The sequence below is a fragment of the Dendropsophus ebraccatus genome, unplaced genomic scaffold (genome assembly GCF_027789765.1).
Source record: "Dendropsophus ebraccatus isolate aDenEbr1 unplaced genomic scaffold, aDenEbr1.pat pat_scaffold_816_ctg1, whole genome shotgun sequence".
Classification (NCBI taxonomy): Eukaryota; Metazoa; Chordata; class Amphibia; order Anura; family Hylidae; genus Dendropsophus; species Dendropsophus ebraccatus.
The window spans coordinates 1-72,089 of NW_027210415.1; the positions used below are offsets into that span (position 1 = coordinate 1).

The window sequence follows — 72,089 nt, forward strand, 5'->3', positions numbered from 1 at the left end:
GAGAGTTAGGCCCTGTTCTAGAGGTCATGGAGGGTCCCAGAAATTGGACCATCCCCTGCATTCAGACCCTTATCTCATATCCCATGGGTAAGACGTTTCTGTAACCAGAATACCCCTTGAAGGAAAAAAAAAACAAACCACTGTATGTATTTACAAATGAGTGGCCACTTCAGACACTAACTAAGGGTCTCAACAATGGAAACAAAAAGGCAGCACACTGGAACAGGTATAGTGAAAAGATAATGAACCATTTATTCACCCATTTGTGCAACCTTTTCCAATCATGTTACTTCTGTTATATTATCCTCTATATAAAAGCAGTTGTGTAACAGAAACCATAAAGATCAATATACATACCTTAATAGATATTAAGCTGTTAATCAGAGGTACAAAAAACATTTCATCACCATCCCAGCTCTGCTTTCCATTAACCTCTATTTTGCCTTTCAGTTTCCACCTCTGTCTTCCATATCTCATAAATATCTGTTAAAAAATAAAGTTTTAAATGTTATAATTCTGTATCCTTTATATATCCTTTATTTGTTAAATAAGACCAAAATGAAGAGAAACACTGCCTGCAATATGTTTACTGTTTCAAGTGTCAGAAAAGTCAATCAATACACCTTCAAGTTAAGGGTTGAGTTTAAACAGGATACAAGTAATCCAGCTACTTCATAATAGCAGAATATGACTGAATGTGAAACACAACCGGAGAGATGGATATATCTTCTGATGGGGGCTAAAGTATAGACCTGTATATAACCAGGCCTAAAACATTTACAGCTTTTTTTTCCAGGTCTACTTTACAGGCAGGTGTTGCCCTCTACTGGATGCTGAGAGGTTGGAACAGTGTTCATGAAGCAATGAGTTGTACAAGCTTCGAAAGTAAAGCAAGTCACGCAACACTGGAGAAATATTGTGTCTCTCCCACCTACTAAAGTTGCGTCATTTGTATACTTGTGCATCCAAGTATGGGTGTTCTTAATACATTTGAGATGTGGGCTAAATCAATAGATATATTTGGAGAAAAAACAAGAACCAATATCGGTATATTATAAAAAGAGTCCAAATATTTAGAGAAAACACTTACCACAAATACAGCTGTGTAAAGAAGTTATAGCTATGTGTGCAAGTTATGGCTAATTGTGATGGGCGATTTTGACCGAGTGAAGGATTGTATTTTATGCTTCTATAATATATTAAGGTCCACATAGACCTTGTAGTTTTGTTGTGGCGAGTTCAGTTGTCTATATAAGATGTATAGGTCTCTCCTGACCGACCACTTACAGATGATGTCTGTGAAAATACGGGTTGGGTTCGATGGAAAATTACTACCTGTTCTGGGAGAGATCACTGATTCAGTTTTTGAAAGTATATGGCCGCCTGATTACCTACAGCTCGAGCTTCTGTAAGTCATTCTTGACCATTATCTGAATAATTGTTGTTAATTGTTCCCATGTAAAACTATATATTTCATGTAAAACTATATATTTCATGTACTAAGTCAATAATTCACCAACCTCATACTGGTCTCCTGGACACAGACGTGCAAAACCAGCTAGGCCTATAAGTAAAAGGAGGTTTAGTTCTTATGAGGACAAAAGAAAACCTTTAACAGCAAGTTTAAGTACCTATACTGAATAAAAGTATTGAAAGTCAGTAGTAAGGGTATGTTACCATAGGTGGCAGCAGTGATACACATACAAAATCTAAGCAGTGTTCAACAAAACTAGAGAAATGGATCGTTTTAGAAATCAATCAGGTCTCACAAGATTCCAGATTTTCACATGATGTGTCTACCCAACAAAGCAACCAATGTTGTAAAACATCATTTGTAAGGAAAAATGCAAAATCATGTATCCGCTTATGTATCTATGAATGTTTTCAATAATCTAAGCGACAAATATAAAATTGACTCCTTGACCTTGTATTTTTTTCCTCTTTTGTGCTTTAAAGTGTTTCTGTATCTTACAAAAAGTTTTGACTCCTCACAAGTAGGAGACAGGTGCCACTGCAAGGGCCTTATTACACAGAACGATAATCAAAAACATAATAAAAACAACAATAAGCAGATGAAACGATTATAGGTTAATCGGTTTAGGTCGTCGGGTGCCACCCGCGATTTACTACATGTAATAGTGATATGCGCCCGAAGGCTGATGATTGCCCAAACACCCGATTCCTTATCTTTCTTCGCTCCTGGCCGCTCCTCGGCCAATCACAGACCGCAGCAGTCCCGTCCTGTGATTTGCCAAGTGGCCTTTCAGCTGACAGGCCCCTCAGACGCTGCTGCTGCCGTGATCGGGAAGCTGCGGAGCACAGGAGAGAAGACCTGGAACGGGGAAAGGTAAGGTATCAGGTGCTTGGGCAAGGGCTGCATGGACATTGCCAACAATGTCCGTGCAGCCCTTGCTGCTCAATTATCGGGCCGTCTAATAGGCCCAGTAAATGAGCGTAGATCTAGCAGATCAGTGCTTGTTTACTAAAATGATCAGGCCGTAGTCGGCCCGTGTAATAGTAACGTGAAAAGTATTTTGACATGTCACAAAGATTTTAAACAAGAAAGAGTCTTTCAGACTGGGCTGCATTTGGAAAATGACAAGTTCCTTCTTTTAAGCACAAAAATAATAACAACCTGACAATGTCGTGGCATAAATCGTCATGATAAAATTAAAGGAGGTATCCAGGCTCAGAAAAACAAGGCTGCTTTCCTCCAGAAACTGCTCTAGAATGGAGCTGAATTTTTAATCTCCAAACAAACATTTTTTTTTGCCAAATGATGCAGAACACACGTGCCATAAAATAACATAATAAAATAATAACGAATTAACTACCTTTCATTTTGATGTAGAATTCACCCAATAAATTTTCCATTTCGGACTCGACTGTGCACATATTCTGTAAAATTAGGTCGTAGAGATGTAACCAAACATAAAAACAGAAACACAAGTTATAAATCCAGCTCATACCAATAACTATATGGTTGTACTAATAGCTTACTTTACTCTATCAGAACATATGTGCCAGAACCTAAAACTCATGGGCATCTGTCAACATGACAACACTTCCTAGATTCACAAAATGTCTAATCCTCACCAGCTTAAAGTGAATCTGGCAGCAGTTAAGCTATCAAAACTGCACACAGCCAGAGAGGGAACAGATACATAACTGCTGTTTAATGCCTGGCTGCCACTTCAGGAGGCAAGATCTCTTCATTCCATACACTGGGCTCCCTGTTTTGAGAGCTTTGCAAGGTCCACAACCTATTATTGACTGCTCTAGCGTCCTGTCAAAAAACTGATTGAGCAGTCAATCATAGGTGGAAGTCTCTTAAAGGGGTTATCCAGCGCTACAAAAACATGGCCACTTTCTTCCAGAGAGTCCCACTCTTGTCTCCAGCTTGGGCAGGGTTTTGCTGCTCAGTTCCATTGAAGTGAATGGAGCTTAATTGCAAACCGCACCTGAACTGGAGACAAGAGTAGTGTTGTCTCTGAAAGAAAGTGGCCATGTTTTTGTAGCACTGGATAACCCCTTTAATACATGTGGGAGGGGGGACTATACACAGATTAAGAAAGCCTGAATCCTAGGCACTTCTAAAGCGAAAAGTCTACAAGTATGGATCCGCTAGCCTCAGTGTCTGCTAGCCTTGATGTCTATTTAGAGCTGTCCACAGGTTTGATAGCTCAGAACAGCTGACAGAATCCCTTAAAATAGCATCAGTAATAGGTGTACATGTTTCTTCCGATTCTAATTAGGAGAAACAAGAGGCCTCATTATCAAAACTACAAATCCGATACAGATTTAGGTCTAATCAGGTACTCATTTAGTGTTGCTCTGCATAGCAGGTTTCCTCTGCTACCATTAATAACTATTTTGGATTGATTATCTAAACAGTTTAATAATGGTTAAGCCCCTATTACACGGGGCAACTGTGAGCTCCTGTCAGCGCTCTGTTGCTCCTCGTTCCCCGCTTGTTGCTGCCGCAGAGGGTTGAGTGCCAGGTGTGTGTGTGTGAAGAGAGGTGCGGAGGGGGGGGTTCTGCCCGGGTGATTACTTGATCGTGCGGGCAGCCAGTAGAGGATAGCGGCAATCTGCTGCCGCCGCTCCTATTACACGATGTGACGGCAGAAGATCGCTGCTATAGGAGTTGTTCTCTTTTAACATGTTAAAAAACAAACGACTACAACACTCAGCCGACATCGTTCACGTAGACTGATTGTTGTGTTCTATTACACAGGACGATAATCTTTCCGTGTAATAGGGCCTTAAGACTGCCCCAGCAACCAGAGTTCTGCCTTCATTTTTTTTTTTACCTTTAACCTATGTTGAAAATTTAGAGCTGGAAGATGGTGTAGCCCCGGATATGTCCCAGGCCATGTGTAAGCCCTATTCCAAATAATTGGACTGGTTTGGAACTCAGAGGGTGAGGGACATATTGAGGGCATTACCATGGTGTCACCTGTGGCTGCATGCCCTTCTGCACAGGGATTTCTTTGTGACCAGTAGCCTTTAAATTGGGAGGTAATCACTAATTCAAAGCTGTAACACAACTCTACTAGACTGCTTCTGCCTGGTCACTGAGGAAACGTATAACCTAAATGCTCATGCCAGGCATCAATGGTGCTGTTGCTCTCCAAACTCTCAAAATACATTTTGTAAAGTGAGGAGTAAAAGGAGCGGATAATATTAAAGTACCTACCTCAGTGTACTCCTTAAAACTCTTACTTATTTCAGACAAACTCTCCCGAGCTGCCTTGCTTGAAGGTGAAGCAGCAAATGCCTGCTTCATTTTACATGCCCCCTCACGTAGGCGCCTTTGGATACAATAAGCTTCATATAGTTCATCAACCTTACAAAAAAAATAACAATAAAATATATTATATACACACACATATACATAGATACATGGTTATTTGTTGAATGAGAATAGACTGTCACTAATGGTTATATTAAGCTGCATTTTATTTAGCCACAAAGGTATTTGACGACTAACATTTTGTAGGTACAAAGCATTGAAAATACTTTGTCTTGAGGGTGTGGGGACTAAAATAACAAACATCTAACTTCATACTCAAAAAATCTTAATGTCCAAAAAAAGGACATACAATTCTATGAGCTCAATAAGGAGCCTAAAAGTTGTAGCACCTGTCTATATGTTTAATAGAAGAAATAAAAAAAAAAAATTATGGAATTTCTGTTCCCTAATAAAGCGTTCACAATTAAAGCAAACAGTATCAGTTTTCAATAAACAGGAAGGGTGCTTAAAACATTACAGGACCCAGGGCGACAGGTGGCACCAGAGAAGGAGAAGCAGAATGTGCTGCATGCAGAAACGTCACCAACCACAAGACAGCTGTATACCCTGCTATTTAGTAGGAAAAACTACTCTATTTATAGCAGCTCTGCCCACTGAACTGTAGCCGAGGAGAAGCACAAAGGCAATAGGAAGAATATGACATGCAGTTACCTTCTTAGCAATTTACTTTATTTTGCTGCATCTGCAGGAGAAAAGATAAGCTTCCATTGTCCCTAAAAGCCCCAAACACAGTCTTATAGTATGAGATTCCAATCTGGCCTGATCTAACATTCTACAACCAAATCTTCCAGGGTGTGGATCCACCCAGTCTCTAAAACACAATACCCCCTAAAATTCATGTGGTCAGTACAATTTGCACATTAGTGAAAATGACCACTTATATGAGGATCATACAATGGTGAGGCAAGCTGTTCATCTACTATAGACATAAAAAAAATATTATATTTTCATAATAGTTTGATGGCTGTCTCCATATTTCTGATTCCCATTACCTTACTCATGTGAAATTCCAGTCGTCTTATATATCGCTCAATTGTCTTGATTTGCTAAAAAAAGAAAAAAGAAAAAAATACATATTTATTGCTTCTGGATGATGTGGTGGTTAGAAAAAACAAATGCTGTCTAAACTGGGCTGAAAATATTTTATACTGTGTCTGAATTATAAAAATAACCCTACAAGCATCCCGGTTTTCTAAGCAACAGTATATTTTAATGTATATATTAATATAAAATTATATATTAAACCATAGGCAGCCAACAGGGGATGTGCTGCTGACAAAAATGAAAGGTTGCACCCCTGACAATTACCAAATGTTGGTTACATCTGGCCATGTAGGAAAACCGCACCAACGGATTTACACAAACATAATATGGGCATATATTTGTGCCGTAGTATGGCTTCAAGTCCCGTCCACAGGTCTACTGACATGAACTGACAGCATTATAGGAATCTGCGGAGCATTAAATTTGGGTAATTAAAGGAGAAGCATTGTATTGCCCCTCAAAAGTTATACAAATCACCAATATACACTTATTACGGTAAGTTATTATTAAGTGCTTTTTTTCCCTGCACTTACTACTGCATCAAGGCTTCACTTCCTGGATAAAATGGTGATGTCACGACCCGACTCCCAGCGCTGTGCGGGCTGTGGCTGCTGGAGAGGATGATGGCAGGGAGACACAGGGCACTGGAGGGACACTGAGCATCCCTCTGCCATCATCCTCTCCAGCAGCCACAGCCCTCACAGCTCTGGGAGTCGGGTCGTGACATCACCATTTTATCCAGGAAGTGAAGCCTTGATGCAGTAGTAAGTGCAGGGAAAAAAGCACTTTATAAGCATTTCCCATAATAAGTGTAAATTGGTAATTTGTATACTTTTTTGGAGCAATACAATACTTTAATAAAAATTTTTGCTGGACTTCTCCTTTAACACAATCCAATTAGAAAATAAAGTATTCATAAAGGCACACACTCCGATGCGTTTCAGAGTAAAAACTCCTTAATCATGGCATTGCCATGCCAGGAAGTTTATACTCTGAAATGCGTTGACGTGTGTTTTTATGAATACTGGATGATCTTCATATCTACTAATAAAGCTTGAAGTTTTAACATATGTTGAGCTGGACATATCTTCATTTTCTAATTGTATACCGCAAGAAAAGAGGACTGAAAAATTGGACTGCACCTCACAAAATGATATAAATAAATAGAAGTTTTTATTATACATAAATGCCGGGAACAAACAAATCCCTGATTCATCCCTGAGGAAGTCTATGTGACGGAACGCGTGGGATGTTCTCTCCGATCCACTGAGAGATGGCCATATGTGGTTGTATTGCACTCACCCCCTTTTCCTTGTACCTTGTTTGCACTTGCACTTTCTGATTACTTGCATTGTCATGATGTATTTATCTATGTGATTCAGTGAGTTTTAGCACAGGGGATTTGAGATATTACTGTGTTTGGTCATTGTATATATTTATTTGCTCTAAATTTAGTTATTAATTCATACACTTATTTATATATTTATCTATAATTCATTTATCTATTTATTTCTTGATAATGAGTATGGCCATCATCTAATACATTTTCCAGTGGTTCAGGCACCACCTGGCCGTATTGGGGCCGGTGGTTTGGTGGTATATATATATTTTTAATTGTTTTTTATGTCTTTTGTTTGTTCCCGGCATTTATGTATAATAAAAACTTCTATTTATTTATATCATTTTGTGAGGTGCAGTCCAATTTTTCAGTCCTCTTTTCTTGCGGTATACATGTATTCTTGGCTGTTAGGATTTGCACTCATTTTTTGATCGGTTTCCTGGTGCCAGTCCGTTTACTACATTATTCATTTTCTAATTGGACATTCACCAATTCGGCATCTTCCATCTATGCTCCTTTCCTGGGACCCAACATTATACAATCATTAACACAATACAAAAAGTGTGTGCTATGGTCGAGAGCATCAAACAGGCACAACACTAAGGAGTGCATTCAAACAGGTGAAGGCAAATGTGAGTCCGCCCATACTTAAAGGGGTAGTGCGGCGCTAAACAATTATTCACTAAATAACACACATTACAAAGTTATACAACAGTTATGTTCAGTTATGCACAGTTATGCTCAGCCAATCGCGGCTGAGCAGCTGATGACGCGGCAGAGGGCGGCCGGCAGGAGGGACGGTCGGAGAGGTTCGGCCGGCCGCCAGAAGATTAAATCATTGTCACAAGATGGCAGACGGGGGTCGAGACGGATCAGGTGAGTATAGAGCACTACACTTCCGGGTCTAGCGTGGGTGGGGGAAACACGGGGAAGGGGGCCATTCACTAACATAACATACATTACAAAGTTGTATAACTTTGTAATGTGTGTTATTTAGTGAATAATCGTTTAGCGCCGCACTACCCCTTTAACCCCAAAAAAGATTCTCCAACTTCATCCACTAATGAGTCAGCGCCCTGACATTCCATTCATTAGTGGATGAAGTTTGGGTCATTAGACCAGGTATGAGACCTGGAGACAAAAAAATATGGGTGCCAAAAAGTGTATTATGATTGTGTGAATCCAGCCTAACTCCAGATCATTAGTCAGCCAGCCAGATCATTAAATAGCCCTGTAGAATGTAGTTGCATGGGGAGAGTTAGAGTTAGATGTGTAGCATAGAGATCCTAGTCCCAGGGCTGCTAATATGAGATGACACTGTAATAAATATACAGTATAATATTACACTACAATAGTGGAATAACATTACTGCACAAGATCATATGGTCCACTTATAGTGGACTATTTTTCAATTTTTATCATGCATAGTTGCTTAGGCATAACATGTACAACCCCCAAAAAAAGAGCTAAAATAGGTAAGTGCCAACTATGCTATATGGGCATGTTACTTAACATAAAGTCCATTTTTCACACTCTTAAACTAGGATTATTTCTTTACTGGAAGCCACATGCTCATTGCGAAAAAGGAAGGATTTGTTTCATAACCTTTAACAAGAAGTCAGTTTTGCAAGTGGACCTAGAGTCTGACGTCTCATCCACTAGGTCACTGTTGCTAAAAGGGCTGCTAGTTTCCCCTTGCTGAACACACGAGCAGTGCATAAATACCTTTACCGTTGCTGTGTGAAACGCCATGTTACTAAAAAAAAACACATTCTTTTCCCCAGGTGCACAGTGTCACAGCGGTGGATCTGTGACACGGTTAGCTCTCCAGCCATTGCTATATCTTCAGGCCGCCACCAACTTCCTTTAGCTGTCAATCATTATGAAAGAGGCGGGTGGTGGCCTGAAGATACAACAGCAGCCAGAGAGATAAATAACGTTTTTTACCAACACTGAAGGTATGTATGCACTTCTCGTGTGACTGGCAACAGAGAAACTAGCAGCACAGAGATCTGCATATCCATGCCGGAAGTTTCCCTTTAATGCCTAAACCATACAAGAATTATTGGTTAAAAACAAAACAAAAAAACCTTTTGGTATATTACAGTACAAAAAAAAAAAAGGAGTAAATAATTTTAGTGACTATGCAATTACTGATGATAGTTGCATATTACAGAAATGCACAAAAATCTAACATGTTTTATGTGTTATGAAATATCTAATTCATTGCGGTAATGATATCTGTTAAACAGGTATTTCCATCTGGCGTGGTTATGCCCTACGCCATAGTTATGCCTTAGGCCATAACTAAGATCAGGGGGAAGGGAGGGGGGCTGAATGCTGGGCCCCCCTGCAATTTTAAAAACAGAGACTCTGAGATACCTGCAGAATAGAGCTGCGAGTTGCAGGGGGTGAGATCCCCTGCAATCTTTTAATTATGCCCTATCTAGTCCTCCAGGAGGGAATATCACTTTACATTTTTGTGGCAAATCATCTTTGACGTACATGTTGTCAACACCTATTTTAAGGCTGTCACCTGTAACAGTAAGCTATATTTAAAGAGGTAATCAACAGTAAGAGTTTCTTACATTGGTAGTATGCCTTATAAAACTATTGCCAAGCCACCCCCACCAAACTGCAAAACACGTAATAGCAGCATACCTTGTCCAGATCATATAAAACCCCCTGCAATGAAAAAGGATATATGTTAGTGCAGGTAGAAATAAGATTATACTAAATTACACCGATGTGGAGAAAGAATGCAACATGCCTAATGTCTAGGATACATTACTGACAACATGACCGCAGTAACATGGCGGACAAAAGCGGTTGTGTGTGGTAACCACAAGTACCCACGTTAACAGCCGACTTACCAATCTGGAATTTCTCTTCATGTCTTTTAGTTGGGCAGTCAGCTTGTCTAGCTCCGTCTGATGAACTTCCAGATATTCACTAACAAGAGAAATCAAACACCAGGCATCATTGTTGACATGTGAAAAAACAATAGGTAGAAATCAGCCTATTGAAAGAACTACAGCTTATGGATAATTTACAGCCATGGGAGCCTTCCTTCAGCTGGAGATATTAACAGGTAGCATTTCACTACAGCTTTTATGGAATAGGTACTGCATCTTACTGCAAAGAATTTAGCATGTTCTGAGGAAACCCCTGCAGCTCTGTACCTGATGACCGTGCCGCTGTGCCTCTTGTGTCTGTCAGCCCTGCTGTTTTTGTTCAGTTGGGTTAAAAATGACCAAACCCACCCCACCAGACCGCTAGAACCATTTGTTTGATGACAGTAAATCCTTAGCAGTCATGTCTTTTAAAATGTGCATACTGGCGTGGCCTACAGTGTCTATGCCCCAGGTCTGCCCAGGTCTCTCTTCTTCCCCTCCCTCCTCATCATTATAAATGCCCCAAGGCAGGATTTCTATTCATTGCTTGTTTAAACAGTGCACCTGTGTCGCTATAGCACATGTGCACTGTTTTAGACGAAAAATGTCTGGGGGTGTTCCTAATGAGGAGGGTTGGGAAGAATAAAGGAGAGGCATTGCAGACGTGCGGGACAGACACTCTAGGCCACGCCAGTATGACACAGCTCTGCAAGTTTTAAAAAAATCATTTCTTGCTCTTACCAAGGCACAGAGTGCATTTTAAAAAGATATGACCGCTAAGAATTTACTCTCATCAAACGGGTGGTACTAGCGGTTTGGTGGGGTGGGTTAAGGATAGTCCACTTTAAGATCAAATATGCAAATGTGCCTGTTAGGAGCACTGGGGGCGGTTCCAACCCTAGAGAGAACCATTCTGCCCGCCCCAGCCTCCTTCAGTAACAGCTGCTCTATGCATATTCATGTATGTATAATCAGGCCGGTCTTTGACACACTTCCTGACTGGCCTGATTATGCATACACGAATATGCACAGGGAAAGCATCACTGAAGAAGGCTGTAGGTGGGTCGGGGAAACGCCCCCAGTGTTCCGAATGAGCAAATTTACATATTTGATCTTAAACTGAGCAAAAACAGTGAGCAAACAGAGATAAGAAGCAGCGTGGTCATCCGGTATGGAGTTGCAGGGGGATATCAGCAGATTCTTTTGCACAAGGAATAGACTATAAACAGAGAACAGGTCATACAAGAAAGTCTGAAATTTCTCCTCTTTTCAAATCCATTCCTGGTTTTTTTTTTTTACCAACTGCAACCAAAACATATGTACATGTGAACACAGCATTACTGTGGGGAATTCCATTCAGGAAAAAAAAACATTAAATGGGGCCAATGCAGGTGCAGATCCCCAGAATATGAAACTGCACATCCCAGAAGAAATCCCTTTGCTTTAGATTTCTGCCGCCAATTTTCCCATCTATAATAATCATTGTATGAAGATTTTTATATTTATACTTACTCAAGACCATTTTTTAGGGCACTGTAAATTTCTTCTACTCTCTCCGGTTGAGGTTCTTTGGAAGAGCTGCTGTTTTTGTGGCCCAGATTATGCATTTTCTTTTGTTTTGCTTGGGGCTTTTTGGGGACTGAAGAATTCCCAAGAAATGAATTACATCTGTTAAAAAAGGCAAGATATACAAGTATTGCATTACAGGGAACTATTCAAATTTAAACATGCCCGGGATAAGCACAGATTGAACCTACGGCAAGAGACTCCCAGAGAAATATAAACAAACAAGTAAAAACACAAATATCACATTGTAGAGATAAAAAAGGGGTGCTAAATCGATTACTATTCTAATAGAAGCTGTGTAACAGGAAAACACTAAGGGAAATTCCTATGCAATTCATTTTGCATATATTATATATAATATATATATATTTTTATTTTTTTAGTTAAAGGAGGCAGCCATACTGGAGACACACTTCTTGTACTGACCGTATAGACAATGCAGCAGGGTGTGTATGCTGTAAAGCAGCTAAAATGAATGTGAGCCGATTGATTAGAAATGTCATAGATCATTACAGTCTCCAGGATGCTATGGTGTAGGGATGCCCTCCCTAAAAAAAATGGGAGTAACAAGGAGGATGCATACAGGGCACTAATGTGAATGTATAGTGTTGCCATTCTACCCTATCTAGAGCTCCAGAAGTACCATGATAGATCAGTGGTTAGCCAGTGTTAGATAAACATGGCCACTTTCTTCTAGAGACAACAAGACTCTTGTCTCCAGTTGAAGTATGGTTTGTATTAAAGCGACTCTGTACCCACAATCTGACCCCCCAAATCACTTGTACCTTCGGATAGCTGCTTTTAATCCAAGATCTGTCCTGGGGTCCGTTTCAGCAGGTGATGCAGTTATTGTGCTAAAAAACAACTTTTAAACTTGAAGCCCGTGCCAAAATGGTAGTATCTGTGCCCTTACTTTGCACCACCCCTCAGTCTTGCCTCCCCACCCTCTTCTTCATTAGAAATGCCACTGGAACATTTTCTGCATGCTGAACATTGCACAGGTGCTTAACAATCCAGCCCATGTGCCGGACTGACACAGGTGGGGAATAGGAGGCAATCTGCCTGGAGCATTCCTAATGATAAGGAGGGTGATGAAGAGGGTGGGGAGGAGGGACGGAGGGGTGGTGCAAAGTTAGGGCACAGATACTCCCGTTTGGCACGGGCTGCAAATTTAAAAGTTGTTTACCGCAGGACAGATCTTGGATTAAAAGCAGCTATCCGAAGGTACAAGTGGTTTGGTGGTGGAGGGGGGGGGGGGTCAGATTGTGGGTACAGAGTCGCTTAAATGCTACATTAACTTCAATGGAACAGAGTTGCAAAACTTCACCCAAACTGGAAACAAGAGTCGTGTTGTCTCTGGAAGAAAGTGGCCATGTTTTTCTAATGCTGGATAACCCCTTTAACAAACCTACACTAACCAATGTTAACTTTCTTGCCATATTTCCCCCCTGATCAACTATTTGCAGATTTCCTTGAATTGCAAGATGGGTGGAATTTTTTTTTTCAAAATGGGATTGCGAATGCTAAGGCATGTAATTAAAGGGTACTCCCGGCTGAATGTTTTTTTTTTTTTACTTCTATTTTTCAAGTGGAGTGGAGTATTCTTTCCAGTGTGACACAGTGCTCTCTGCTGCCACCTCTGTCCATGACAGGAACTTTCAAAACCAGTAGAGATTTTCTATGAAGATTTGCTACTGTTCCTGGACAGTTCCTGTCATGGACAAAGGTGGTAGCAGTGAGCACAGTGTCAGACTGGAAAGAATACATTAATTCCTGCAGGACATAGAGCAGCTGATAAGTACTAGGAGATTTTTAAACAAAAGTAATTTGTACCATAAAAACCTCCCTGTCCTAAACATAATTTATGCCCATAAGCACAATATAATTACACCACTGAGCCTAGTATTCACACCCCGTTATACAATAAAATTCCAGCCAAATCTAAGTGGCATAGCAAGAAAGCAGAAAGGTAATCAGGGCAGAAAGGCAATCAGCACAGAAAGGTAATCAGCTATTAAAAGCCTTTTAATTTATGGATGACCCTTTAAATGTATTAATTTTTTATAATAAATTTCCTTTAATATGGCACAATTACACATAGAAAATCTGTGAGTTAGCTATTAAATAGACCTGACAGGTGACCTTTAAAACAACTCTTAATATTCATGATTGACCCCTGCAACTGGCAAATAAGATGGTATACTCCCGAATGCGGCTGCAGGAAAAAGCAAAGTAACCAGCATATTGTGACTTACCTAGATCTCCTTTCTGGAATGCCACTGAAACCAGCAAATGACTGACTTCGAAGAATGCCATTAGGCCCTCCTGGGGGAAATGTTGGAGAGCTCACTGACATGATATCAGGGCTTCTAAAAGATAACTCTGAAAAACAATCCAGACTTGGTTTTAATGCACATGTAAAACTAATACAGTAAGAAGCTTTCTGTGTAATCACATCTGATAAGTGAAGCCTGAGCAACGATTTAAGGCAGTGATGGCTTTGTACCTTGGGGAAGAAAAGGAGGGTGCAAGAGAGTTCATGCAGAAAAGGTTTCTGTTCTACAGTTATTACAGCCAAATGAGATCATCTTTAGATCTTTATTTCTAGAACCTCTCTAGCTGGTAGAAAATACTAACATAAAGGGATTGTCTAGAAAGCAAAAGACAGCTAAAGCATTCTGCTCTGCATTGCATGTGGCTATATCTTATAGCTGCTGAGTGCTGCCACAACATCATGGACACTGTGTGGCTCTCTCACATTCTGTGTGTGTGGTATCACCTGGAGGCCATGGTCGGGACTTCCAAAAATTATGGTGTATTTACACAGAAAGATTGACAGATTTTTGAAGCCAAAGCCAGGAACTTTATTTAAAAACAGGAGAAATCTCAGTCTTTCCTTTATGACCTGTTCTCTGTTTAATGTCTGTTCCTGGCTTTGGCTTTAAAAATCTGTCAGATAAATCTGTGTGTAAATGCACCATTAGAAGTGAGTGCCAGGGAGCATTAGGAACCTGTATATAGCTAAATCATTTATAGGGACGTAGCACTTTATAAAGAAATGGCACATCATAGGAAATAGACCTGTTAAAACATCCTAATGCACTTAATTCAAAGAAGCCCAATCCAAAGTACATAATTTTTTGTATCATACCCCTGCATTGTTACATCACCTTCAACCATCCATCCCTAAAGCTGGAAACACACAGCAGTTTTTTTTTTTTTTTTTTTTTAAATGCCACTTAAGTGCCAAAATGAGAAGTGGATTCAAATTAAATAGAAAATATAAAGGGAGGACTTGTACTTCTCTTTTCTGTTGGATCCACTTCTGGTTTTGGCACAAAAACTGCTGTGTGTGTTTCCAGTCTAACACTTGTTAGCGATGTGAAGATGCAACCTGCCTAACATTTCTGGACAAATACCATAATAATCCTATACTGGGAGAGGGTCCAAACCCTTACAGGTGGTGACTGACTCCTCTTCCCCTACTACCCTGTCTCATAAATCTGCTTCCCCACCAATTGTCAAGAAAGGAGTCAAATTAATACTTCATATATTTACTGCAGCCAGAGGCCTAATAGCCAGAAAAAGGAAGCAGTGGACTCCTCTTTCTCAAAGGAGCTCTATACTAAGGTTCAACATGTCCAACTGAGGGTACATCTTACAGCCTTACTTAAAGCAAATGTACCACCAGGTAATTTGCTATGGGCTTTTTACATGAATGGATCAGCGCTGGTGAGAGGTTGTGTGTGGTCCCCTTTTTGATCGCCACCCAGTTCCCGCAAACAGAGTCGGTCTATTCCCAAGCACCGTCGGGGTATGAAGCACTGGGGGTGGGTCCGCTGGCCCCCAGTGTGACATATCCCCTCCCTTCTGTGACATGGCTCCATTACAAGCAATTGAGTAGCTCTACCTAGGCTTTCAGTCGTACTTAAGTGCTTTAACTGCTCTGCACTCTTTTCTTTTTACCACAGTTCATAGAGTAAAGCTGAAGCAAAGTTGAACATGTTACATAGTTACATAGTTACATAGTTACATAGTTAATACGGTTGAAAAAAGACACATGTCCATCAAGTTCAACCAAGGAGGGGATGGATACAGGGAAGGGGGAGGGGTGATAGGTTCTATACATATGCATTTATATTATTTTGGTCTAAGAACTTGTCTAGCCCTGTTTTGAAGCCCTCTACTGTTTTTGCTGTGACCAGATCCTGTGATAGACTGTTCCACAGATTCACAGTTCTCATGGTAAAGAAGACTTGTCGCCTCCGGAGGTTGAACCTTTTTTTCTCCAGGCGGAGGCAGTGCCCTCTTGTCCTTTGAGGGGGTTTTACCTGGAACATCTTTTCCCCATATCTCTTGTAGGGGCCATTTATGTATTTAAATAAATTAATCATATCTCCCCTTAAACGTCTCTTCTCCAGACTAAACAAATGTAATTCTTTTAATCTCTCCTCATAACTAAGATGCTCCATTCCCCTTATTAGTTTAGTTTGCCCGTCTTGTACCCTCTCCAGCTCTAGAACATCTTTTTATGAATCGGATTCCAAAACTGGACGGCATACTCCAGATGAGGCCGCACCAAAGCTTTATAAAGCGGTAATATTATATCCCTGTCCCGTGAGTCCATGCCTGTTTTAATGCATGACAATATCCTGCTGGCCTTAGAAGCAGCTGACTGACATTGTGTGCTGTTCTGTAGTCTATTATCTACAAGTACACCCAGATCCTTCTCCATCAGCGACTCTCCCAGAGTAACTCCCCCCAGGACATATGATGCATGTGGGTTATTAGTACCAGGTGCATAACTTACATTTATCCACATTGAACCTCATTTGCCAAGTGGACGCCCAAACACTCAGTGTGTCTAAGTCATCCTGTAACATCTGCACATCCTCCATAGACTGTACTGTACTACAAAGCTTGGTGTCATCTGCAAAGATAGAAACATTGCTGTTAATTCCATTCTCAATATCATTAATAAACAAGTTAAACAGAAGAGGGCCCAGTACTGACCCTTGGGGTACACCACTTATTACCGGGGACCATTCGGAGTAGGAATCATTGACCACCACTCTCTGGGTACGATTATTAAGCCAGTTTTCAATCCAGTTACACATTAAATTTTCCAAACCGATAGACTTTAACTTACCCATCAGACGTCCATGAGGAACTGTGTCAAACGCTTTTGCAAAATCCAGGTACACGATATCCACAGCCGCGCCGCCATCCAGGCTTCTACTTACCTCTTCATAGAAACATATCAGGTTGGTTTGACAGCTTCTGTCCTTAGTAAAGCCATGCTGGTTATCACTTATAATACTATTAGCCACTACATATTCCTGGATGTAGTCCCTTATAAGCCCCTCAAATAGTTTCCCCACAATGGACGTTAAGCTTACGGGTCTATAGTTACCTGGGGAAGTTCGAGAGCCCTTTTTGAAGATCGGCATTACATTTGCCTTACGCCAGTCCCTCGGCACAATACCAGTAAGCAAAGAATCACGGAATATTTCATACAAGGGTAGTGAAATTACAGAACTGAGTTCCCTAAGAACTCTGGGGTGCAATCCATCAGGCCCTGGAGCTTTGGTTACATTGAGTTTGTTTAATTTATCTTGGACCATATCTATAGTAAACCAGTTCAGTACATTACATGTGTTAGCAGCACTGGCCCCACCCACCTCAGTACTGGCCCCACCCACCACAGCTCCATCCTCTTTTGTATATACAGAACTGAAGAATTTATTAAGTAACTCAGCTTTCTCCTGATCCCCAGTTATTAATTCCCCTTCACCATTATTTAGGGGTCCTACATGCTCTGACCTTGGTTTTTTTGCATTAATATATTTGAAGACTTTTTTGGGGTTTCTTTTGCTTTCTATAGCTACCTGCCTTTCATTGTGAATTTTTTGCTGCTTTTATTACATTTTTACAGGTTTTTTTGACTTCTTTGTAATGTTTAAAGGCTACAGCTGACCCCTCTGATTTATATTTTTTTGAATGCCCCTTTTTTCTCATTTATAGCCCTTCTAACCTCGGTTGTGAGCCATGTGGGATTGGATTTTAACCGTTTATATTTGTTACCCATAGGAATATATTTGGCAGTACAGTTATTTAATGTGGATTTGAAGATTTCCCATTTATTAGCTGTATCCGTATGTGACAGCAGCCGCTCCCAGTCTATGCCCTGAAGTTCTGCCCTTAACCCAGGAAAATTGGCCCTTTTAAAATTAAGAGTTTTTGCCCTCCCAACATGTTTTTCTTTTCTACACTTTAAGCTAAAAGTCACTATATTGTGGTCACTATTCCCCAGGTGTTCATGGACAGTGACATCCCCAACCAGCTCAGCGTTGTTAGAAATAACCAGATCCAACAAGGCATCACTTCTAGTTGGCTCCTCCACAAACTGGCCCAGAAAATTATCCTGCAGGAGGTTAAGAAATTCCCTCCCCTTTGTGGATTTAGCTGAACCGTGACCCCAATCTATATCTGGGTAGTTGAGGTCCCCCATTATCACTACTGTTCCCTCCCGGGCAGCCCGCTCTATTTGTCTATTCAACTGGCCATCTACCTCCTCAGTAATGTTGGGGGGTCTATAGATTACACCAAGAATAATTTTTTCACTCTTTACCTCCTTCTGTAGTTCTACCCATAATGCTTCCACATCATCACAGTCATCTCCCACTATTGCATCTTTTACACTCACTTTAATATCATTTCTGACATACAGACATACTCCTCCTCCCCTTCTGCCCACCCGGTCCCTTCTGAACAACGTAAATCCCTGAATATTGACAGCCCAGTCATGTGAGGAGTCCAGCCATGTCTCAGTCACACCAACCACATCAATGGACTCCTCCAGAACCAAGGCCTCTAGCTCCCCCATCTTGCTGGCTAGGCTTCTGGCATTAGTAAGCATACACTTTATATTACCATTGAGTTTAACCGATTCATTATAAGAAATGGGATTTATTACTGTGCTGTGGCTACAATCATCCTCACTGTTCATCCGCAACATATGGATCTCCCTATGCACTGGTCTTATCCTCCCCCCACAGGACCCTTCTCCTCCCTCCTCAATGTTCTGTCCCCTCTCTAAACCTATCCGCCACTACATTACATACTACATTGTCCTCCCTCCACATCCTAGTTTAAAAAACCCTCCACCCCTTCTAGGATTCTCTCCCCCAGCACAGCGGACCCCCTTCCATTAAGGTGCAAATTATCTGCGGAAAACAGATTGTACCCCAATGAAAAGTCAGCCCAGTGCTCTAAAAACCCAAACCCTTCTCCTCTACACCATGACTTGAGCCATGCATTTAACTCCCTAAGCTCCCGCTGTCTTTCCTGCGATGCGCATGGCACAGGCAGTATTCCAGAGAATACCACCTTGGAGGTCCTCCCCTTCAACTTAGCACCTAGTTCTCTAAAATTATTTTTAATAGACCTCCACCTACCTTGTATCCTGTCATTGGTTCCCACATGGACCACGACAGCTGGGTCATCCCCAGCCCCCCCAAGTAATTTATCCACCCTTTCCACCACATGCCGAACCCTGGCACCAGGGAGACAGCAAACCATTCGGTTGAGGCGGTCTTGGCGACAAATTATTCTATCCGTCTTCCTGATTATAGAATCAAATCAGGAAGACGGATAGAATGGGTCACATAAAAAAAATATTGTAAGATACCCTTGTGCCCAAGTATGGTGACATATTACAAAGTTATATGCATGTATGATACTTTCATACATCTATCTATCATTCTTATGCCTAGGAGCAATGCTTCTGGGTGAGAATAGCTCCATAGTACAGCAGCTCATGAATACAATATGCCACATTTTTCCATGAAATCTGTAAATCTCAATGCAGTATTTATCTTCTTCTTTATTGATTCTTTATTGTGCAAAACTTGTTTGTATTAGTATAAGCAGACTGTGTATTGCTAAAGACTGATACAGAAAGTAGAAAGCATTGTGACTTGGTCCATAAGGTATCAAAAATGGTAAAATGGTTCTCTATGAAGGAGTCTAAGGGTGCGTTCACACACACAGGATCTACATCAGCTTTAATGCTGTGTTCAGTCCTTTAGTTACATTAATATCTGCAGCATCAATCTTCTGTGGATCCTGTACATGTGCATATACCCAATGATGTGACCTCTTTGAAAAGGCACCACCTAAGCGCAGAGTTTTTTACACAGGTTGTAAATTTCTATTGATTATCACAGTGGAAGAATGGTAAGCCTTTGGGAAAAATGGCTAACCTGACTAAAGCTATGTAATACCCTATTTCCCTGTCTGTTCCCCCAGTGCTTGTAATACAAATCATTCTTATTTTAAAGCTAATTTTCCCGTAAGAATTAGTTGAACAGAAATGTGGTGTGGCCTAGAATGTCCATGCCCTGAGCCTGCAACAACCTCTCTCCCCACCTCCATCCAGCCCAGTGTGCTGAGAGTAGTCATGTCACGATACCAGAATTTTGAGTTAGATACCAATACTCGATTTTTTTCGATAGTCGATACCAGTTCAATACCTCGAAAAAAAAAATACAACCCCCCCCCCCTTATAAAATCAGCACCCTCCTCTCCTGACATCCTCTGTGCTGCTGTGACCTCCCCTATAAGATCAGGCCATGCAGCCACTGTCTAAACTTTAGTACCTTTCAGCCGCTCTCCTGTTTTTTCCTCCTTCCAGAGTGGCTGCACAATGTGTACAGCGCCCAGCACACTGACAGCTCCCAGCCCGCAATGTCATCCGGCACCACAGTGGTTAACCCGTGTCTGACCCTTTCGGGGGCAGTGCGCATAGCTCCTCACTTGCAGTCCAGGCAGTGTCACTCCCCCCGACAGACCTGTCTCCCCCTGGTTATCTCTCGGGTCATCTATAGGTCACCTATGCCTACTGTGTGTGTGCTCCTCTCCTGCTGTCAGTGATACCAGGGCCCGCGCTGCTCCCCTGCTCTCCAGACATCCGCTCAGCTCCTCAGGATCTCTCTCTCAAGATCAACAAATACCGACCTGCCGACTCGGGGAGCAGAGCGCGCGGAGGAGGTGACACCAGGGGACTGGAGGCGACACAGAGAACATGGTCAGCGCTCAGATAGCCGCCGGCCGTGTTCTCTGCACTATACTTTATGTTAAGCTGCTCTATTACGTAGCTTAGCATAAAGTATCGAATACCAGGAAAATCCTGGTACCAAACCATTTTTTTTGCCTGAAATATCGATAGTAGTATTGATATTTCGGTGCATCGTGCATCCTAGCTGAGAGTGAAGGAAGGCGGGGAGAGGGGCACCACAGGCCTAGGGCATGGACATTGTAGGCTACACTAGATTGACTCCCCGTCTTGCTGCAGCAATAAAAGCAGTTTTTTCTTCAAAATACCAGCACAGAGAGAAAGGCCAAACGAGACCCTGTGTGAGGACCTCTACAACACAGTACTGGCTGTTTGGGGGCTACATGTTGGTACAGAGTCGCTTTAAGGCCATATTACACTGAACCATTATCAGCCTTACTTGCTGATTACTAACCGCACAGGCCGATAATCATGCAGTGTAATAGCGCATGTTAAAAGGCAACAATCCTCCGTACTGCATAATGTTGGCTGATCATGGCCTTTCAGACATAGAATATAGGAAGTAGAAGTGACACTGAAAAGGTTAATTCATATAATATGCCATTCAAAACTCAAAAGAGGAATGTTCCTTCATGTAATAAGTGTTCTTTTTGAGCCTTGTTTGTATTAATGATGGCTTTTTTTTCCTGTATGAAATTTTGTGTGCCAAATGAAAGGGTTTCCATGGCAGCAAGTGCTCCATCGTATTAATCAGACCCTGCCGGAGCCAACTCAATCTATATTGGGATTAAAACAAAAAAGCTTGTGAGATTAACAAATCCTAGGACAAGGTACACCCTCTGCATAACAGGAGTGGTACTTTACAGATCTCAATTTCAAACGGAAAAGAAAGGAGCTCGGTGAGGAAGCTGTATTTTAACAGATAAGCATTAAGAATTTTTAAGTCTAAAAGAAAAAAAGCTAAAAGCTGAGAATGTTGCTCATCCATCCCAAAAGTGATCCATGGGGATCTTTCTATGGTCCTCCACTACTTGTGCAGGAAATAATTCTCAGCTTCCCAGGCAGCAGGGAAGACACTGCTACAACTATGGTCTCTGTTGGGGGAGGGGATTTATCAAGCTGGCTTATGGTTTTGTGTTGCAACCAATCACAGCTTTTATATTCTAATGACTTTTAGGGTGGTATTACACGGAACGATTATCGTTCGAAAAATCGAAAATATGAACGATAATCATTTAGTGTAATAGCAGACAACGATTAAAAAACCAACGAGAAATCGTTTGTGTTTGTTTATCGTAAAAAAAAAAAAAAAAAAAAAAAATCGCTTAGTCTAATAGTACCCTTAGACTAAGGGTTCGTTCACACTGAGCAAATGTGGCGGATTTCCGCGGCAGAGCTCTCCGTCGTGGAATCCCACCTGTCTCAGTGTCGAATGGCGTCTCTACAAGAGGGTTCGCACGTGTGATTTACCGTATGAAGAATGTGCCATACTTGGACTGAAGATAAAGGTAAAGAAGGAAGGTAGCATAGGATGAAAGGCTGTTTCAGAGTAAGCACCATGATTGGAATTACTTCCCTAACATATGCCAAGTCTCTAAATATCATTGTGTACTTGAGTAGCAAGGAATGCTAGAAGATTGTTACACACAAAACTTCCTAGTAATACAGCATAGGGATAAGATGCCATATACTGTAAGAGACCTCAGTTAGGCTGGGTTTAGATATATAAGTTGGCATCAGTTGCGTTTTTGCCTAAAAACTGACCACAACTGATGTCACAACTGATGCCAAAAATGCATCAGTTGTCATCAGTTTTTCTATCCGTCTTTTCATTAAAAACCATCAGTTGCCATCAGTTTCCATCAGTTGTCATCAGTTGTCACAAGTTGCGCTCATCAGTTGACATTTTTTTCCCCCAGTATGTTTTCCTGTCATTTTCAATGGGATTTGCGGGGGAGCGCACGGGGGCTATATACTAATTGGGGGAGCTCACAGGGGGGCTATATACTACAAGGGGAGAGCGCACAGGGGGCTATATGGGAGGGGTAGAGCGCACAGGGGGGCTATATGGGAGGGGGAGAGCGCACATGGGGGGCTATATACTATTGGGGGAGAGCGCACAGCAATGCTGTATACTAATTGGGGGAGAGCACACAGGGAAGCTAAATATTACTGGGGGGGGGGCAACAGGGGGGCTATATACTACTGGAGGAGAAACAGGGGGGGTGATATACTACTGGGGGACCAAGGGGGGACTATAGGGGAGGGGGAGAGCACACAGGGGGAGATATATGTTTATTTTGTGCTACTATTTGACTGAACGCCGGATGCCAGAGCCGAACGGCATGCGTCCTGCCCGGCGAGGCATCCGGCGCTCTATTCGATTGTATTGGTGTGGCGCCGCATCACCGGAGCGGCGGTCCGCCAGGACGCTGCAAGATGCGTCCTAACGCACCAACGGTCCGGCGATGCGGCGGCCACTAGTTCACCGCCGCACATTTTGAACGATCCCATTGAAAACAATGGGATCAGTTCAAAGATGCGTTTCCCTCCGGCGCTTTTCTCCTGCGTCGGAGGGAAACGCCGCCGCACCGCCGGACATATGTAAACCCGGCCTTAGACTTATGATGGGAGAGCCATGATACTTTCTTCTCACATGCCAGCCCTGCCATTTATCATAAATTAAGTCCATAAATTCAGACCAATTAAAAGGCACTCCAGGTTTATTTTGCCCACATCACGCACATCACTCCAGCATAGCTGTATCCATGGGTTTCATTACTGTGACTGGTAGTGATAAGCGAATCTGCAAAACGTTAGAGTTCATCTAAACCAAAACACTTGGCATTTGTCTCCCGCCTATGGCTATATTCATGCTTTCTAGGACTTCCTAGGGCCACATCCAACTTCTCCAGGCAGTGGGAGCCAGATACCCAGTGTTCGGCAGGTTCACTCATCACTAGTAACTGAGCATTGTCGTCAACAGCCTGAGCCACAGTGCTAAATGTGTCAGTGTCACATATGTGTCACTTCTATCCGGAGGTCCGGCTCTGTGTTTGCTCCGGTTCTGCTGTCATTTTATACTGCGATTATGGAAAATGCAGGAACAACACAGCCAAACTGCAGTAAAAATGTGTGCACATATAGTATTTTTTAGAAAACACTTCAATTATGATTATAGGCCAAATAAAGTACTCCTCATGGCAATATTGGTCTATTAAAACGCATACAATGAAGAAAAAGCATCAAATAAGGGGGGGGGGCCTGTCTGGCATAATCTCTGTATGCGGCAGCGTCTGCACAGTGAGCAGTGGTCGCTTACTATACTAATCACTGCTCACTGCACAGAGGCAATGCACAGCCACTGGGTCAGGCAGAATATAGATGATACTGTATAGGGGTAGCTTCACACACATCATATCGCAGCGGATTTTCTGCTGCGGATCGGCAGCGGATTTAATCTAAGTAACTGTACACAGCATCAAATCTGCACCTTCAAATCTGCTGTGGATCCTGTACGTGTGAATGCAGCGTAAGAATATATACAGTACATAGGGAGATGAGACCCTGCTCTGTATAGCACTGTGCAGAAGCACTAGATTTAAGCAGCAAATTGGAAAATGCAGGGCTTAGATAGCCCTCAGTTCCCAGGTTGGTCACAGTAGAGGGGGCCGTGTCAACCCTTACTCCTGCCAGTCAACAGAGATGCATATATAAAGTAAAAATATACATTTTAAGAATTAAAATGAATACAAGTGAGTAATAACTTTATTAAAGCACTGTATTAGCAAAAAAGAAAATTTTCTTTGGAGTACCGCTTTAACGAATAAAAATGTAATAAAGACTTACTAGAAAAAAAGTGCCAAGCAGCTGGTTCTCAACATTAATCTAAATTGTGGAAATAACTTCTAGTTTTGAGACTCTGAAAGGTCACAGGCTTGGAGGCTCCTACTGTGTTTTTTAAATGGGAAAAACAGCTTGGGAGCGCAGTGCCCACTGACTGCAATGGGACAGAAGTAATTAGGTGGCTGACTTGCTTAGTGAAAGTCAATCTGAGCTTCATTGGGTAGCGAGGACTGGCATTTCAGATGCTTTAAAGGGCTGGCAAATATCTATGTGCACTTCAATTCTGTGCCAGTTCCAAGGAGTTGTCACTTTCAATTTGTTCCTTCCTCTGAGAAGGAAGTCAGCTGTTTGCATTAAAACGTGCCAGGCTTTATTGTATTGGGATTTGAAAAACACTAAGCAGTATTGTAGATTGTAACAAAAATAGCTTGAACAGTGTGTGGTTGTTTGCGTTACTGGTGTAAACTCATGAGCAAATGCATCATGTCAGAGGTACACATTTTTAGATGTGTACTAATGTAGCTACAATTTATCAGAATGTGCCCAGAACTCAACAGAAAGGCAGTCCTAGTAGGCTCTGATCATTAGGGGGCATGCTAAGCCCCCACTACTAGGCAATTGGCAATTAGTTAAATGGATACAAAATTATATAGGGCCAGGGAATGGAAGGGGGAAACAAAACAAAAGGATATACAGTACTAACCCTAACTCAGTGACTTTCTGCAGTGTCCTGTGCTTAGTGTATGGGGACATCAGGGCACTTCTGTCAGGAAATCCAGAAGAGCGGCAGCCCTTTTATTCCTTGACCCTGTATAATTGGCTAGAAAACCCTTTAAGGATATGTTAACATGTACTACTTAAAGCGTACCTACTTGGACAACGAGAGGATTCGTTGAAAAACTCCTGCCTCTTCGTATGTGATGGAATTTTCCACAGTGGCGGAGACTGTAATGCTAGTGTATTACAATGCAATCTATGGTGTTTCTGGGCATTCCATCCCCCACTCGCATCAGAAGAGGACAGCATACCTGCAGGAGTTTAACATATAGTGCCGCGCTATCCAAGAGATAGGTATGCTTTACTCTGCTGCGGATTTGAGGCTGCAGATTTCAACTATTTATATTGGTCAAATTTACACCATCATCTCTGCACCCTCACAGCTGAAAAAGGGGTTGGCCACTATCGTAAAATTGCTCAGTGTACAATATTAGTAACTGTACTCACTGTATATACTGACAGCAGCTTCCTGTGTACCTCATAGAGGTAAAATCAGATTCATTTCCTCCAGGCTGCGCTGCCCTGCTCTGGGGTGCATCTGTCCATAAGATGGCCGACATGGAAGAGAGTGTGACCATTCCCCCTCCCAGTGTCCTCCATAGGCATATACAGGCTCAGTGGTGGATACAGTGGGTGAGGCATGGTCACATGTTCCTCCATGTCAGCAATCTTATGGACAGATTAACCACAGAGCAGGACAGCACAGCCTGGAGGAGGGGAGTCTGATGTTAGCTCTATGAGGTACACAGGTAGCGGTTGTCAGTAAGTCCAGTGAGTACACTTACTAATACTGTACACTGAGCAATTTTACTGTAAAGAGGCCAACCCCTTTAAGTAAGATGAATCTAACCTACTGATATCTCCCTATAGTGCAAGGGGCTCTGAGGCTGTTAGTTTCTTACCTTCACCCTCAGCACAATTTCCATGCAGTTTGTAGTTAAATCCATATGCTAGTAAGGCGGTTTGGTGTACTGGGAACCGGACTACCTCCCCCAGTGCACCGATACGGCGGCAGCTGGCCCACCCCTTCTGCCTTCAGCAGCCTGTAACAATCGAGCTCAGAGATAATGGATCAATGCAGTACATATTTACTGCATTGATCCCTAGGAGCAATCAATGCATTGCTCAAAAAAGTCCCCTAGAGGGACTAAAAAAATGTGTTAAAAAAAAAAGAAAAAAAAAAGTGTCAGGTCAGTGAATACAACATGCAAAACAGAAGGGGAATGATTAGGAGGTGCAAAGGAGAAGTGGATCAGTTGCTTATAATCACCAGTGAATTTTCAGGTCTTATTTTTTAAGAGATCCTTTCATTTTGTTAAAGATGCTCCCTAATGTGTCTGTCGAGTCTGGGTCTACCCCCTGTCTTATGTTCTGTTTTTTTCTCTGCCTTTATTTCTTACTTTATCATAGGGAGCCGTACATGTTTCCCGATTACACGGCATAGTCTCATGACCACCTGTTTGTTTCGCTGAGCGTTGTTCTAATATTTCGTGATATTGGGTTCTTTTTTCTCTGCTCACAAATTTTGAGACTATGTGTGAATTCATGCCTCCATACTCTTTGCATTGGTGATGTAGACTGTATTTCTTTTATAATTCAAAAATAAACCATTTATAAAAAAAAATAAAAAAATTAAAGATGCAGTCTATAGCCAACTTCTTTACTATTATGTCCACCAGTTTTTATAAAATTCCCCCATTGTATTCATTGTTTAGCATGACAGTGTAATAGCTAATAATGAGAAAAACACTGCATACACAATGTAGAAGCATAACCGCCCCTTGACTTACATAAAACATTATGTATGATTGCTTTTTAGAAGCCATTTGTGTTTCTTGACTTGAACAGATGCAATGTTTAGCTATGTATGCATGGTTGCCACTGAGCTTATGTGTATTCTGTACTATTCAGACTCTATTTTTGTAGACTTTCAACATGTTAATTGGAGCTAGCAGCAGGCACTGACAATACCATTTCCTAGTGGGATGCATGAGCCAGTGCACTGAAGTAATTAAGACAAACATCTCTTAAAGCCATTATTTTATGACTCACTGGCAAATGAAAGATGAAGGAGAAGGGATTAGTGTTCTCTCCATTACTTATGCTGGCTATACATTCTCAGCGACAAAGCAGCTGCGAATTGCGTTGGAGTGTGGAGAGGTGGGAATTGGTACATATGGCCACTGGGTCAGTATGTGGTCACATGGTTCTAGTTAGGTCTGGGGAGATGAGAGACCAATACTGGACTATGGGCAATGGTGTTTACACTCTATCTTGTTGTATGCTGCTATTAGACCCTTAACTTAATGGGGTGTTGCAATCAGGGGCGTAACTAGAAATGGCTGGGCCCCATTGCAAACTTTTGATTGGGCCCCCCCCCCGACTGATCACTAAACGGTCAAGTGAAGTCATAACTACATAACTGCTAGCTCTGGTCAGGAGTACTTGCAGTTAAAGGGACATTTGCAAAACCCAGGAGACCAGCAGGGCCACCCGATGCTGCAAATGATGACGGCTCAGGGGGCCCAGTGTATTGCAGGAGCAGGCCATGGGGCCCCCTGATGCGGCGGGCCCCATAGCAGCCGCTGTGGCTGCTATAGTGGTAGTTACGCCCCTGGTTGCAATACTACTGTAGCTATAGTTTGTCCTGATATTTTGCTGCTATTAGGCCATACGTTATAGGAACTGTGCATATATTTTTTTGCTGTTACAGATTTATTCTGTACGGTGTTATCTGCATTTGGTGTATTATCTATGAACTTGAAAAACTCCCATGTATTTATTTGCCCATTTGTGAGTCATGATTTTTATATATACATGAATTTAAGTTATTCTGAGACCTGAAGTCCCCGTGATATCTAATACAGTGGTACCTTGGTTTAAGAGCTCACAGTTTTTCAAATTGTGACTTGGTTTAAGAGCATTGCTTTGGTTTAAGAGCTCCCTGTACTGGGTGGGAGGGGGAGTGGGGGAGGGTCATGGTCTGCATAGCGGGGTCTACAGTACTGTACTCTGACCCAGGAAGTCTCCCTCACCTTCCAAATCATAGCAGACCCACTTCAGGCTGGGGATTACATTAGGGGACAGGACTGTGGAAGTAATCTCTCCATAGCTGTAACCCCTTTCTCCCCGGACAGAGTGCTGCTATATTGTGCCCACATATATCCTGCTCATTATTTCATGCTTCCTGCAGTCTCTGTCCGCCCTTGTGTTTCCCATTCTCTCCATTACTGTACAGTAACTTATAATATCACATATTCTGCTGTTTCTGAATGTTTGTTTCATTAATTTTACATGTTATTCAGAATAAAAAATAATTGTTTTTGGGATGTGGAACTAATTGTCTGCATTTCTATGATTTCTTATGGGAAAATTTGCTTTGGTTTAAGAGTGGATTTGAATTACAAGCACTATCAGGGGAACAAATTATGCTCGTAATCCAAGGCACCACTGTATATCCCTTATACATTTCCATGTACCAGATTTCTTACAACGGTTATTAATATGTCTAATGTGTGTATGTCTTTTATGGGTGGGCTGATTTTCGTCTGAATAAAATAATTTTTCAAATTTAAGAGTTGTCAAAGTGGAGTTTTTTTGTAGGTTTATACATTTTAGGTAGTGGTTTAGCCAATAGCGATCTGTACCTATTCCTAATACACATACACAATAAGCTCAGTTTAACCTCCATGTACTCTCAATGGCGAGAAATTCACTGCCAGACTCATGCATGCCCAACCATTCTCTTACCTGACATTTGCTGTCTAGTGAAAATTGAGAGACCCACATACATAGAGTAATTTTAAATCTAAAAACGACCCTACACTTTTTGCGTACGTCAATAGCATAGCATATCCCCACCAGATCTATAGATTTCAATGGTGTGAACATAGTATTATAGTAATTACATCTGGTACATGTGAGGGGTTTCTTTTGTAGGATTTAAAAGCATAGAGTGTCACTGTAACTTTCAAAATTTAAATTCAAGAATAGATATGATATATAGTCTGATAAAAATTTACATTATTTTGTTTAGTTATGATGGTAAACACTGCACTTCCTGTGTCTAAACACAGGAAGTCGCAGTCATCTGAGCGCTCACAGAAAAGGCAGTCATGTAATTGATGGACACATTGAGCTGTGACTAGAGATGAGCGAACCTGGAGCATGCTCGAGTCCATCCGAACCCGATCGTTTGGCATTTGATTAGTGCGGCTGCTAAAGTTGGATAAAGCTCTAAGGCTATGTGGAAAACATGGATATAGTCATTGGCTGTATCCATGTTTTCCAGACAACCTTAGAGTTTTATCCAACTTCAGCAACCCCAGCTAATCAAATGCCGATTGTTCGGGTTCGGATGGACTCGAACCCGAACCTGGTTCGCTCATCTCTAGCGGTGACTCTCTGTACTGCTGTTATGACTTACTGCGTTTTGTCTCTTTTTTTTCCAACAAGGACAAGACAAAAAAGCTGCCTTATGGAGACTGGACCTGGGATTTGTGGTAAGTATAGCTTTGTATTAAAACATGATAAAAAAACTAAAAAAATAACAATAATCCATCATCATCAATGTAAATTGCAATCTTGCTTTATTTCACATCTACTGTTGATTAAGCTTTTGAAAGTTATAATGACCGGTACACTTTAAGACCTACAAAACTGTATACATTGGCAACTGTACTAGACTGTCTATATGAAACTACATTTGCTCCTCTGAAATAAATGGATTCAGCATATTGTGTGGTTGGTTTTCCAATGTATGCCACAAGCTTAGGCTAGGTCCACACACAAAAGGATAAAGACTGATTCTCAAGAGATCCAATCTACTTCAATGAGGTCCATTTATTTTGCAGGAGACAGGAAAATGGCATACAGAATTTTTCTGTCAGCTCAGATCCTGAAAAATAATTGGATCTTGAAGCAATTCTCCCTGAGGCGCGCTCTGACATATATGTGAACCCAGCCTTAGGGCTGGTTTTAGATGTGAACTTGGTCTTAGAAGGTCATTAGATGCCACTGTACAATATAAATACAGAGTGCACTGTGGAAAAGATCTGTAATACTATAGGATCAAATGAATTCCTATCTATACTACTACTACTACTACAAGATCAAACAAATTCCTAAGTCTGGATGCCTAGGAGGAGTTTATGTTTACAGTAACACTGAGTGTATTACCTGCAAGTGTAAGTAATATGCTGTAAATATACTGTAAAGAAAATAAGTAATGTAATAAAGTACCCTTTTCTGATCAATGAAATACATATAAAGTAATCACTGCCCCTTCTAAAGACCGACCGCCCTTCTCGACAGTTGTTTCAGAAGCTTTAGTGCTGACTAGTTTTTGTTAAATAGTTTTTTCATATTTTGAAATAAAGATAAAATAATTGCCCCAAAAAATATTAAATACTTTTTAGAGTTACCCAAGACCTTAATGGGTTAAGTTTATATGAGCATTTTGGCATATCCTCTATACGCATGATTTTCATTTAACACAAATTGCACTCAATGGATAGAAGTCACATGAAGTGAGAACACGGCAAAGTCAGGAGGGAAAATGGTGCTGCAGGCCAATAAATTCTGAATATTACTTTTATGCAGTACACTGAATGCACTCCTTGATGAATTAAGCCTTAAGATACAGAAATCCTCTTCTAGAACATAACCTTGAAAAGAGAACAATACAAAAAGGACACATCTTCATTGGTGGATATATTAAAGAGAAAGTGAGAGAGATTTAGAACAATAAATTCAATCAATTCTGATTTCTAGCTGAAAACCATGCCCTTGCACACTGCATATTGGTAAACAGAAGGCCCTGTTTGGAAGCTTACAATCTACAAGAGATGAGGCTGATACAGTAGGAATTAGGGTATTTGTTGCACTAGGGGAACCTGTCACCACTCCTGGCCATCAGTTTTTAGTAAATCCTTGTAATCCCCAATAAATAACAATTCTAGTGCATCTTGTAGCTCTGTAATGTTATTGTAAAATTATGACTTAAAAGGGAATCTGTCAGTTAGGACAGTCTAAACCTGCTGACAGAGTCTCTTTAATAACCAACTGGGTGTTACCAATTGGCACATGTCCCTACACAGTTTGGCACTGTCAGCTCTGGTTGGGTATTAGCAGCGTCACACACCCCAGCAGCGTCAATTAGTAACACCCGGTTGATTGAGTTACACAATCCAATAAGAATAACACCAAAAGACAGCTATAAAAATAGGTGAACCCAAATTGTTATGTCAAGGACATAGGGGGAGATTTATCAAACATGGTGTAAAGTGAAACAGGCTCAGTTAACACTAGCAACCAATCAGATTCCACCTTTCATTTTCCAAAGAGTCTGTGAGGAATGAAAGGTGGAATCTGATTGGTTGCTAGGGGCAACTGAGCCAGTTTCACTTTACAACATGTTTGATAAATCTCAACCCATTGAGTGTATTTGCAAGGTGGGAGTGGTGTATTCCATTCTTGTTCGGGTTAGGTCTTGATGGCTACAATTATGGTCTCATGCACGTTCATAGCCACAGCCATAGCTTCTGATGGAAGAGTGGAACTTAATCCTCCAGCGGCCCTGATGACAGGTACACTTTCAGGCCATGTTCACACAACGTATATTTTAGTAAAAGGTACGGCCATTGCTGTCGATTGACACAATGGCCGTGATTAATATGAAAATATACGTTGCCGTCTATGGAATCCCAGCCGGAGTATATACACATGGTATAGGCTCTGGCCGGGATCCCTAGTGGCGCTGCGAGAAACTGACAGGCCAGTCAGTGCACAGTGGAGCGAGTGGCTCTGGCTGCACACTCCATTGTGTGCAGTGGGGAGTTCTGATGCGGGTGTGCATGGATGCCCGCATCAGAATTCAGCAGTGGTAAAGATCATCCAGCCGGTACTGCAGTACTGGCCGGGATGATCTTTTCTGAGACCATACTCATACTACTTGTGAACATAGCCTTAAGCTGTAGATCTGATGCTGTGTTCCATCATTTAGTTACACCGATATGTGCAGCATCTAATCTGGTGGATAGGGCTTGGCTGAACTAGTGTTTGGCCAACATGTATGCTAAAACATAATACTGTATATACTGTCTATTGTGTGCTAAAACACCACTTTTGGCTGGGTGCATGGGTCCTTAAGATACATTGGGCATATGTAAACACAACCTTCCCAGTACATACATTTAACAAGGTTATATCTGAACACAGTCTAAAGCTGCCATACATTTATAACAGCTTAATGGCCGACAGCTATTTCTCTCAGTGCCCCATATAGACTTGGCAGTCATGTAAAATTATATATATAGTTGATGTTAGCAGCAGACAATAACATTTCCTTTAATAAATTAGAGAAACATTTTTGTGTCTTGTCCACACAGTTACACATATCCAGACAGTAGTTTTAGAACTGAAAATGCATGTGGTAATATAAAGATGTATAACAAACACCAACACACAAGGGATGTGAAACATTCATTGCACTACTCCACCCAACAGAGGTAGCACTGGGGCCCACCCTACTTCCTGTATGTAGAAAGGAAGTCTGTAACTGAACTCTCGGTACAGTTACCACAGCCATCCCTGGCAGGCTGGAGGTGGTTCCATCATATGGAGCAAAGCGAATAGTCAGGTGCCATACATCAGAGATGCTCTTCCCCTAGAAGCAATGCCTCTAAGCAAGAACTGCTGTGTAATCATCCTGTGTCTGACAAAGCAGGTTACTGGGATGCAGAAAGGCTGTGTGTGTTTGGCCTGCAGACATTACTGAATGAAGCCATTAGTGCAAAAACCAAGAAGATGCCCGTTTTCTCCAACCCTGTAATAGCACAATGCAGCTCAAAAATATAGGTCATTTAAACGCTACTAGACTGCATTAAAACCTGACAATTCTATATTACCAGCCTGGTGGAGATGTTGCAATGCATGATCTTTATACAGAGAAATGAATAATTTTTGGCATCTTTTTTTTTTTATTTTATTGAAAAATGTTATGTTCTGTAGATTCATAAGTGTCCAGAGCAGGCAGTCATTGCTAGGAGCCTTGCAGGGTAACACCTTCCAGGCTCCTAACAGGACATAAAAACTGTGCTCCTCTTACATATACATCCCACAATATGTATACATATCGCGATGAAAGCATTTCCATCATAAAACCTTGGTGCCAGTCTTCTGGGGCCTATGTCTCTTTGGAGTATCATACATACCATTTTAACTTTACTTTATAAAAAAAAAAAAATAATAAAAATAATAAAAACAAACTTTTCATATATGTTGCCTCCAGTGTCCCTCAATAAACACATACATAAACTAAAAAGTTGTAACAGGAAGGGAAAACAAGTGGCCCTTTGTGTGAACCCCTTGTCGGATCAGTGTCACACCAAATACACAATGTAAAAGCTGCACTAACATTCACACTATATCAAACAAGAGCAAAAAAACAAATACATTCATGAAGAGCATTGTGACGTGATAAAATGACAACATAGTTAATCCTGTCACTTGGTATCCTCTTACCTTCAGGGTGTTGGTGGATGACTGATACCCCTGCTTGGATCTGTGGCTTAGCACTCACCAACAAAGCTTCGTTTCTAGCGGTTTGGAGCCATTGTATCTGATAATACTTCCAACAAGCCCAGGCTTCAGAGCCAAAAAAAGAGATCAGTCAGCAGCTTGTCTCCAGTGACTGGCTGGCATAGCCCACACTGCTCGCAGCAGCTACTACATCACAGAGCAGCAGAGAGGGAGGGGGAGATGAGAGGGCTGGATCTCAGCCGCATTCTGCTGTCATCTGCACTCACTGAAGTTGGAGATTCTCACTTACATGCAGCTGCTTGCAGTTTAAAGTTGTAGGACCCCGTCATATAGTCTAACCAGCATCTATTTTTATGTTCTCTTCTCATTTGAGAGCTGCTTCTTTAAGGCTGTCCTGATGTGACTTTTTGCTATTAACCTCAGAAGCTCCATTCTGTATCAATCGTCATGATAGTCCACAAATGATAAAGAATAAAGGACATTGATGCACTGGCCTCCTATATATTTTCACCTCACTTTAAGAAGGTATAATATAAAATTCTGTAAGCTGTAAGTAACCGATGTCCTTCTTGTCAAAGACCAAGTGTACTGGCCCCAGGTGCTGACTGTATGAGGAGGTCAGCCACAGCCCCCAGGCTGCAGTACCGTCATGGGCAGCATTCTCTCCTAAATGCACATACATAATGAATGAGGCCAGAAGATTATCCCATTATATGACATGATGATGTCACCGCCTGCAGATGTTCTTCATGTGTGAAAGGAAAGTGCCAGCTTATGGAAAATTCATGTCAGACACCAGAAGCTGACCCGGCTCCAGCCATTCTGTGTCATTAATAGGAGGTAATACTGGCAGGATACTATCTAAAAGGAAAGAATACAGGCCATCTAACCATGAAAACTGTATGATGTATAAAGTTTATAAACTGAAAAATAGAACTCCACTACCAACACCAGCTCTGATAGTGTTATGTTAGGTCTAGAAGGCTCACAGGTTGACTTTATATTATAGTGTATACTGATCCAAAAAGAAAGTACATTTCCATCTTTTTAGGTAGAGGGGGACTGGTGCCTATAGGGGGTTTACTGGTATTGCAGCTCCTCCCCATTCCAGTAGGTGCAATACCAGACAGTCTATAAAAGGTGATCTGATAACTACACTACTACACTACTAGAGACTGCCCACGGTGAGCAGCGGGACCAGCCTCGGGACCCCCATAGGAAAGCCAGACTTCTCCTTTAATCACAGTGAGTTCATCAGCAACTTGACCTCAGAAGAACCCTATCAGAATTACAAGAAAGCTACAATGTTGCAAATAAAGACAGTCAGGGACTTCAGCAGACATCAGATGTCTCCGAAGGAAGGGGTAAGGTGGTGGTGGTGGTGGTGGTGGTGGTGTGGGGGGGGCGACAGAAAAAGGCTCACACAGATTTTTGTGTTTCCAGCAGAAAGAAAGCAACTCAGAACTGGGGAAGGAGACTGAATAGATAAAAACAAGTATGGAATGAATTGTTAGTCTCAGCAACATATGAGAAGTTATGTTTGAGTGAAATATCTCTTTAACAGTGAGTACCCAGCTGCTTATAGCAGCCAGTTCTCACCTTCTATGATGGGCGCTCCGCTTTAAAGATCCCTAGCAAATGCATGGCGTACAGGTACGTCATGGGTCGCCTGGTCCCAGGTGGCCATGCTGTATACGTACGTCGTCTGTCATCTAGGGTTAAAGAGAAAACACAGCTACTTCCTTGCGGAACTGTACCCAGGTTGTTAGTAATTTTACAATTAAGCTCCAGAACCTGGATAACCCTTTCAATGTATTTTTTTTTATATGTCTGTCTATTTTATTAACAAAATACTTGGTTAATCTGATGGCTATAAAGTGTCATTTTATTTGATGTAAAAGTCGAGTTGCCATCTAAAAATGTGGTGAATGACCTGATGTACAATAAAAGGGACATGCAGCATCCACAGTGATCAATGCATTGTATTTGGGATGACAGAATTTTCAGGGTCTGCTTAGGTTGTTAGAGATGTTACATAACAGCATAATAAGGTGCATTACACCATCCATTGCTTTTGTAAATGAATAAAGGGATATACTGACTGGGATGGACCGTGTCACTTCTTGCATGTTGTCTCTATTTCATTATGGCAGTAAAGGCATCAAACTCTCGGCCCACTAATGTGTCTCTAAAGCCATGAAAAGCTCTCAATAGTGCTAAGCAAACATCCTGTCCTCTCTAGTCCTAGATCTTTGGACACATTAAATGATACTGAGATCATGTCTGCTACAGAGGGGCCCATGTTTTTTCCCCAGCGTATCTTGTTTTGCTAATTCAGTGGAAAATGCCAGATAATGCTCCCTAGTTCATCCCATAATTAGACAGGCATAAAGGCTGCCATTGTGCACTTGTTGTGATAGTGCTACCTATAAATTATTCACTCTATTCAAGTGCAATCTGCTGTGGCTTTTATAAGCAGGGACAACTAGTAGACGCAGAGAGCGCAGAACCCAATGTGGTGTCAGATAGTATGTCGAAGCCTTAAGGATGTCACCCCCAGCAGTTGTCATAAAAACTGTGGCTTTAATTGATTTCAGATTCCAGAGTGGAGTGTGGGGACGAGAATGTGGCAAGTGATCTACAGCTGTCCAACAAATATTCATGTGACCATGCAAACTATTCCACAGTGGTGCCTTCCATGGGCGTGCAGAGCATCTGACATAAGTTCCTAATACCAGCTACAGATTTTTTAATATTTTAATAAAATAGAAGCTTAGCTTTTTATTAAGAAGCTAGAAATCCAGCCTAAGTGCAAAAAAAAAAAAAGACTTGTGTTTTGGTCAGGGATTCTATTACAACATCCATGGTTTTTGCCAGAAATCGCCGCACTTATGGGCCCCCAGACACCGTTACTGAACAATGCTGGCCCGAACCACTTCCTGTTTTAGCAAAGAGCTGTGTGACTACAGTTTCCAGCATCCCCCTTGGCGAGAGTCCCTTCCCCATGAAACACCCATGTCCAGTTTCCCCTCCCACTGAACAGCATACAGCCATACAAGGGAGGCAAGAAGTCCGGTGGGAGTCACCCTCCAGGATCCAGGAATACCGAGAAGAGTGACAAGGAAGATGGTGCCTTGAAATGGACCTCAGGTCGTGACGTAAGCAGAAAAATAAAGACTACAGTACTTCTGGCGGCCAAAGAGGTGATGAAAAGTGGGGTATAGCCTTTGATTTATAATTATATAAGCCCTTTAAACCTTCTAAATCGTTAAGAATCAGAAAGCTTTTCAGTTGTTTAAGCTCCCTAATACTCCATTAAAAAGGTATGTGAATTAAAAGTGAATGAAAAAAAAAAAAAAGAAAAAGAAAAAAAACTGGCACAAATTTTGCCAAAAATTGCAGCAAATTTTGCCGTTATTACATAGAGATTTAATTGCAGGTTTCCATTATTTAAAAGCCATGTGGAAGCCCCTGAAACTTAGTACACACAGTCCAGTCACCTTATTGTCAGCACTTGTAACTTTGATGTTGGCAGCACATAGATCATGGGTCTCCAAACTGCGGCCCTCAGGCTGTTGCAAAACTACATTTCCCATCATTCCTGGACAGCCAAATCCAAAGCTTTAGCTGTCCAGGCATGATGGAAGTTGTAGTTTCGTAACAGCTGGAGGGCCGCAGTTTGGAGACCCATGCCATAGATCATAAGGAAGTCATGTGTTGTGAGCTGGCTTGTTATGTATACAAGGTATGCTATAAGCAGCCCTGCATTTCCCAACACAAAAACTTTGGTGCAGCAGAGGGGTCCATGTTGCACCTTACTGCTGCAACTCATTGCAATGACAATATGTAAAAAGTAACTTTTTTTTTGCCCTTCTAGTATACTAAAAGTTGCGCCCATGTGGAATCTATTGGCGTAATACCAATATTATTATTATTATTATTATTATTATTATTATAATTATTATTAACTACTACTACTACAAGTTGCAATCCTTTGATCATCTAGATAATACTTTGGAATACTCAGTATTCCAAAACATTAAAGTCTGTAAAAGTAAAAGGGCAAACTATTAGGCTATGCCAAATAGTAGGAAGTGAAATGGCCGAGACAGGGGAAGCCCTGGAACTGCTGTACCTGGAAACCTGTGGACACCTATTGCCATCTTAATGGAGCTTTCTAACAATGTTAGAAATAAATAAACAATCACTTAGTCAACTGAATCAATTACTAGACATAAATATCTTGTGCAGCAAAAAAGACCTCAAATAGCCATGCAGCAGTAAAATAAAATAAAAAAAACTACAGAAAAAATAACTGGAAGTAAAAAGAAATACCTTTAGTAGGTGGGGCTTAAAGACTCTGGTGACCAAATGTGAGTTTTTTTTACTTTTATTATTTTCTGTCACAAAGTAAAGCTAAAGAAATAAATCATTCGCCTGTTGGGGCCTCTTTATTGCATTGGTTGATTATATAGGTATATTCTGTATTAGCAAACCACTAAACTTGCTGACAATCTAAATGGCGGAGTCTTTGCAAGAATCAAATGCGTAATGTATAGAATGAAGAAGAAGCCTGACTATTCCTACAATGAGGTCCATCAACAAGTAGCCACAAAATGTATCTCAAAGTTCTTGGTATTATTCACAAGGTCTATTCATGATAATGCAACCTGATCCTGCATTACCAACCATTGAGTTTGATGGCAATTAATGCTGAATCTACAATGGGACTTTGTGAATAGTCTCCATAGTTCATGGCCATGGGAAACTTTCTGAATACGTCTGGCCCTGGTCTAATACATACAGAGCACGTTAAGCATTAATAGTTCACCTTTTTTTTTTTTTAAAGATTTATTATAAATGAATTTTATATCTGCAAATGTATACATAATTATACATAATGTTGGCACACAGCTATATAGCCTCTATGTGTTGCTGTCCAGGCTTTAATGGAGCAGTGTATACAAAGATAGCCTTCCCCAATGAACATACAGTATCATGTATAAGTAAAAAGCATTACACTAGTTTCTGAAAAAAAGCCTACAGGTTCAATAAACTTGTCATCAGAGAGTAAGAGAAATATTCCTGTTACACAATCCATGTAACATCTGAAGTGTACTAGTACCTTTAAAAAATCCTAAAATGTTTGCAGTCTAAAGGAGGTTACATACAAGTCTAATTTCATATAAGCTCCTCTGTCTCCTTTAAACAAGATATCTACAAAGAAGACTGGATGGGCAGAAACCTGATTGAAGTCATTGTGACACCGCAGCCTAAATATCAGCACAGATTCGGAGCCATGTGATCAGAAACTTCAAAGACATGTAAATGGAAGAGCCAAATATTGTAAGCAATAGGTGTCTGCCTGTCCCAATTCTCAATGCATTATGTAATCAGAAGAAATTAGAAAATGTCAGCCTCATTTTTAGCGAAATTGAACTTGGCAAGCCGTGCACTGAAGATCTCTACAGACGAGCCTCCTACTTCTTGTGATGTTAGCCTAAGTACTTAATGCATTTGCATGTCAAATTACACTTTGTGCTTTGTGGGGTGGGGTGCTTTCAAATCCTCAATGTCTTCAGTTCTCATCGGAGTTGTATGAGCTATAGATTCCAGGCTGGTGCTTAGCAACGATGGCAAGCAGCGAGAAGCAGCAAGGAGCAGCCCACAGCAACTTCTAGGTAGCAGCCCACAGCAAGTTCTGCTGTAATTCCTCTCACAAAGACATTTTCCTAGCCTGAGTAAGTATTTCAGAGAGCCCTTCAGTGGCAGATTGCCCCAGCATCACAGAGCACAGTAGAGGATGACATCACGAGGCTCCGGTTACAATAACAAATGCGTAAGTGCACATGTATATTTAATGTAATTGGTCTAAGGCTGTGGGCAATCTGGAAGACACCTAAGAACTGTACTGATCTCAATGTAGACACACAGCTATGTACCGTCATGGAGGTCACCATTTAGGACATACTAAAATATAAATGTACTTTCAAAGAATGTTCAATGTTCGCATTTCACAAAATGACCAATTTACCAATAAACAAAATATATAAAGTCGTTCTCGAGCTATAATAGTAACAGAATGGGTGGACATAAAAAATTAACTATGCACACTGAAGAACAAGATGTTGTGAAGTAGGGGTAGTCCAGGATCAAATAGGGGCAATGGCTCCACAGATGTAATCTAAAGAGGGCCCAGTAGAGACAATATGGGGAGTTACAGGGTAAAGCTGGGTCCTGTGTATGTCCTAGACCAAAAACTCATTCATAAATTTCTTCATTCAGAAAAACAACCACTGTTCCTAGTCTATTAAAATGTCCTTCTTAGAGGAGGTTCCCACTTTAATAGCCATGTGGTTTTTGCAGCGAAAACTACACTGATTTTCCTGGATTTATGGAATCCACACAGATTAGTTTCGGCAGATTCTGTCACTCGTAGCTGCGCACCTCTCCGCCCATGCCATACACACCATTCTATGGCAGGGCGGATTCCGGCTTCTGCCGAACAAACTGATATGTTAATTTTTTCGGTGGACGGCAGAATCGGCCCGGCCATAGAATGGTGTCTATGGCGCCAGCGGAGAGGCGTGCAGCCGCTAGTGGGTACAAGCGCCCAAATCCGCCAGAACTTATCTGCGCAGTAGTGCGAACCCACCCAAAAACCATGCGACCACAGTGCTGAAAACACTGTTCCCATTGACTTAAAGTGACACTGTCACCCCCTTTTTGCATTATGACTTCTCTTCATAGATGTAAAGGGTAAATTTTGCAGTTTTTCCACCTTATTTTATATCATACGTCATGGTGCTTGTTCTAGTAAAAAGTGATTCTTTTATCGTCTGCGGATTGCGCAGTCTATGGATTTATTATCACTGTGTCTCTTGCTGGTCTATAAAGCTATTGCATGTGAAGACTGGTTACTTAAAGTTAGACCAATTAGTAGTTTGCTTAGCAGTAACATAGATGTATTGAGATTTAGGGGAAGAATTTATCATTGCTGTTTGTCTATGGAATCATGTCAATTTGTCGCAAAGTTTTGTGCAGTCACTTTTGTGAAATTTCACATCTTTCAAGAAAGCATGATTGATACTAGGGATGAGCGACTTTACAGTACTGAAGCACTTTACTAGTCTCATCCGTCTGCTTGTCAGCCTGGACAACTTTCCTGGATGCTGGATGATTGTATATAAGCAGCAGTGTAATAGGAAGATATCCTGTGTAATATAGAGAAGGAGGAGGAGAAGAAGTCATCAGTGTGCTATGGCTGCAGCAGAGTGTGTGTGTGTGTGTGTGTGTGTGTATGTATGTATGTATGTATGTGTGTGTGTGTATGAGAGAGACAGAGAGAGAGTGAGAGAGAGAGTCCCTGTGGCCCCTACACTGGCTCCCAATCCTGTGAGGTCACGGCCCCACTCAGAAATGCTCGCTAAGCCAATCAGTGAGTGAGGCAGGACCTAGCTGCAGTCACTGACTGGCTGAGCGGCAAGTTTCTAAGGGGCCTTAATTATTCAGAAGCGCAGACGCTGACAGGGAGAAGAAAAATCTGGGCCTATTGCTGACCTCTATATGACAGGTATCTGGCATTGTTAGCAGTTTTTCTTTGTGTATGGTGAATATTAGTTAGAAACATAGAAGACTGTCAGCAGAAAAGACCACCTGGTCCATCTAGTCTAGTTTTGAGTTCTTCAGGACGTGGTGGCTGGAGACTGGCTGCATCCACTGCACACACACGAGAATCTGCTTTATTTCTTATATCTTTCTTTCTTTATATATTTACTCAGAAGTCACCCCAAGATTATGAGCTGCTGCTGCTGAGTCCATCAGTTATCATTTATTATTCACCCATCAATGCTCAACATTTCAATTGCTCATTAAGGTCTTTGAGATCTTGAAAAAGATCTCAATGAGAGATTGAAACGCTACTTACTAATATGATATATAATATAAATTTTATCCTGATCACAATGATATAGAATTTTTTTTGCCCAATACCAATTCAAAAATAATTTTTACAAAAAAAAAGTGCACAGAATTTGACATAATCTAGTGATATAGATCCTTTTTCCTGTTCTCTATCTCCTACCACATAATTTGTCAATCTAATACTGAACTTGGAAAACCCCTGTTACCCAGGTGACAAAATGCTGCCTATTTGTGTTTTCACACCGGATGAGAGAATGTCACCGGCATCTCAATGATACCAGCTGAAAGGGCTGAAACAGCCAGTGGTGTCCAATGTTAATGCCTGCTCAACATGTGCTGCCGTCTAGTACAAAGTGTCCAATGTGCTTGAATGGGACGGATAGCTAGGTTAACAGCATAACAGTGGGGGACTTGAGCACTGCTAAATCCTTTCCCTGTTTAGCCAGCATATAAAGGTTTATTTGCATCCTGGCTACTGTGTACTTCCTTGACATGGCACATGAGGCAGCTGAGCTGTTTGATAAATTACTGCAAAAAAGCACATATGGGTATAGCCCACCTATTAAGAAAGCATGACGTTTTGTTATAATAACGGATGGTAAAAATTGATAAAGCAATATCTGTTTCCCATTGGCTAACAAAGCAGATTTAAACAGATCACCTGAAACTTTGAAACAGTTACGCGGTACATCTCCTTTCCCAGAAGAAGGAAAAACCCACAAGAAAAGCTAAGTGAAGGATTCAGAAGCCAAATCTTGTAGACTGATACAGATGGAGAATAAGACATGACTGCAGGGATGAACAAAACCTGATGCAAGGTCGCCATGGTGACTAAAAAAATCTCCTCTTACAACTTGGTTTCGCTCCCTGCCCTGGATTCATGGCCAGGAGTTTCTATTTTATCCCCAAAGCAGCTGGAACAGGTTTCTGTATGCAGCCAAATGGCAGCAGAGGGCGAGAAGGCGATGTGAACCCAGCCTAAGGGTTCTTTTACATGGCCAGATATGGCGCTCATCTAAAAAGTACGATCAATTGCGTGGCCAGGTCGCACAATCACTATTATTTGTGCAGCCATTTAAACAGATTACTACCAGCCGCACAACCCATTTACACACGGAGATGTGCAGGCCAATAGCAATAAATTTTGAAGCCGTACAAACACACAAGATCAGCGGACAGACAGCGCTTTCCAGCTCCTCGGCCGGTAGCTAACACTATTACTTTAGCCACTTATCAGCTGAAGGAGCGTTTTGAGCAACACTTAAGGGGTTGGCCACGTTATAGTAAAATAGCTCAGTACAAAGTATTAGTAAGGCCGGGTTTACATATCTGCGCCGATGCGGCTGCGTTTCCCTCCGGCGCAGGAGAAAAGCGCCAGAGGGAAACGCATCACTGAACTGATCCCATTCTTTTGAATGGGACAGTTCAAAATATGCGGCAGTGAACTAGTGGTCGCCGCATCGCCGGACCGTCAGGACGTGTCTTGCAGCGTCCTAACGCACCGCCGCTCCAGTGATGCGGCACCGCACTCATTCAAACAAATAGAGCGCCGGATGCCTCGCTGGGCAGGACGCATGCCGTTCGGCTTTGGCATCCGGCGTTCAGCCAAAGAGTAGCACAGTACATATCTCTCCCCCTGTGTGCTCTCCCCCTCCCCTATAGCCCCCCCCTGTTGCTTTCCCAGTAGTATATAGCCCCCCTGTTGCTCCCCCAGTAGTATTTAGCCCCCCTGTGCGCTCTCCCCCAGTAGTATATAGCCCTGCTGTGTGCTCTCCCCTATAGTCCCCCCCTTGGTCCCCCAGTAGTATATCGCCCCCCCTGTTGCTCCTCCAGTAGTATATAGCCCCCTGTTGCCCCCCCAGTAGTAGTAGTATTTAGCCCCCCCTGTGCGCTCTCCCCAAGTAGTATATAGCCCTGCTGTCTGCTCTCCCCCAGTAGTAGATAGCCCACCATGTGTGCTCTCCCCCTCCCAATAAGCCCCCCTGTGTGCTCTCCCCCTCCCAATTAGCCTCCCTGTGCGCTCCCCCGCAAATCCCATTGAAAATGACAGGAAAACATACTGGGGAAAAAAATGTCAACTGATGAGAGCAACTTGTGATAACTGATGGCAACTGATGGTTTTTAATGAAAAGAAGGAAAGAAAAACTGATGACAACTGATGCATTTTTGGCATCAGTTGTGGTCAGTTTTTGTGGAAAAAAACGCAACTGATGCAAACTTATACTGTATATGTAAACCCAGCCTAAGTGTACTCACGGTATATACTGACAGCAGCTCACTGTGTACCTCATAGAGCTAAAATCACACTCCCCTCATCCAGGCTGTGCAGTCCTGCTGTTTTGTTTCAGTCCATAAAATGGCCGACATGGAGAAGCATGTGACCAGGCCCTGTCCCCTGTGTCCTCCATAGGCACACAGGCTCAGTGGTGGACACTAAGGGGCGGGGCCTGGTCATATGCTCCTCCATGTAAGCAATCTTATGGACCAAAACACCACAGAGCAGGGCAGCCCAGCCTGGAGGAGGGGAGTCTGATATTACCTCTATGAGGTACACAGGGAGCTGCTGTCAGTATATACAGTGAGTACACTTACTAATACTGTACACTGAGCAATTTTACTATAAAGTGGCCAACCCCTTTAAAAGGAACCAGTCAGCATCATATTATAGAGCTACTGTGCAGCTTGCGGCATGTACCAGCCACGGCTGCAGCAGTAGCATTAATAAGGAGAAAAAGTACTTTTATTCTGCCACGAGAGGCAGAGGCAGGGGCGGCAACTTTCCATCTCGGCGGGGAGCCACCCGTGACTCGTCACAGCTCTCTGCCCGTCAGTAACTCTATACTATGATTCTGGGAACCATTTAGGCACAATCGTGCTGATTGGTTCCCTTTAAGGCCAACACATCCCCAGGCCATTTGCTGGCCTGTTAAAGGGGTAGTGTGATTTTTAACATTTATTTACTAAATAACACACATTACAACTTTGTGAATGGCAAGTGAATGGCCCCCTTCCCCGTGTTCCCTCCCCCCCAGAAGTGTTGGTGCATCTTGGGTCGATGACGTCATCTTCGGGAGGCCGGCCAAACGGCTCCTGCCGTCCCTCATGCCAGCCCCCCTCCGCCGCGTCATGAGCTGCTCAGCCGCGAATGGCTGAGCACAGTTATGCTCAGCCAATCACGGCTGAGCAGCTAATGACGCGGCAGAGGGGGGCCGGCATGATGGATGGTTGGAGTAGTCCGGCCGGCCTCCCGAAGGTGACGTCGGGGCCATTCATTTAAATAACAAAGTTGTACAACTTTGTAATGTGTGTTATTTAGTGAATAAACGCCGCACTACCCCCTACCCCTACGCCACACTACCCCTTTAATCAGGCCTCGGCATCACCGATTTATTGTTTTATCACAGATTGCTTCAAGACCTTTTAAAAACAGCAAATACAAGACATAACAAACATTACAGCTGAGGTATAAGAAACGCCTGTGTGTCACACGAGCACATAAAACCACACTAACCACAACCCAATAAGTAAGTGTGATACTACTGCTCCAAAACACAAGGCAGCAGAAACAACATCTGTAGGGAGCTTTAGGGCTCCGTATTCATTCACATTAACAGGCTATGTTCCCTCTTATTTTTGGGAGGAAGAACAGCCTCACACTACTTTACAGCTTGAAGAATGCCCCAAGCTGATGACATTATGACACAACATGGTGTCACTATATAGTTACCTCCCAGTGAGGCACAGATGTGTGTCTTGCTGGGTTGTGGCATGGAATATACGTTTCACTGAAGTGAGAGTACTTAGGGCTAGGTGCTACCTACCTATGCTGTTATAGTTGTCTGTCCATGGTGTATGCTTTTCTGCTACCGTCCACTTACTGACCTGATCAGTACATTGGAGGAATATACCACCAGCTCATCCTTATGTACCTGTACCATCTGTGGCTGATATGCACATGGTATTGCATAGAATATGAGCAGCGCCCGTTGCCGGCACCTTTCCCTGTCAATCATCCCCGCCAATTGCGCTAACAGGGAGAGATCGGTGACTAGATACGGATGGGAAGCCACCCAGATCACTACCTGCCGTGCGAGTGGGGACTAAACTTCATTTTCTCAGGGATAAAGCTGCGTACGGGAGCTTTATACAGTGCTGCAGGGAACCAAATCAGCCCAATTGTAAACCACACCTGAACTGTAGACAGGAGTCATGTTGTCTCTGGGAGAAAGTGGCCATGTTTTTGTAGTGCTGGATAAACCCTTTTAAAAAGGTTATCCAGCGCTAGAAAATCATGGCCACTTTCTTCCAGAGACAGCACCATTCTTGTCTCCAGTTTGACTTAGTTCCATTGAAGTGAATGGAGCTTAACTGCAAACCACACCTGACCTGAAAACAAGAGTGGTGCTGTCTCTGTAAAAAAGTGGCCATCTTTCTGCAGTGCTGTAAAACCCCTTTAATTTTGTATACAGCGCTGGGGAATAAATATCACTGTCTGTTCTAAACAATTATCAGCTGACACAGCAAAGGCCCTTTTACATGGACCAAGAGCTGCACAAAAACCATATTGCATGTTAGCACTTCTAATGTTAGCCTAGGGGGTCACATGAAACAGCAAGTATACATCTGCCTGCAATCTATAATAAAAAAAATATATATATTTTCCAGCATTTTAAGATCTAGAAAGATGATATTTCGTGTGACAACAGGTAACAGTAATAACAAGCAATATTGTACCATATGTTATTTGTATTTTTTTTTTTAGAAAAGTAGTGGAGTGCAAGCGCTATTGTTCTATATTCCTTGGCAGACATAACATTAGGTCTGTGAACACAGCATACTCCACACTGCTTTTCCTTACAGTAATTTACCCCAAGGCTAATTTCCCAGGTTCATAAATGACTTACAAAACTTATGTTTATACATGGAAATTATACATGGCCTCCTTTGAAACCTTTGAATTTTTATTGCGGATATGTTCACAACATTCTAATTTTTGGCAAGAGTTGGGTGCCAGAATTCTCCAACATTTTGCCCATAATGTGAGCGAAGGGAATCTTATAACCCAGTCACATACTCATGAGAAAAGGCCACAAGGAGTAATGAATGTGCTGCAGATTCATATGTTCATGCCCTGGATTCTACATAGATAACATCCCTCACGACTTATAAGGAAGCTGTCCCTGTTTCACGCAGCCCTGTTTCATTGTTTGGTCAGCACAAAACCAGGGAAAGGTTCCCTTTACAAAATGAAGATCCTATTTGCTGCTGTTGACAACCACTACACTTTTTCTTATACTCGTCTTGACTGGTCTTATACGAGCAATAATCTCATTAGCTGATCGTGTCTTTTGGTCCTGATCTAAAAACATCGGCCTCCGGGCGCACATCACTATGTGTAACAACGATACACGGCCAACAGCTGATGAATCTGTAAAAAATAAAACTAAATAAACATACACACCTCTCCACGCTCCTTGATCTCCTGCTAGCTGCGGCCTGCTCCCTGCAGTGTCTGAAGCCAATCACTGGCCACGGTGCTGTCCTGCTGATTGGCTGAGCGGCCTGTCACTTCAGACACCGCAGGACATCAGGGAGTGAGGAGAGGTATATATAACTTTATTATTTTACACTTATAAGGCAAAGACTGCAGGAACATTGCTAACAATGTCCATTCTGCATGATTATAGGGCTGTATATGGACTAAGTGAGCGCTAATCTAGCAGATCAGTACTTATTTACATCACGATTATTGTTCGAATTTTCACAATAACCATGGCATTTGAACAATAATTGGTACGTGTAAACATGTTCTCAAATAGTCGTTGGTCGTTTGCTAAAAATTCGCAGATCGCTTTGTGTAAACAGTCTTTCACTGATTCATCCTATGTGTGAGATGGGCTTAGGCGATCTTATAAACGATCGCAATAACGAATTTTCTAACTATTTATTCGTCTAAATTCTGATCGTTATAAAAACGAAATAGTTGCTTCAAAATTGGGCGAATTAATGCTTTCTGTAAACGGACCATTAGTCCAAGCAATGGTGGTTTTTCCATCCCCTTCTCACCTGACACTGCTACTGCCATCAGAGTTAAAGCAAAGGAAAAGCTGCTTGTAGTCAGCCAAATTTCACTTCCCTTTTCCCACACAGACGTGGGCCACAATCACACAGCAGTATTTCAATCAATATGTTATTTGCCAAGCATGGAACTATAAAGAACTAAGACACGATTTGCTCCCTCTAGGGGAGATAAATAAAAACTGTTCAAGGGTGCGGAAGTGTGATACTGTATACTCACAGAATCACTGTCGACCTCGCCCGCCATCTTGGGACAATGACGTCATATCCATGAGGATGGCCGGACCGCTCCAGCCCTCCTCATGCTGGCCCCCCCTCATCAGCTGCTCAGCCGCGATTGGCTGAGCATAACAGAAGACGTCTTACAATATCACAGTTCCGGTTCAACGTTCAGGGGGTGGAAACATGGGGAAGGGGGCCATTCACATAAATAACACACATTACAATGTAGTATATCTTTGGAATGTGTGTTATTTAGTGAATAAATGTTTTATACCGCACTACCCCACATGAGCCCTTATTTTTTGCTAAACCAATTGTACTTTGCAATGACAGGCATTATATTTCCATAAAATATGCTGCGAAACCGGAAAAAAAATCATTTGCACTGTCAAATGAAAAAAAAAACGGAATTTGTTTGGATTTCGCGGAGTTTTGCATTTACGCCGTTCGCCCTGGGGTAAAACTGACTTGTTATGTTCCTTGCATGTTCCTCAAGTCATTACTATAACAACGATATGTAACATGTATAACTTTTCTTTTATCTGATGGCTTTTAAAAAATTCAAACCATTGTTAACAAATATATGTTCCTTAAAATTGCTCTATTATTATGCAAATAGCGCTTTTATGCTTTGGTCTATGGGGCTGTGTGAGTTGTCATGTGCCATGATCTTTACTTTCAATCGGTACCTTGTTGGCGCATATGCAACTTTTTGATCACTTTTTATTACATTTTTTCTGGATTTGATGCGACCAAAAATGCGCAATTTTGTACTTTGGAATTTTTTTTGCGCTGACGCCGTTTACCGTGCAAGATCAGGAATGTGATAATTTAATAGTTCGGGAGATTACGTGCACGGCGATAAAGATGTTTGTTTATTTATTTATAAAATGGGAAAAGGGGGGTGATTTGGACTTTTATTAGGGGAGGGGATTTTTTTATTAATAAAAACACTTTTTTACATTAACTAGAAGTCCCCCTGGGGGACTTGTATATACAGTACACAGCACTGATCTCTCATAGAGATCAATGCTGTGTATATACACAGCAAAGATCCATCAGATCTGTGATACATTGCACTGGCCTGCTGCAGGCCAAAGTAATGTATTGCCGAGCCGGGATCAGCGTCATTGCGACGCTGAGGCCCGGCACGGGCAGAAGAACAAATCTCCCCCCACTAGACACCAGGGACGTGAGGTCTGAAGCATTTCAATGCAGCTGTCAGGTTTGACAGCTGCATTGAAGTGCTTAATAAGCCGGCACGGCAACGGGACCCGTGTTGGCTAAAAGAGGCACTGCCCGGCTGCACATATCAGCCGGGAGCGGTGCCGTTCAGAGCGGGGTCCTGGCGAGACTCCTCTCTGAACTCCCCCCGCGGCACCATGACGTACCTGGTACGTCATGGGTCGCTAAGGGGTTAATGCTGTGTTCATTCATTTAGTCAAATCTGCTGCGATATGGAAGTGTGAAGCTACCCTTAGGGTATAAACCCACACACCGTATACACAGCGTATTTACTGCTGCGATACGCAGCGAATACGCAGCAAAAACGCAACAAATACGCAACAAAAACGCAGCAGATTAGATCTAAATAACTGAACTCAGCATTAAATCTTCACCATCAAACTGCTGCGTATTTGTTGCGTATTTGCTGCGTATACGGTGTGTGGGTTTGTACCCTTAGGGTGCATTCACACACACTGGATCCGCAGCAGATTTGATGGTGCAGATTTGATGCTGTGTTCAGTTATTTAGATCAAATCTACTGCGGATCTCTGCGATACGGTGTGTGTGTGTGTGTGTGAAGCTACCCTGACATCCCACTGCGAGTATGTCAAACTCAGCTCCATTAACCCAGAGCATGGAGCAGGTAATGTATGTTCCCATAGGCCGCAGGGGTTAATGGTGCTGAGTTTGACATACTCGCAGTGGGATGGCATACCTGCTGCAAGTATGTCAGCCCATTGAAGTGAATGGGCAAGTATCCGCAGCGCATTTCGCTGCGAATTCACTGCAGATGCGCATTCACATCTGCTGCGGATATGTTGTGTGTGAAGCCACCCTAAGGCCAGTTTCAATCGTACCAGAATGTAGCCCATGTCCACTTAACCCACTGCTGCCGAGCTAGTAGATTACCTGTCCGTGCTCCCGCTGACTTCTCCAGCTCCCTAGCTTCCCGTTCAGCCAATCAGTGGCTGCTGCTCCAGGACAGCGCACTGATTGGCTGAGCAGGACACCAGGGAGTCAGAAGTAGGCAGGAGTGTGGACAGGTAATGTACTAGCCCGGCAGCGGTGGGTTAAGCGATTAAGTTACCAGGACATGACGATATGGAGCCAGGAACCCCTGATATGATAGGTGACCCAGCTGCAAAATCTGTGCTGCTGTTGCAGGAGCCTAATCAGCACAAATGCTGATTGGTTTCCTTTAAGGGGGCATTCACACGTCCGCAAAGGAATGTAATGGATTCGTTTCTTGCCTGGCATGACGTGTCAATATCATGCCGGCAGTCGGAAAACTCTTTGAATGGCCGTGGCTCTGTCTCTACAGCACTGCAGTGATTCAGAGAGTTCCCCTGCTGCCGGCATGATATTTACACATCATGCCGGGCGAGGAGAGAATCCATTACATTTCTTTCCCGTCCATAAGGTCCGCTGATTTGCGGACATGTGAATGTAGCCTAAGGATTTTCCTGGTCCTTGGTTCATCTACTTTGTAAGGGCATGTTCACACTACGGAAAAGCCACTGAATTTCAAGCGAAGTTCCTGCATAGGATTCCGCCTAAAATTCTGCCTGTCCCATTGCTTCAATAGGATTCACGACGTGCGATTCGCCATCCACCCAAATAATTGACACGTCAATTCTTTGGGCAGATGGCGGATCATGCATGAGAAAACCTATTGAATCAATGGGACAGGCAGAACTTCGCGTGGCGTGGCGCGAACTCCGTTTGAAATCCTTAGTGTGAACAAACTCTAAGAAGTCAGTTTACACTAGTGATGTGATTGGTGTAGCGTAGTCTGTTGTAAAATGGCGCACGTAGGCACACAGTCACATGAAGAAGGCAAGCAGGCACATAAAGCTAGCGGGATAAGCAACTAACACCCTAGTGTGTAGAGTGTGAGAATCTAAGCAATTTATGTCTGGACAGTTTCATGAAAAATCGGCAGGAAATAATCGGCAGGAAATAACAGTACCAGCAAGGTAGATGTGAATGTTAAAATCTCATTTTCGTACAGCTGAAAATTTTCAGACCAAGTATGAATAAACAAACCTGAAGAATAAATCTGCAGCACCGTTCACTAAACACAAGTAGCAATTACTGTGTGAATGAGAACAAATAAATTTCCATTTACTGAGGTGAACGCTGCACCCACAGAAAGAGACTCCCATGGAGATTGTGTCAGACGCCATCGCATAGCACCTCCATAACTCTTCATGGATCTATTCTGCTGCAAACCCCTAAGAAAGGGAAAACTGAGGGCTGACAATCCCCCAAACAATATATATATAAATATATATATATACACACATACATACATACACACACATTCATAGCCAATGTAGCCTTTTGTACATTTCCTGACAAGATCATCATGTATAATAAGTATTCCTACGCTCTCTATATACCTCAGGTCCCTGTGTGCAGGTAGCACTCTGCCTCCCACAGGTGAGCTGCCCAGCTGTCCCGTATACAGGATCAGCCCTTGCACGGGCTGTATGGCCATGAGGGGCCAGGTATGTATGATAGAAGAAGCATGTCACTACCTTCAGCCAGCACATCGTCCGTCTCGTCCCCCCGCTGCTGGCCGCTCTCCTCCTCTGTAGACATGCTTGCTGTGACGCTGCTTGGTCTCGGGCTGCGCTCCGTGGCTCCCGGCTCCTCCTGACTACGCGTGCACATGTGATAACGCGCTCCCCGCCATACACCCAGGCTCCTCTCCCGGGATGGAAGGATATGGGCACAGCGCTCTGCTCACAGGAAGTTGTAAGTTGGCATGGAAACAGAGGGTGAGGAGTTGTGCTGTGCCAGCACTGTGTAGGATGCGCTCTCATACATTAGATAAGGGATGCGGTTCTATATACAGACACACCCAGGAAGTGAAGAGGAACCGCAGAGAGAAAATACTTATAGTGCTGCACGGACACTGCTGGAAATACATCTGAATAGTGTGAAGAGAAAGTGCGGTTACTGAGCAGCCAATCAGAGCAAGGCTTATAGTCTCCTAAGCACGTCCCTGAGACGAGAGCTGGGATCTGATTGGTTGCTATGATGTGGCAGGAGCTAATAGTGCTCACTAGTAGTAGTAGTATATGGCCATTATGCATACAGCAGTATTGTTTGGTGTGTTGTCAGAAAGTATAATATACATGGCATTGCAAGCTCCATTTATTATCCTTTTCTTTAAAGGGGCACTCCGGCAATGAAGACTCTTAATGTATTGCTGTCCTTGTGTACAACATAAACATCCTATTCTTACCAAACCACACTCCCCCCCATGTCCTCCTGTAGCGATAGCGTTCAGTCAGTCACCAAGATGGCACAGCACCTTGGTCAGTGATTGGCTGAGCAGGCTATCAGTGCCCAGGCTAGTCCGTCTCGGAAGTGTCGGTGTGATCATTCAGTGGGAGACCTGGAGACACCACAGGGGGAGCGTGGTGAGGAGGGCCGCAATATATCAAAGTTTTTTCATAGCATACCTCTCAAGTGTCCCTCTTTTGAAGGGACAGTCCCTACATTTGAGCCAAGTCCCTCAGTCCCTCTTTGCTCTTTACATGTCCCTCTTTTGGATCTAGGAATTAGATTTGCATTAATAATTTTTCTGTTACTTATTTAATGTATAATAGACTCAAACCTGCACATTATTCTATCATTTGGTCCAAGTTGGATCCTAAAAAATGTTATATTCCGAAGAATCATGTGACATTATGGCCCCTTTCACACATCATATCACACATGCAGTTCATATGGCCCCATAAACACATCTCTAGGTGTAACAGATCCATTTTGGAGCCATAATCCATGCAACAAAAAATTATGAAGCCATTGTGCGTGTCACCTATATGACGTTGGGTCCCGGCCAATGCAGACAGTTACTGACACAAATTCCCAATCCTGTCCGCAGTTGCAGGTCCGTTATTACAGACAGGGTTACTGATGTGTGAATGGGACCCAAGGATGCAGCCACACATACAAGATCTGCTGCAGATTTTCAGATATCAATGTAATGGTGCGTTTACACAGAAAGATTTATCTGACAGATTTTGGAAGCCAAAGCCAGGAATGGATTTGAAAAGAGGATAGATCCCAGTCTTTACTTTCTGACCTGATCCTTGTTGATAGACTGTTCCTGGTTTTGGCTTCAAAGATCTGTCAGATAAATCTGTATGTGTAAACGCACCATAAGGGCCCTTTTACACAAAAAGATTATCTGACAGATTATCTGCCAAAGATTTGAAGCCAAAACCAGGAACAGACTATAAACTGAGATCAGGTCATACAGGAAAGCCTGAGATTTCTCCTCTTTTCAAATCCAGCCCTGGCCTTGGCTTCAAATCTTTGGCAGATAATCTGTCAGATAATCTTTCTGTGTAAAAGGGCCCTAACTAAATGCATCAATCTGCAGCAGATCCTGTATTTGTGACTGCATCCTTGATTTAAAAAGTATACAAATGTCTGTAAAAGTTTCCTAGACTAAACCACAAGTGTCCCTCTTTGGCTGTCCAAAACGTTGGGAGTTATGTTTAAAGGAGAACTCAGTTGAAAAGTAAAAATCCAATGGAAGGGGTGAGAACATAATAAACAAGTCATACCTGTGCCCTCGCAGCACAGAATTACCACTTATGGCCTCCTGTAGCTTTCAGTAATTTTGACCTGGCTCAAAGATGCCCTCTTAGCCAGCCAGTAACTAAGGGTGCATTTATCTGACAGATTTTTGAAGCCAAAGCCAGGAACAGACTATAAACAGACAACAGGTCATAAAGGAAAGACTGAGATTTCTCCTCTTCTCAAATCCATTCCTGACTTTGGCTTCAATAATCTGTCAGATAAATCTCTCTTAGGGCCCATTCACACTGAGCAAAATCGGCGGAATTCCGTAGCAGAGCTTTCTGCTCAAACAGTGTGTCGATGGGACTATGTCAATTCTTTGAGCGGAGAGCCGCGAGCCCTCCCATAGACACACTGTTTGACACTGAGGCAGCTTTGGCTCTGCTCCTGGCTTTGGCTTCAAATCTTTGTCAGATAATCTGTCAGATAATCCTTCTGTGTAAATGGACCCTTATGCTGCGTTTACACGGAACGATTATCGTTCGAATTTTCACAATACCGATCGCATTTGAGCGATAATTGTTCCGTGTAAACACAGCTAACGATCAAGCAATGAGCGAAAAATCGTTCATTTTGATCTTTCAAATCGTTCATCGTTCGCTAAAAATTTGCAGATCGCTTCGTGTAAACAGTCTTTCAAAGATTCACCCCATGTAAAAGATGGGCTTAAGCGATCTTAAAAACGATCGCATTAACGATTTTTCTTACGAATTTTCTTACGATCTTTCTAACGATTTATTCGTCTAAACGCTGATCGTTGTAAAAACCAAATCGTTGCTTCAAAATCATTAAACGATCGATCGGGCAAATTATCGCTCTATGTAAACGTAGCATCAGTTAGTAGGCTTTCCAGCATCAGGATCCGTTTACATTGAGTAAAACAAGCAGATTTCTGTGCAGAGCCGTTGCCGCAGACTCCGCTTAGAATCTCGCCTGCTTCATCGTGCGCCTTTGAGCAGAGGGAGAAGGAGGCGCGAGGCATCATATTGACACACTGAGGATTCCAAATGGAGTCCACAGCAAGGTTGCAAGCAGAATTCTGTCTTTTTTACTTAGTGTGAACAGACCCTCATGTCGAATAAAAGCATTTTTAAGCTGGGTTCACACTATGTATATTTGAGGCTGTATTTGGTCCTCATGTCAGGTCCTCATAGCAACCAAAACCAGGAGTGGATTGAAAACCCAGAAAGGATATGTTCACACAATGGTGAAATTGAGTGGATGGCCGCCATATAACGGTAAATAACTTCCATTATTTCAATATAACAGCCGTTGTTTTAAAATAACAGCAAATATTTGCAATTAAATGACGGCCATCCACTCAATTACAACATTATGTGAACATAGCCTTTCTGTGTTTTTAATCCACTCCTGGTTTTGGTTGCTATACAGCCTCAGGGTATAAACCCACACACCGTATACGCAGCTTATTTACTGCTGCGATACGCAGCAAATACGCAGCAAATACGCAACGAACACGCAGCAAATACGCAGCAGATTAGATCTAAATAACTGAACATAGCATCAAATCTGCACCACCAAATCTGCTTCAAATCTGCTGCGTTTTTGCTGCGTATCTGCTGTGTATACGGTGTGTGGGTTTGTACCCTCAAACATACAGCCTCAAATATACGTAGTGTGAACCCAGCCTAAGGGTACAAACACACACAGTGTATACGCAGCAGATACGCAGCAGATTTGATGCGGTGTTCAGTTATTTAGATCTAATCTGCTGCGCATTTGCTGCGTATTGCAGCAGTAAATACGCAGCGTATATGCCGTGTGTGTTTGTACCCTAAATGTCCTGGAAACAGATGTCTTGGAAAGGTAACATGTGTCTCCTTGACCTAACAGCATATAGCAGTGTCAGCAATTTGGAATGTGAACTATATCTTATCCATTTTAAGCATCTACCCTGGCTAGCCCAGCCACCAGGTCTGAATGTAAATGAATGTATGCATTTGAGCGATAATTGTTCTGTGTAAACACAGCAAACGATCAAGCGATGAGCGAAAAATCGTTCATTTTGATCTTTCAACATGTTCTCAAATCGTCGTTCATCGTTCGCTAAAAATTCGCAGATCGTTTCGTGTAAACAGTCTTTCAAACATTCACCCTATGTAAAAGATAGGGTTAAGCGATCTTAAAAACGATCGCATTAACGATTTTTCTTACGAATTTTCTTTCGATTTATTCGTCTAAACGCTGATCGTTCTAAAAACCAAATAGTTGCTTCAAAATCGTTAAAAGATCAATTGGGTAAACGTAGCATAATGCTGGGTTTACACGGAACGATTATCGGGCGAATTTTCGCGATAACTATCGCATTAAGGGATAATTATTCCGTGTAAACACAGCAAACGATCAAGCGACGAGCGAAAAATCGTTCATTTTGATCTTTCAACATGTTCTTAAATCATCGTTTTTCGTTCGCTAAAAATTCGCAGATCGCTTCGTGTAAACAGCCTTTCAACGATTTACCCTATGTAAAAGATAGGCTTAAGTGATCTTAAAAACGATCGCAATAACGATTCTTCTTACGAACATTCTAACGATTTTTCTAACGATTTATTCGTCTAAATGCTGATCGTTATAACAGCCAAATCGTTGCTTCAAAATCGTTAAACGATCGATTGGGCGAATTATCGCTTCGTGTAAACCCAGCATAAGGGTCCATTTACACAGAAAGGTTATCTGACAGATTATCTGCCAAAGATTTGAAGCCAAAACCAGGAATGGATTTGACAACGCGAGAAATCTCAGGCTTTCCATTAGCACCTGATCTCTGTTTATAGTCTGTTTCTGGCTTTGGCTTCAAATCTTTGGCAGATAATCTGTCAGATAATCTTTCTGTGTAAATGGACCCTAATGCTACGTTTACACGGAACGATTATCGGGCGAATTTTCGCGATTACAATCGAATTTGAACGATAATCGTACATGTAAATGCGGCGAACAATCGATAAATAGTTCATTTTGATCTTTTAACATGTTCTTAAATCGTCGTTTGCAAAAAATTCGCCGATCGTTCCGTGTAAACAGTCGTCGCGCGAAAGTCTGGCCGCCCGCAGCCCGGCCCCCGCTCATCCACCACCCCCGCCTCTCCGATCGCCCCCGCCGCCCCGGCCACGAGCATACGTTACCTGTCCCCAGCTCCCCTCTTTAGTGCATTGATTGAAATTCCCGGCTCACCTCTTCAGCCAAACTGCTCCTCTTCAGCCAATCAATGCACGGCAGCACTGATTGGCTCAAGAGGAGCAGTTTGAAATTCCCGACTCACCTCTTCAGCCAATCAATGCACGGCAGCACTGATTGGCTAAAGAGGGGAGCCGGGAATTTCAAACGGCTCCTCTTCAGCCAATCAGTGCTGAAGAGGAGCATTGATTGGCTGAAGAGGAGCCGTTTGAAATTACCGGCTCACCTCTTCAGCCAATCAATGCACTGAAAAGGGGAGTCGGGAGCCGATCGGAGCAGCAGCGGCGGCGGGGCGTTCGGAGCGGCGGTGGCGTGGGGCCGGGCTGCGGATGAGCGGTGGGCCGGGCTGCGGGCGGGCCGGGCTGCGGGCGCTATCGCAAAACGATTTTTCCGTACGATATATCGTACCGTCTAAACGCTGATCGTTATGAAAAAAAAATTGTTACTCCGACATCGTTAATCGTACGATCGGGCCAATTATAGTTTCGTGTAAACGTAGCATTAGGCATTCTTGAGAGCAAAGTAAGGAGTAGATTCCCATGCTTCTGCCAAGGAGTTAGCATTTGTATTTAAAGAGTAAAACAAAATTGACATACATTTTTTTTTGTGATTTATATATACCCTCATACATTTCAGCTGTATGATGTGCAAAAATGAGTCCTACCCTATTAATAAAAAAAAAAAGTACTTGGTGTTCCACTTGTGCAACCCCTATAAGAGGCAGTCCCACCCTTCCTGTTTGCCTAAGAAGGTTTCTTTGTGGTTCTGTGAAGGTGTTTCTCCCTCTGTGCTTCCGTGTTTCTAGTTTACTGTGTTTGATCTCTGTCTTTTCCTCTGACTTTGTTTCTGACTGTCCCTTGTTTACTGTATTGTCTTTTTTTTTGCTTGCCCCAGACTGCTGACCCAGAATTTGTGCTCCCTACCCCTTTCCACCTGTACCTGGCTTCATTACTTTGCTGCCTGCATGGTGCCTTCTGGTTCACTATCCCAACTGCTATCCACACTTGGACCATTTTTTTTGGAAGTGACCTGGTAACCTCTAGCAGTTATGTTGAGCTTATACATCCAGAAGTGAGATAAAAGGTCCTCATATTTTGCTCTTGATTTTGGCCCAAAGTCAAATCAAATCAGCAAATACGCAGCAGATTAGATCTAAATAACTAAACACAGCATCAAATCTGCTGCGTATTTGCTGCATATCTGCTGCGTATACAGTGTGTGTGTTTGTACCCTTAGGGTACAAACACACACACCGCATACGCAGCGTATTTTCTGCTGCGATACGCAGCAGATTATCTCTAAATAACTGAACACAGCATCAGATCCGCACCATCAAATCTGCTGCAGATCTGCTGCGTATACGGTGTGTGTGTGTTTGTACCCTTACAGAAAATAAACGTTCCTTAATGGTGTGTTCACACCTACAGGATCTGCAGCTGATTTTCTGCAGCAGATTTCATTTAAATAACTGAACACAGCATCAAATCTGCTGCAGATCTGCTGCAGATCCTGTAGGTGTGAACGCACCCTTAAGCTGGGTTCACACACAGTATATTTCAGGCAGTATTTGGTCCTCATGTCAGGTCCTCATTGCAACCAAAACCAGGAGTGGATTGAAAACACAGAAAGGCTCTGTTCACACAATGTTGAAATTGAGTGGATGGACGACATATAACGGTTAATAACTGCCATTATTTCAATACAACAGCGGTTGTTTTAAAATATTTGCCATTAAATGATGGCCATCCACTCAATTTCAACATTATGTGATCATAGCCTTTCTGTGTTTTCAATCTACTCCTGGTTTTGGTTGCAATGAGGACCTTACATGAGGACCAAATACTGCCTGAAATATACTGTGTGTGAACCCAGCCTTAGGTTACAAACCCACTTGGCGGGTCTGCAGCGAGTCTTCATGCTGCGTTTTTGCAGCGAGACTCGCTGCAGATCCCGGCCCTATGCTTTTAATGGCAGACAAACACGCAGCAGGGATGTACATCCCTGCTGCGAGTTTGTCTGCAGCCCTCCCCATTAACCCCCCGGCCGCCGGAGCTGATACTTCACCTGGTCCCCGCTCCGGCTTGCTGAAGACATCGGGAACCGCCGGAGCCGGGATCAGGTGAAGTATCAGCTCCGGCGGCCGGGGGGTTAATGGGGTGGGCTGCAGACAAACTCGCAGCAGGGATGTACATTCCTGCTGCGTGTTTGTCTGCCATTAAAAGCATAGGGCCAGGATCTGCAGCGAGTCTCGCTGCAAAAACGCAGCATGGAGACTCGCTGCAGATCCGGCAAGTGGGTTTGTAACCTGAGGGTATAAACCCACACACCGTATATGCAGCAGATATGCAACAAAAACGCAGAGGATTTGTTGGTACAGATTTGATGCTGTGTTCAGTTATTTAGATCTAATCTGCTGCGAGTTTGCTGCGTATCGCAGCAGCAAATACGCTGCATATACGGTGTGTGGGTTTATACCCTAAGGGTACAAACACACACACCGTATACGCAGCAGATCTGCAGCAGATTTGGTGGTACAGATTTGATGCTGTGTTCAGTTATTTAAATCTAATCTGCTGCGTATTTGTTGCCCACGGAGCGGGCAGACAGCGGGAATCTGCTGCCGAGTGTTCGGGTTCATACGAACGTGAACCTCGGCAGGTTCGGACCATCCCTAATGGTGACGTAAAAAAAAAAAAATCCCAAAGTTCTCAGACCTTCCAGATCATCTTTAAGGAATTGAGCCCTGCTTCTTTAGTGCCATCTGATCTGTTTCATCATAAGACAATGAGGCTAATTTATGAAACATACGCCTCTGGTGTACGACGGAAAAGGTAAACCTATGTGCTTTTGCCGTGACATATCCAGTTGTAAGCAAAGGCTGTGCCTAATTTATCATGGTTTATGCCTGGAAACAGGTGTATACCATGGCAGAAAATTACACCTGCTCTGGAGCAGGTGTAGATTCCTGTGCAAGACCTGTGCCAGATTCTGCCTTTTCTGTGTTGGGAAAGGACAAAAAACTGTGAAATACAAGTGTTGCTTGCCACTGATCTCTGAGCCTTGATCGAATCCATTGAGCCTAGATCATGTGGGTAATAAGTGGAAGACTACAGCACTTGTGAAAGCCATTGTGAATGCCATATCTTGCCTTTTGGCCTTTGTAATAATGCAGTAGTGCTTTAGGAGTTTATATACAGCATTTTTTGTGACCTGCTATACATATGTATGGTGGTACTGTATGTCTAGATGACATCCCAATTTATTTACCCTACCTGACTGCACAGTAAGTATGTCTGTTGAAGGGGTTATTCAGGATAACAAAAAGCACAGCAACATTATTGCAAAAACATACCTGTCCCCATGTTGTGTGTGGTCAGGCCTGTATTTGGAGTACATGTTGTCCTAGGCACCTTTGAGTGCTGACCCCGCCCCCATACTTATTAAGGGTGTGGCCTATTGGGGTGCAGTTTGCAGTGGTAGGGCTTTTCACAGGGGGGTGGGCAATTAATACTACTACTAGATGCTGGAAGGCTGGGTGACCTCTATCATGCTACAAGATGCTGGAAAGCTGGGTGACCGCTATCATGTTGAGCACTAGATGCTGGAAGGCTGGGTGACCTCTATCATGCTACAAGATGCTGGAAAGCTGGGTGACCGCTATCATGTTGAGCACTAGATGCTGGAAGGCTGGGTGACCTCTATCATGCTACAAGATGCTGGAAAGCTGGGTGACCGCTATCATGTTGAGCACTAGATGCTGGAAAGCTGGGTGACCTCCATCATGCTACAAGATGCTGGAAAGCTGGGTGACCTTCATCATGCTAAGCACTAGATGCTGGAAAGCTGGGTGACCGCTATCATGCTGAGCACTAGATGCTGGAAAGCTGGGTGACCTCCATCATGCTACAAGATGCTGGAAAGCTGGGTGACTTCTATCATGCTAAGTACTAGATGCTGGAAAGCTGGGTGACTGCTATCATGCTGAGCACTAGATGCTGGAAAGCTGGGTGACTGCTATCATGCTGAGCACTAGATGCTGGAAAGCTGGGTGACTGCTATCATGCTGAGCACTAGATGCTGGAAAGCTGGGTGACTGCTATCATGCTGAGCACTAGATGCTGGAAAGCTGGGTGTCCTCCATCATGCTACAAGATGCTGGAAAGCTGGGTGACCTTCATCATGCTACAAGATGCTGGGAAAGCTGGGTGACCTTCATCATGCTACAAGATGCTGGAAAGCTGGGTGACCTCTATTATAGTAACATAGTAACATAGTAAATAAGGTTGAAAGAAGACAAGAGTCCATCAGGTTCAACCTAGGAAAATCCTACTGTGTTGATCCAGGAAGGCGAAAAACCCCTATGGGGCAGAAGACAAACGCCCCACCACAGGGAGAAACTCCCCCCCCCCTCCCCCGACTGCAATGGCAACCAGAACAATCCCCGGATCAACGTATCACCAGAAATCTAATGCCCATAACTTGTAATATTATATTTTTCAAGAAAAGCATCCAGGCCTCCCTTGAACTTATTTACTGAATCAGCCATGACAACATCATGTGGCAGAGAGTTCCACAGTCTTACCGCTCGTACAGTAAAGAACCCGCGTCGATGCTGATGATGAAATCTTCTTTCCTCTAGACGTAGAGGATGCCCCCTTGTCATTGTTACAGACCTAGGAGTAAAAAGACCACTACAAAAATCTCTGTACTGTCCATTCATATATTTGTACATTGTGATCAGATCGCCCCTAAGACGTCTTTTTTCTAGCGTAAATAACCCCAAGCGTGATAACCTGTCCTGGTACTGTAACCCACCCATTCCCTTAATGACCTTTGTTGCCCTCCTCTGCACCCGCTCTAGGTCAGCTGTGTCCTTCTTATATACCGGTGCCCAAAACTGTACACAGTATTCCAAGTGTGGTCGGACCAGTGATTTATAAAGAGGCAAAACTATGTTCTCATCTTTAGCATCTATACCTCTTTTGATGCATCCCATTATTTTATTAGCCTTGGCAGCTGCTGCCTGGCACTGATCACTAAAGTTGAGTTTACTGTCCACCAATACCCCCAGGTCCTTTTCGGAAGTAGTTTTACCCAGTGTTTTATTATTTAGCACATAACTGTACTTATTATTTCTATGGCCCAAATGCATAACCTTACATTTATCCACATTAAACTTCATTTGCCATTTCTCCGCCCAAGCCTCTAGCTTCTCCAAATCCCTCTGTAATATGATATTATCCTCCTCTGTACTGATTACTTTACCCAGTTTAGTATCATCTGCAAAAATGGAGATTCTGCTCTGTAGCCCCTCTACAAGATCATTAATAAAAATATTAAAAAGAAGTGGACCCAACACTGACCCCTGTGGTACCCCACTAGTAACTAAAACCCAATCTGAATATGTTCCATCAATGACCACCCTCTGAGCACTAGATGCTGGAAAGCTGGGTGACCTCTATTATGCTGAGCACTAGATGCTGGAAAGCTGGGTGAACTCAATCATGCTACAAGATGCTGGGAAAGCATAGTGACCTTTATCATGCTGAGCACTAAATGCTGGAAAGCTGGGTGACCTCCATCATACTGAGTACTAGTTGCTGGAAAGCTGGGTGACCTCCATAATGCTGATTACTAGATGCTGGGCAAGCTGGGTGACCTGACTATCCAGAGAAGGGGCAGGGGATCCCCCTCCCCCATGTACTGTTCAGGGCCTGGTGCCCATACAGACCACCCCCTCCCCTGCATATATGGGCACCAGGCCCTGAACAGTACATAGGAGGGGGTACAGGATCCCCTCTCCCCTCACAATACTGTTTACTAGGCCATGAATGGTGCAGAAAGAGGGTATAATTCATAAAGATCCCACCCAGGTACTGTTCAGGCCTAGTGGATGCCCCCAGGCCCGCAAGACTCCAGCCCCACAACTTTGGTCCCCTTCCCTTTCACCCATGCCCCCCTTCATTTTCCTTACTTAGGCCATGCCAGATGGTGGCAGTCTCCTTCAGGCCCAGGCAGGAGGGGGCAGTCTGTCCTCTCTTCCATGGCAGTGGGCAGCCTCACAGCTCCTTGCAGGTAGCAGGGAAGCTATGAGCCATTAATGAAGGAAGGAGCTGACACAAGTAAGTGCTTCACACCCTCTCCTGCGGCAACAGTGGCTCTGCCCCCGCGATCATTGCCCCGCCCACTCTCACCAGTGACCTTGGGGGGACATTTTTTTATTTTTTTTTTCTCCAAAGGTGCCGCCCCCTGCAGGGTGCCGCCCTAGGCACCGGACCACGGGTCCGTGTGTGGTATTACAATTAAGCTCGATTTTCTTTAATGGAACTGAGCGAAAAACCACACCCAAACTGGAGACTGACATAGCAATAGCAGAGCATCAGGGCGGTGTACTGACATAGCAATAACTGTAGAGCATCAGGGCTGTGTACTGACATAGCAATAACAGCAGAGCATCAGGGCTGTGTACTGACATAGCAATAGCAGAGCATCAGGGCTGTGTACTGACATAGAAATAACAGCAGAGAATCAGGGCTGTATACTCAGGGCCGCTTTAACCAGAGGGCAAAAGGTGCACATGCAGCGGGCCCACTGGTTAAAGGGCTCCCCCTACTGGGGAGAGCGCACAGGGGGGCTATATGCTACTGGGGAGAGCGCACAGGAGGGCTGTATATAACTGGAGGAGCACACAGGGGTCTATATACCACAGTGACACCTTAAAACTATGAGGGCACAGAGGGGTGTATTTAGTATATAGGGGTACAGAGGGATGTAACTACTATATAGGGGTACAAAGGACCTAACTACTGTATGTATTGGAGCCTAAAATATTTGTCTGGCACATTCTGGAGAGAGGATTCACAGCCAGGAGAAGACTTCAAGGTGGCCCAGGCTGGATGGAGAGAAAAAGAAAAGGTGACAGACAGGAGCGTAACTAGAAATGGCTGGGCCCCACAGCAAACTTTTGATTGGGGCCCCCCCCCTCCTCGACCAACCACTATGCCATCAACACACCCAGCTCTACACAGGTTCTATACACCATATAAATTACACTGCAGTTATATTAAGTGACTCACAGGGGACGCCTTCTCTCATTAGAGTTGTTTCCTTTTCATTTTCTTCTCCATCTGTCCTGGGCCATTATAAGAACTCCGAGCCACGAATCCACAGAATCTGCCAGACAGACAAATTAGGCTCTGTGTAGACAGCTTATAGATTGCCCCTTGTTCAGTCCTCCATATAGATGGCCCCATGTGCATCTACTATAGTAGAGATCCCCCTCTGTGTAATCCATTTATAGTAGATGACACCCTCTGTGCATCACCTATATCAGAGGTAGGGAATCTCTGCTCTCCAGCTTCTGCAAAACTACAACTCCCATCATGTATGGACAGTCAAAAATAAAGCTGTAGTTTTGCAATAGCTGGAGAGCCAAGGTTCCCTATCCCTGCCCTACAGTATATGGTCCCCTCTGTGTAGTCCTCTTAGATGACCCCTCTGTGTCAACCCCCCCAGTGTAGTTCCCCTTATAGATGCCCCCTAGTCCCCTTCATAAATGGCCCCTCTGTGTAGTTCCCCTTTTAGATGGCCCACATTCCCCATAAAAGTAGCCCCCAGTGTTGTCCATCCCCGTCCCGCATATAGGTAGCCCCCAGTGTTGTCCATCCCCGTCCCGCATATAGGTAGCCCCCAGTGTTGTCCATCCCCCATATAGGTAGCCCCCAGTGTTGTGCATTCCCATCCCCCATATAGCCCCCAGTATTGTGCATCCCCCCATATAGCCCCCAGTGTTGTCCATCCCCGTCCCGCATATAGGTAGCCCCCAGTGTTGTCCATCCCCCATATAGGTAGCCCCCAGTGTTGTGCATTCCCATCCCCCATATAGCCCCCAGTATTGTGCATCCCCCCATATAGCCCCCAGTATTGTGCATCCCCCATATAGCCCCCAGTATTGTGCATCCCCCATATAGCCCCCAGTATTGTGCATCCCCCATGTAGCCCCCAGTGTTGTCCATCCTTAGCCCCCAGTGTTGTCTATCCTTAGCCCCCAGTATTGTGCATCCCCATCCCCACATAGCCCCCAGTATTGTGCATCCCCTTCCCCACATAGCCCCCAGTATTGTGCATCCCCTTCCCCACATAGCCCCCAGTAATGTGCACCCCTAGTCCACACATAGCCCCCAGTATTGTGCATCCCCTTCCCCACATAGCCCCCAGTATTGTGCATCCCCAGCCCCCATATAGCCCCCAGTATTGTGCATCCCCTTCCCCACATAGCCCCCAGTATTGTGCACCCCCTTCCCCACATAGCCCCCAGTATTGTGCATCCCCTCCCCCACATAGTCCCCAGTAATGTGCACCCCTAGTCCACACATAGCCCCCAGTATTGTGCATCCCCTTCCCCACATAGCCCCCAGTATTGTGCATCCCCTTCCCCACATAGCCCCCAGTATTGTGCATCCCCTCCCCCACATAGCCCCCAGTATTGTGCATCCCCTTCCCCACATAGCCCCCAGTATTGTGCATCCCCTTTCCCACATAGCCCGCAGTGTTGTGCATCCCCTTCCCCACATAGCCCCCAGTATTGTGCATCCCCTTCCCCACATAGCCCCCAGTATTGTGGATCCCCTCCCCCACATAGCCCCCAGTATTGTGCATCCCCTTCCCCACATAGCCCCCAGTATTGTGCATCCCCTTCCCCACATAGCCCCCAGTGTTGTGCATCCCCTCCCCCACATAGCCCCCAGTATTGTGCATCCCCTTCCCCACATAGCCCGCAGTGTTGTGCATCCCCTTCCCCACATAGCCCGCAGTGTTGTGCATCCCCTTCCCCACATAGCCCCCAGTATTGTGCATCCCCTTCCCCACATAGCCCGCAGTGTTGTGCATCCCCTTCCCCACATAGCCCCCAGTATTGTGCATCCCCTTCCCCACATAGCCCGCAGTGTTGTGCATCCCCTTCCCCACATAGCCCCCAGTATTGTGCATCCCCTTCCCCACATAGCCCCCAGTATTGCGCATCCCCTTCCCCACATAGCCCCCAGTATTGTGCATCCCCTTCCCCACATAGCCCCCAGTGTTGTGCATCCCCTTCCCCACATAGCCCGCAGTGTTGTGCATCCCCTTCCCCACATAGCCCGCAGTGTTATGCATCCCCTTCCCCACATAGCCCGCAGTGTTGCCCCTCTGATTAAAAAAACAAACAAACACATAACTCACCTAACCCCACGCTCCCCCGTCGGTCGCCGGTCTCCTCTTCTCTCTGCCTCCGCCCGATGAGCAGCCCTCTGGTGAAGTCCCGGCAGCGTCATCGCTGAGCGCTCAGTGTGCGCAGCGGCGGCTGGGACTTCCGGTTTGTGTTCTTAGTACCGGAAGTCCCAGCCGCCGCGGCGCACACTGAGTGCTCAGCGATGACGCTGCCAGGACTTCACCAGAGGGCTGCTCATTGGGTGGGACACTCTTGTGATCGCAAGCAGAACGCTTGCTTGCGGTCACAAGAATGATTGACAGGGCGGGAAGCCTATGGCTTCTCGCGCTGTCAGTCAGAACACTGAACACCCGGGAGGCCCGCTCGGCCGCCGGGTGTTGCAAGCGGTCATCTTCGGGGGGCCAAGGCCACGGGCCCCCTGATGTTAGGGGCCCCGTAGCGGCTGCTACGGTGGTAGTTCCGCCCCTGGTGACAGACTCTGATTGGAGAAGACGCCCCCTGTGAGTCACTGGATGTAACTGCACTCTGTTATAGGCTTGTAGTGATAGCGATCATGATGTGGCGGTATTATGTAATGGTATCATTGGTGATATCTTTCTGTTTTGTTCAGTGCAGTTTTCATGTAATATGTAATCACTGTATGGTGGGAATAGTGTTATGGGGTAACTACTGAATATATTGGATCTGTATGTATTGGGGCTCTTATTGGGGGCGGGTTCACTGAAAGGGAAGAGGGGGGCTGTGCACCGGGTCCACCAATGTATTAAAACGGCCCTGTGTATACAGACATAGCAATAGCAGAGTAAGGGCTGAGTGAACAAAATATGAAATATAAAATATAATCTTGCGTCGATAGCTTAACATAATGAACATTGTTTTTGTATGGCTACATTTTGATAGTGTCAGCTACAGGACTTTACATTAAACAGATTCCTGGGATACATACAATACAGTAGCATCCATCACAGTTGGTATCCTTTGTGGGGGAAAAAAAAAAAGTATCTTATATTCCTCTGTATGTAATAATGCAGAAGACTGTGCTATTCCGTACAACAAATAAACATAAGGGTGCCCTCTCACACACTTTTTGGCTGGCATTTTTCAGGGCAAAACAAAAATGCCAATGCGGCACATGGCTTTTTTTCTTTCATGTGTTCGCATTTTTTCTAGCGTTTTTGACTCTGTGTGAATGATCTTTGTTGTGGTTTAGACATTTTTGTGTGCTGAACAGTTTTTTTTCCTCTACCAACACATGACTGAGCTGCTGGACCACAAAAGGTGACAAAACAACCAGGGAAAAAAGAAAGCCATATGCACGTGGCGTTTTTGAGACAGCAAGGAAAATCTCATTAAAGTTTATGGGAGAAATGGTCTGCCCCCCAAAAAAGTTTTGGAAAAACAGCCACAGAGCAGAGAAAAATGTCACCCCAAAAAATGCTATGTGTTTAAGGCATATCATAAACTTCTATTGACTTCCAGCTAACATCTGGCCGCTGGCGTTTTTACAGGATTTTGAGGCAGTGTGAAACCAGCCTAAATCCTAATGTATACCATCTACAGTGGGCATGGAAAGTATTCAGAACCCTTTAAATGTTTCACTCTGTTTCATTGCAGCCGTTTAGTAAGTTCTATTTTTTTCCTCATTAATGTACACTCCGCCCCCCATCTTGATAAAAAAAAAATGAAACATAGATATTTTTGCAAATTTATTAAACAAGAAAAACTGAAATATCACATGGTCGTAATTATTCAGACCCTTTGCTCAGTATTGAGGAGAAGCCCCCTTCTGAGCTAGTACAGCCATGAGTCTTGATGCAATAAGAGTTTCACACCTGGATTTGGGGATCATCTGCCATTCTTCCTTGCAGAGTCTCTCCAGTTCCCTCAGGTTGGATGGTGAACGTTGGTGGACAGCCATTTTTAAGTCTCTCCAAAGATGCTCTATTGGGTTTGGGTCAGTCAAGAATGGTCACAGAGTTGTTCTAAAGCTGCTGCTTTGTTATTTTAGCTGTGTGCTTAGGGTCATTGCCTTGTTGGAAGATGAATCTTCAAAAAAAAAATACCCTGTGGGCACCACAAATTTGGAAAATCTGAGTGCTCAAACAACACAGCACATGAAAATAACAAGGGGGAGCTTAAAGGGGTTTTCCAGTGCTACAAAAACATGGCCATTTTCTCTCTGAGACAACACGACTCTTGTCTCCAATTCAAGTGTAATTTGCAATTAAGCTCCATTCACTATAATAGAACTGAGTAGCAAAATCCCACCCAAACTGGAGACAAGAGTGGTGCTTTCTCTGGAAGAAAGTGGACATGTCTTTATAGCACTGGATAACCCCTTTAATAATAATAATGGACTACACCTCAAGAATAACATGAAAAATACAATTACCTTTTATTATGCATAACCACTTAATACAAGACATTTAAAAACACTAAAAAACAAACATATAACATGCACAGAGCCTGGTAAGGTTAAATGTGCACCACTCACCCCCAACAATACAGCGAGGAGCTGCCTCTAAATAACCTACAACCAAAAAGACAATTCTTCAACAGTGATAAAGTGCCCTAGCGCTGTAACAATACCATGAATTTCATAAGAAAATATAATAATATAATCCAAAGTGTACAGGAAATATTAAAGGTCACAGATTGACCCAACACAGGTTACAGAAGATGATGAAAAATGCAAAAAGGAAACCCGGTTAAATAGTGGTAATATTAGTAGGTCACATGGTCCAGCTTGCAGAGGGGTGAATGGACCGGAGTGGTTATGCATAATAAAATATATTTGTATTTTTCATGTCATTCTTGAGGTGCAGTCCATTATTATTAAGCTGTTTTTTTCATGGAAGATGAACCTTCAGCCAGTCTGAGGTTCAGAGCACTCTGGAAGAGGTTTTTATCCAGGATTTGGCTATGTTCACACAACGTTTTTTCAGCTGTTTATTTAAAAACCGAAATCGGGCGCCTTTTCACTATTTTTGACGTTGTGTGAACATAGCTTATCTCTGTACTTGGCCTCATTCAGCTTTACCTTGGTGAGAGAGGTAAAGAGGAACGCCGAGATCATTGTGGCAGAGCTCCAGAGATGTAATTGGGAGAGTGTGCCGACGGAAGCCTCTCCTCAGTGCAAGACGTATGAAAGCCTGCACACAGTTTGCCAAAAAAAACACATGAAGGAGTCCAGACAATGAGAAGTAAGATCCTCTGGTCTGATGAGACTTTTTGGTGTTAATTCTAAGCTGTATGTTTGGAGAAAACCAGGCACTGCTCATCACCTGCCCAATACAATCCCAACAATGAAATGTAGTGGTGGCAGCATCATGCTATGAGGGTGTTTTTCAGTTGCAGAGACAAGACAACTGGTTGCAATTGAAGGAAGCATAAATGCGGCCAAGTACAGAGAGATCCTGGATCCTCCAGGGTGCTCTAGATCTCAGACTGGGCCGAAGGTTCATCTTCCAACAACGCAATGACCCTAAGCACACAGCTAAAATAACAAAGCAGTGGCTTCAGAGCAACTCTGTGACCATTCTTGACTGGCCCAGCCAAAGCCCCGACCCAATTGGGCATCTTTGGAGAGACTTGAAAATTGCGTCCACCAACATTCACTATCCGACCTGAGGAGACTGGAGAGGAACTCCAAGGAAGAATGGCAGAGGATCCCTAAATCCAGGTGTTAAACACCTGTTGCATCATTCCCAGGATGATTAGCTGTACTAGCACAAAAGAGAGGGGGCTTCTCCTCAGTCGTGAGCAAAGGGTCTGAATACTTACGACCATGTAATATTTTAGTTTTTCTTGTTTAAAGTGACACTGTCACCCCCTTTGTGCATTATGACTTCTCTACATAGATGTAAAGGGTAAATTTAGCAGTTTTCATACCTTATTTTATATCATATGTCATGGTGCTTGTTCAAGTAAAAAGTGATCTTGTATCAACTGCAGATTGTGTTAAGTGGGCGGGGCCTTGCGGCATTAGCACCACTTAGCCCCACCCACAATGCCACCGTTGGCCCTGCCCCCTCTTCGGCCATTGGAACAGGCTGGCCTAAAGGTCTAGGCCCCACCCCCTCTAGGTCGGCCCATTAATGGGCATCAAGGGGGCGGGGCCAACGGTGACGTTGTAGGCGCCTGTGTAGAGATGTCAGAATGCAGAATGCAGATGGGGTGCAGAGTGTACATTAATGAGCAAAAAAAAGAGAACTTTGTTGAACCTACCAAATGGCTGCTATGAAAAAAAGAGTGAAAAGTTTAACGGAGTCTAAATACTTTACGTACCCACTGTAAGTCGAGTCCAAAATTACTCTCTTTTTACCTCTGTTGGATAATATATGTTTACCATATATGCTGGGAGCCTTCCGGGCACATACACTGTTATACTCAATTATACATCTCATTTTGGTGATGATACAGTATGATCCTTATATGTACAATTTTCAATACAATCAGAATAGCGGAACTATACAGAACACTTACCCAAGGACTTAATCCTTGGTGATGAAACATGCTTTTACTGCACAGGTTCTTAGTTCATCTTAAATTGCTCAATTTCCTACTATTGCCATCTGTGCCCTACCCACAATGTTTAAGGTAAATAGAAGAGATGAGTGAGTCTACAGTAATAACTAAGCGAAACACTTCATTATCTCAGCAATCCGCTCATCAGCCTGCTACCTTTCTACTTACTGCTGGATCCAGCTTTTTCCAGCATTCGCGGAGGAGAGGCACAGAGCAGCAGTGGCTTAAGGCATCTGGCCAATGAGTGGGTTTCCGAGATAACAAAGCGTTTAAAACACATGTTTTCATATACGTCGGTCATGTCACGGGATCAGAAACAATACATTTTTAAAGTATGAACAATTCTGCATGCGGTGATACCAAACAATCACTCCTTGCTGTTCAGAGGCTGGTGCGCTTTGATGTAGTGATGGGCATCCTCGTTCTGAGTACTGTATATCCTCATAAGTTCTGAGTACTCGTTCTGAGTACTGTATATCCTCATAAGAATATAAAGTACATGGTGGGGGGGGGAGATGAGTACATGCTGCTTTCTATATCACTGTGTAGTACGCTTGATCAGAGCAGGGGTCTGGGAACTGCAGGACTTAGAGAATCCTTCAGTTCCCAACACGAAAGTTCGTGGCAGTAGAGGGGCCACCAACATTTATTTTAGGTGGGAATTAAAAAAAAATCTTTCAAATCAACTGGTGCCAGAAATAGCTAGAGATTTGTAATTTACTTCTAAAAAAAAAAATAATCTCAAGTCGTCCAGTACTTATCAGCTGCTGTATGTCCTGCAGAAAGTGGCGTATTCTTTCCAGTCTGACAGAGCAGTAGCAAATCCCCATCAAAAACCTCTCATGCTCTTCAGACTGAAAAGAATACCACTTCCTGTAGGACATACAGCAGCTGATAAGTACTGGAAAACTTGAGATTTTTTTCTAATAGAAGTAAATTACGTATCTCTGGCACCAGTTGTTTTTAAAGGTTTTTTTTTGTTTTCTTGCTGAACTACCCATTTAAGAAAGTTATATTACAAACTAATATAGCCTTATCAAAGAAAAGGGGTACTCTCTGGAGTACCCCTTTAACATTTTTTAAATTCGATATAGCGGACTTCTATGAGCATCTGTTTGATTGCGCATAAAGATTAATGTATAAATGGCAGACAGTAGGAATAAATTGGTCACAGCAGCCATAATGGCCTAATACAGGCCCCAGACTGT

At 43.2% G+C, this 72,089-nt stretch overlaps 1 protein-coding gene across 1 annotated transcript; it reads right to left on the minus strand.

Moving 5' to 3' along the window:
• Window positions 1-357: 357 nt before the first annotated feature.
• LOC138780354 (rho family-interacting cell polarization regulator 2-like) lies at window positions 358-52,302 on the minus strand (the record flags this gene model as incomplete). The annotated part of the gene is made up of 10 exons (XM_069956692.1): window positions 51,890-52,302; window positions 13,915-14,041; window positions 11,606-11,761; window positions 10,073-10,151; window positions 9,861-9,884; window positions 5,809-5,862; window positions 4,700-4,849; window positions 2,835-2,898; window positions 1,521-1,564; window positions 358-483 (listed from the first exon to the last, which is right to left on the minus strand). Coding segments are annotated over exons 1-10 (960 nt in total), but the record flags the coding sequence as incomplete, so codon positions are not given.
• Window positions 52,303-72,089: the final 19,787 nt, after the last annotated feature.